The sequence below is a fragment of the Gigantopelta aegis genome, chromosome 7 (assembly GCF_016097555.1).
Source record: "Gigantopelta aegis isolate Gae_Host chromosome 7, Gae_host_genome, whole genome shotgun sequence".
Taxonomy (NCBI): domain Eukaryota; kingdom Metazoa; phylum Mollusca; class Gastropoda; order Neomphalida; family Peltospiridae; genus Gigantopelta; species Gigantopelta aegis.
In genome coordinates, this window is record NC_054705.1 from 35,798,118 (window position 1) to 35,870,206 (window position 72,089).

Consider the following 72,089-nt stretch of genomic DNA (forward strand, 5'->3'; position numbering starts at 1 on the left):
TTAAAAATAAACTAAAACGTGACTCCATAACCGTTACTTCTCAGACGCACGTGCGTTTTTAAAAATATGAAACATCCATTTTATGGTATTAAAAACACTAGGATGACCGGAAACACTTCGTTGTTGGGAAATGGATAATCTAAACAATAAAATATAAGTAATGTTTAATTTCAGTGATCATAAACGGCTCTAATAGTGAAAAGTATGCCTTAGTGTTTAAAAACTAGGTGTAGATGTGAACACAAATGTATGTATCGTGTGTATTCACTGCGTGGGCGAATTCTGGGAACATTTCTTTTAGTCCTTGTCCCAAATATTTTGTGAAAAAGTGGAAAAATATGTCTTTGGGCCGAATTCTCCCAAAATAAATTTTAGACGAACTGTTGGCCATAAGTGGTCGAATAAAAACAGTTTTTATTAAATAACGAACGGGTACCACTAACACTCTGTCCCGTGCACACTTTTGACATGAGAACCCATTCGGAAGTCTGTATATATGAGGTTAAAACCTGAATGCAAGTCCGCACTATAGCGGTGAAAACATTGATATTTGTGTTCTGACATCCATATCCAACACGATGCGGTTACGAACACGCTTCATTCTGTCAGGGGCGAGACGTAGCCCAGTGGTAAAGAATTCGCTTAATGCGCGGTGGCTTTGGGATCCCCGTCGGTGGGCCCATTGGGCTATTTCTCGCTCCAGGCAGTGCACCACGACTGGTACATCAAAGACCGTGATATGTGCTATCCTGTCTATGGGATGGTGCATATAAAAGGTCCCTTGCTGCTAAACGAAAAGAGTAGTCCATGAAGTGGCGACAGCGGGTTTCCTCCCTCAATATCTGTGTGGTCATTAACCATATGTCCGACGCCATATAACCGTAAATAAAATGTGTTGAGTGCGTCGTTAAATAAAACGTTTCCTTCCAGGCATGCGTGTAGGGGTGGGGTGGGGTGGTGGTGGAGGTCTAAAGTGGCAAAAGAGGTGTTCTGCTGCCAAGTCTGCTTTGAATTTGCCCCATGCCAGTGTTGGTGTTCCGTACAGTGAATTTAAATATCACATTAACCAATATATCCTTTCGATTTGGCAAGATGATTGGAATGGTGCGGTTGGGAACAAGCTTCATTCTGTCAAGCCAGTCCTGGGAGAGTGGTAGTCATCCTACAGGCGGCGCAGGAAGGATGAGAGGTTCTTGTGTCGTGCTCGCATCAGCCATACACGTTTAACATGTGCATTTATTTTAAAGGGACATTCCTGAGTTTGCTGCATTGTAAGATCTTTCCGACTAATAAAATATTCTACAATTAAACTTACATATTAAATATATTTTCTTGTTTAGAATATCAGTGTCTGTATATTCAATGTGTTTCTGGTCGTCTTAATATTTGTAAGAAATCCAAACTGGATTTTGTCTTCAAATAATTTTGTACGTACCAAAAAAAAATATTTTAGGAAATAAAATGAAATTTAACCTAGTACAAATATTAGAACGATCAGAAACACGTTTAATATTTTATGTATGAAAATATATTTGATATGTAATCACAGTTATCAAAAAGGCTATGTTAGTTGATAACGTCTTAAAATTTGAAGCAAACTCGGGACTGTCCCTTTAAACATTCATTCATTCATTCATACATTTATACGGGGATTCAGGGTCATGTTTCATCGGAAAATATATTGACAAAAGAAGAAGAAAAATAACTTTGAGAAGGAGGAGGGGTGGGGGGGGGGGTCGACCTCCAAAACCCCCCTTTGCATACGCGTCTGAGTTAAAAATCAGAACGACAAACAACTCCCATACCACCTTTAGAACCTCACGATTATCCTTGACTTGGTGCCAAAACGGTGTACGACATCAACCGGATATCGACACAGCTTTAAAGTATGCACGTCTCCGTAATATACAATTTATGATCTATTTTATGAAGAACTAACTATCACGCTCTATCGACTTTTCTACCTTGTCTTGACATTATGACGGGCGTCAAAGGAAACTCTTTTAGCGATAAATGTCTGACACGGGAAACATAGTGTTCATGACATTGTTGCACCGACGTAATTCAGCGATCGATAGCAGAGGTCTTTGACACTGATCTACTAATGGACATCTAAAAGCGTAACCGGTTTTTTTTTCTTTCTTTTTCTTTTCTTTAAGCTTCAGTCACACATTCAGGATTTTTACTGCCGTCCTTGATAGGACCATTCCCAATTAAAATTTGATGGCAAACGTATAAGTATTTCACATAAATAAATAAATAAATAAATAAACAAATATATATATTTATATATACATACATACATACATACATACATACATACATACATACATACATACATAAAATACATATCCATATAGGTATTTTAGCCGGGGGACTTAAAGGTATTCATAATAAATTTACAGAAAATTGACAATTTACGAAGGACACCGGTTTTCTTGCTGTTGAAGATATTATAAAATTTATATGTATTAGGTTTTGATTGACAGTATTGTGGTAAGTAAATAATTCTGGGTTCTTTAAAAAATGGATATTTAAGTATATAATGGAACTCGTCTCCGATGTCGTTACTGTTGCAGAGGGGACATATTCTATCATGTAGTCGTATTCGTGTCCATCTACCTGTTTCAATGGGGAGATTATGGTTTGACAGTCTAAAACGTAAGACGCTGACGGAAGACATCAGTTAGAAAACCGTTAGTCTCGTGATAGTCCAGATCATGCCCGTTCATCACGACAGCGTCCCGATCCATAGGACACCGTCCAGACAACACAGGACATTGTTACGATTTTGATCCGATACAGCAGAATCTGTCACGACATAGTCACGATTGTAATCCGACTAGACAAAATCGGCTGTTTCCCGAATGTTACGGGACGCACCTAACTGGTGGGAGTGCTTGGCCGACCTCTCCGGACCATTCCTGATCCGTAGGACTCTGTTACGAACGTATACGACTGCGTTTAGACAATGATAGGACATTCCAGATCATTGAGGATAGTAATCCGACTTTTTCACTTTTCATGTCGTAGCGCTGTCTGATCTCAAACAGGAGCCATAATCGGCACTGTGTGAACGCCGCATTAGACAGGTTTCACAACTACACTATTTCGGTTACGGAAAGAAAGAAATGAAAGAAATGTTTTATTTAACGACGCACTCAATACATTTTATTTACGGTTATATGGCGTCAGACATATGGTTAAGGACCGCACAGATATTGCGAGAGAAAACCCGCTGTCGCCACTTCATGAGCTACTCGTTTCGATTAGCAGCAATGGATCTTTTATATGCACCATCCCACAGACAGGGTAGTACATACCACGGCCTTTGATATACCAGTCGTGACGAAGTGCGGTTACAGATACCGATAGTTAATCATAATGGGTAGATTTTTTGTGTTTTTTTTTAACGACACCACTACAGCACATTGATTCATTAATCATCGGCTATTGAATGTCAAATATTTGGTAATTCTGACTCGTAGTCATCAGATAAAACCCGCTACATTTTCCCAAATGCAGAAAAGGATCTTTTATATGCACTTTCTCCATAGACAGGAAATCACATACCATTGTCTTTGACCAGTTGTGACCGGCCTTAGTGGCGTCGTGGTTAGGCCATCGGTCAACAGGCTGGTAGGTACTGGGTTCGGATCCCAGTCGAGGCATGGGATTTTTAATCCAGATACCGACTCCAAACCCTGAGTGCTCCGCAAGACTCATTGAGTAGGTGTAAACCACTTGCACCGACCAGTGATCCATAACTGGTTCAACAAAGGCCATGGTTTGTGCTATCCTGCCTGTGGGAAGCGCAAATAAAAGATCCCTTGTTAAATAAAACATTTCTTTCTTTTTTTCTTTGACCAGTTGTGATGCAATGGTTGGAACGAGAAAAACATTAATCAGGTGAATGGATCCACCGAGGTGGTTCGATCCTGCGACGCAAGCACATCAAGCAAGCATTCAACCGACTGAACTAAATCCCGCCCGCTACGGTTACGGATTCAGATAGCTGATCATAATCGGCCGAATTTACCAATACTGTTTATGTCTCACAAGCATGTAGCTACATATATTTACAATGCTTAAACACATGCGTTTAAAGGGATACACCCTAGTTTTTAAACACTATTTTTCACTATTATAGCCGTTTTTGATAACTGAAATCATACTTTACTTAGATTTTATGGTTTATATTATCAATTTCCGTATATTCGAAGTGTTTTTGGTCATCCCGGTGTTTTTAATATCACAAAATGCGTTTTTCATATTTTTAAAAACGCACGTGCGTCTGAGATGTAACAGTTATGTAGTCGAGTTTTAGTCTATTTTTAGAGGGTATTTCACCATTTCAAAGTCACAGACTCATGTTTCTCTCAAATGTAACTTTATCCTAATGTGTTACATGTTTGTAGATTAACTAAACATAGTGTTAATTTACACGGGTTGAAACTAGGGTCTGTCCCTTTAATAACTAACAGAATTTGTATGATTCGATAAGAAAAAAGAAAGAAGTGTTTTATTTAACGACGCACTCAACACATTTTATTTACGGTTATATGGCGTCAGACATATGGTTAAGGACCACACACATTTTGAGAGGAAACCCGCTGTCGCCACTACATGGGCTACTCTTCCGATTGGCAGCAAGGGATCTTTTATTTGCACTTCCCACAGGCAGGATAGCACAAACCATGGCCTTTGTTGAACCAGTTATGGATCACTGGTCGGTTCAAGTGATTTACACCTACCCATTGAGCCTTGCGGAGCACTCACTCAGGGTTTGGAGTCGGTATCTGGATTAAAAATCCCATGCCTCGACTGGGATCCGAACCCAGTACCTACCAGCCTGTAGACCGATGGCCTGCCACGACGCCACCGAGGTCGGTCGATTCGATAAGAGTACTAAGCGTTTAGTTAGTTCTCAGTTCGGCATAGCTAGTGACTTAAAGATGGCGGAATTCTCGGAACAGTTATTTATTAATATTAATTAATTATTTAAACGTTTTAAAAATATATATTAATTATTAGCCACGAAATTTATTACGCTTAACATGCCTTTAAAACGCAAATTGCTGTACATCACCAACCGTTCTCAAAGTGGTGACCCATCACTATTCCTAACAGTCAAGATATGCTTTCAAACCCTCTCTTTTCTTTTTAATCTTTTTTTCTTTTCAAGACTGCTAGGTGTAAGGCCTAACAAAATTAATTTCTGATCTCTGGTTAGCGCGCGCGCGTCGATTTTGGTCCTCTCGTGTCAACTTTAGAAACAAAATTTCCCGCGGTATGACGTCGATTTTTGCCGGGTTAAACTTGCTAATATTATGAAAAACCGCATTTTGGATCCAAAATGCCATTGCGCATGAACTAGGACGTGCATTATGATTTCAATTTAAATATGCCCCTTATTTCGGTATCAAATATATCCACCTTTTCAATGCAATCCATGCTTTAAAAAGAGAGAGAGAGAGAGAGAGAGAGAGAGAGAGAGAGAGAGAGAGAGAGAGAGAGAGAGAGAGAGAGAGAGAGAGAGAGAGAGAGAGAGAGAGAGAGAGAGAGGAGAGAGAGAGAGAGAGAGAGAGAGAGAGAGAGAGAGAGAGAGAGAGAGAGAGAGAGAGAGAGAGAGAGAGAGAGAGAGAGAGAGAGAGAGAGAGAGAGAGTGAAAGTGAGATAAATAGGGAGAGAGAGAGAGAGAGAGAGAGAGAGAGAGAGAGAGAGAGAGAGAGAGAGAGAGAGAGAGAGAGAGAGAGAGAGAGAGAGACAGACAGACAGACAGACAGACAGAGAAAAGCCGCATCGCCGCATCAATTCTGGAACTTTAGTCTGACCACAGAACGACTGTTTTGTGTCTAATAATTCAGTTGGAAGCAATCAATTTCATACAGTCTGCTTCAAATTGTAAATGTTTCGACACACTTGTAATTTTTAATCTATTTCATCCGATTATACTCCACCGTGTTATTGCTAATTTCAACTTATTTTTCATGCTTATATCCAATTGAGGTTCAATCACGCTGTCCTGGGCACACAACTCAGCTATCTGGGCTGTCTGTGGGTTAGTTGTTAATTGTTAGTGATTGGTAAGAGAGAAGAGGGTGTAGTGGTCTTACACCTACCTATTGAGTCGTTAAAACTAACTCTGGGTGGGAACCGGTACCGGGCTGCGAACCCTGTACCTACCAGCCTTATGTCATTATGTTATTGCTCATTACTAATAACAAATATCACGGTGGGGTGTAATTTTCATTATTATTTTGATTACTGCTATGGCAATGCCATGCTCATTTTTAAGTCACACACTGATAATAATCCGCATTCATGGAACTAAACGTGATATGGAATAGATTAACAAAAAAGTAAAAATAAAAGGAAAAGGTGGATTATTTTCCTGAACAAACGCCAAATTCTGCCTTCCAAGAGCTTAATTAGTTAATACCTTAAATTACCAAACGAATAATGACTTAGTATTAATATAAATCATTTTATTTCTTAACTCCTTAACTACACTTTGATTAATCGTGACTCTTGGGTAATTAGCTATTTTAAAATAGCCTCCTGTTATTATTTCGCGTTTACAAACACTAGAAATTAACCAAAGTTGCTATGGTAGTTAGCGAAGCATACGTGAAGGGCATACAGGTATATAAGCATTCCAGTTATAGCAGTAAATATTCGAATACAATGATAGAGATATATGCGTGTTAATTATTTTTAGAAAAGCAAACATCAATTTCCAAACGTGACGGCGTTGACATCAAATGTAAAAAGAAAAATGTTATTCTGTTTTCTATCAGGATTGTTCTTATACCTGTCTCCAGGGGGTGTCCTGCCTCTTGATCGCTTTGCCAGACATCTGGAATATTATGGTAAGAACATTTGAAAGAAGGATGTTTTAAATGTATGTATTTAAAAATGTATGTATTGATGTATGAATATTGACTGTTACATACATAGATATTAACGCATTGGCGCAGGGGATAATTAAATCCTTTCTGGTCTTATAAATTGTCCCATGCCGTTGCTGCGACTCGAACCTATGGCACCAAATCGCCCGCAAATTGCTGACTAACTACGATGCGTTTTGAGCTATCCAGGCATCCATGTATGTGTGTGTGTACGTATGTATGTATGTATGTATGTGTTTGTATGTGTGTATGTATGTATGTATGTATGTATGTATGTATTGATGTATGAATATCTATATATTGTATGTATGTCGAGGTTGACTGTTACATACATAGATATTAACGCACTGGCGCAGGGGATAATTAAATCCTTTCTGGCCTCACAAATTGTTCCATGCCGTTGCTGGGACTCGAACCTGTGGCACCGATTCGCCCGCAAATTGCAAGACTAACCACGATACGCTCTGAGCTATCGAAGCTTCCATGAAAAGGAAGCTCTTTAACTCAACCATATGCATGGGGCCTACAATCTACGCGGTCGATCCCGCTTACGTGCATGAAACAGTGGGCAGACCTGGCACTGGCTAGTATGTATTGATGTATGAATATCTATATATTGTATGTATGTCGAGGTTGACTGTTACATACATAGATATTAACGCACTGGCGCAGGGGATAATTAAATCCTTTCTGGCCTCACATGCCGTTGCTGGGACTCGAACCTGTGGCACCGATTCGCCCGCAAATTGCAAGACTAACCACATGTATGTATGTATGTATGTATGTATGTGTGTGTGTGTATGTGTGTGTATGTATGTGTCTGTACTCTTTGTTTTTGTTGCATTAATTAATTTTGTACTGCGATGTTATTTGTAAAAGAATGGATGAAATAAGAAATAATGAACGCATGAATGAATGAATGAATGAATGAATGAATGAATAAATAGATAAATTCTGCTACAAGTAGTTTATTTTGTTTCACAATTCATTGATGTATAAATTCTTTTGCTACCTGACATTTCCAGTGTCATTAGATAAAACAAGCCAATGCAAATCATCTAGTACCACAATCATGTTACAAACGGCTGTATCTAATAAAAACAGTGAACAATAACGAACAGAGCAATTCCATGAAATAATTCATTACACTCACGGTCGGTCTGGGATCGATCCCCGTCGGTGGGCCTATTGGGCTATTTCTCGTTCTAGCCAGTGCTCCACAACTGTTGTAACAAAGGCCGTGGTATGTACTATTCCGTCTGTGGGATGGTGCATATAAAAAATTCCTTGCTGCTAATCGAAAAGAGTAGCCCATGAAGTGGCGACAGCGGGTTTCCTCTCTCAATATCTGTATGGTCCTGAACGATATGTCTGACGCCATATAACCATAAATAAAATGTTTTGAGTGCGTCGTTAAATAAAACAATTTTGTTGTTGTTGTTTATTTATGTTATGGTAGAAATAATCTTTAAATGTGAAACCAAAAAATAAGATTAATAAAGTAAATACAGTTAAAGTTAGAAATAACAGTTTTTCATAGTTTATTGTATATTGCTGTCATTAAAGCACTTTTCCATGTCAAAGCTTGTTTCGTTTAACAACACCACTACACATCACATTGATTTATTAATCATCGGCTATTGGATGTCAAACGTTTGGTAACTTTGACATATAGTCTAAGAAAGGAAATGCGCTACATTTTCCTATATTTTATATGCACCATCCCATGGACAGGATAGCACATACCACGGCCTTTGATATACCAGTCGTGGTGCACTGGCTGGAACGAGACATAGCCCAATAGGAACACAGACGAGAATCGATCCCAAACTGACCGCGCATTAGGAGAGCGCTTTACCACTGGACTACGCCCCCCCCCCCCCCCCCCCCCCCCCCCCCCTCCCACACACACGCCACTTTCATGTCAGTGAGCATTGTCCTGTTTAAAGAGATGTTATTGAATAACAGAGACTTTTTAACGATTGTAATTACATATCAACTATATTTTTCTGCATAAAATATTAGTGGCTGTATATTAAACATGTTTCTGATCGGTTTAATATTTGTACTAGGTTAAATTTCATTTTATTTCCTAATATATATATTTTTTTTTTCGTGCGTACGAAATTATTTGAAGACAAAATCCAGTTTGGCCTTCTTACAAATATTAAGACGAGAAATACATTGAATATACAGACACTGATATTCTAAACAAGAAACCATATGTCTGACGCCATATAATCGTAAATAAAATGTGTTGAGTGCGTCGTTAAATAAAACAGTTCCTTCCTTCTTCTAAACAAGAAAATATATTTAATATGTAAGTTTAATCGTAGAATATCTTATTAGTCGGAAACACCTTACAATGCAGCAAACTCAGGAATGACCCTTTAAGTTTTGATTTATTAAACCTGTCTTGCGGTGGCAGTCCTCCCAAGGCGATAAGAAATGGTAAGGCCGCTCAGATTTCGGCCTCACCAATATTCGGCCTCTTTGTTTATGTTTAGAAACCTCACCCACCCACCCACCCCGACATCCAATTGCATGGAGTTTTTAATTCTGTTCGAAATATAGTATCACAAAACACTCATCGAAATTTATAAATATCTGCTTCAAAATGCCACAGAATGCAACAAAGGTAACTATTAAAAAAAATATGAATTAGGCATTGTCTTCAGGGCCGTGCCCTCCGGGGCGCGGAGGGAGGGGGGGGGGGGGGGATCGCAGATGCCCCGCTGAGAATCTCACTTTTTTTTTACTCCAAAAAATAGCATACACATCTCAAGGTTTCATTTGTATAGTGTTTCATTTGTTTATAAAAAGTAGTCCCCCCCACCCAGAATTTTGATCAGGGTACGGCCCTGATCTTACATCCTCCAAGAGCGGTGGCGGTCAAAATAGGCCTTATTAATAATGTTGGTCTTCTTACGGACCTGCTACCTGGTTAATGGCAGTCCTCTTATATAGAGATTATATAGAGAGTAATCACGATTTTACACCACACACACACACACACACACACACACACACACACACACACACACACACACAACTTTTGACTCTGCCTGGTGCATAAATACGGTTCTAACTACGGAAAATAGCTTTGCCGTTCAGATAGATTTATATGTTTTCATAGGCGCACGGGCTCCCATTTTTGTAGGGGGCAGGCTGTTGTTTTGCCCGAATTAAAGGGACATTCCTGAGTTTGCCGCAATTGTAAATTCTTATTAGAGTTCCCCTACTTGTGTAAATACTAGAACATGTCCTGGCACGTGCGTTCATGTGTGTATGTTTTGTGTGTGAACATATGTTATAAATATATTATTACAAAAAAGAAGGAAAAAACCCCAAAAGCTACTGCTTTATTTCAGATAATATACACGTGTTTCAAGTGGCAACATCCCCCGGAAGGAACAGAGAAAAGCGAGCGGAAAAGGAAATGCCGGAAAACGTCGACATCCTGTTTACGACAAAAGGAGAGGAAATTTACTTGCGTTTAAAACGCAGCGCGCAGAATTCTGTTAACGTACCAGTTTACGTCATTCGAGATGGCGACGTCGTCGTAGACAACAACGTCCCTGCCATACCTGTATGTAAATTGCTTCGAATTACATGTTTTCGTTACAGATGCAATATCATTATCAAAGTTGCAAGTGTCTTTTTTACATGTATTTGTGAAAAATAAGTACATATTGACCGATCTCGAATATAACCTTTAAATAAGTCAAGAATATGAAAGTTGTAATGTGTTGCCTGTCTGAGGAAATAATGTTTTTCTTCAAGAATCCTTGGTGGAAAATGTAAAATGAATAGAACATCCTTGTGGCGCATTCAGTATAATAAAAAAACCTACATTTTTTTTGTTGTAATTATCAACATGTAGTTTAATTTGGAACTCGCGTCAAGCGTTATATGTAGTAGTAAATTAAATATTTTTTTATAAATGCTTTTTTTTCTTCTGTTTTTTTTTTAATGTTGGCATGTAGTTCAACGTATAATCTTTTCATTTCACAAGTAATATAAATTACCATGTTTGATCGTTATACAACTTTGAGACTGTCTCTTTAAACTGTTATTTACACTTAAAAGTCATACGACCGAAAAGGGATGTTTGCAATTCCTGAGTTTGCTGCAATTTTAAAGATGTTATCGACTAACAGAGACTTTTTAACGATTTTAATTACATATCAAATATATTTTTCTACATAATATATTAGTGGCTGTATATGAAACGTGTTTCTGATCGTTCTAATATTTGTACTAGGTTAAATTTCATTTTATTTCCTAAAATATATATTTTTTTGTACGTACGAAATTATTTGAAGACAAAATCCAGTTTGGGCTTCTTACAAATATTAAGACGACGAGAAACACATTGAATATACAAACACTGATATTCTAAACAAGAAAATACAGTTAATATGTAATTTTAATCGTAAAACTATTTTATTAGTCAGAAACATCTTACAATGCAGAAAACTCAGGAATGTCCCTTTAAAAGCGATGCTACAAGTCACTGTCAGACATATCATTAAAGCAGTCGAGCATTTTGTTTGATATGTAATTCTAATGTTTGTGTGTTAACAGGATGTGGCAATGTATCAAGACATTCAAACTGGCGCCGCTGTCATGGTTACCAGGACGCTAACCGAGGAGAATGACGAACAAGTAGATTACCCAGAATATAGCATTGTAAGTGTTGCAGTCACCGGACGGGTGGACAAGAGGGCTGGCGGGTTGATTGGGTGGGTGAATGTATGTATGTATGTGATAGGTGAATAAATGTATGGATGCGATAGACGAATGAGTGGATGAAATGACGGACGAACGGTCGGACGGACGGGCGGACAGATAAATGAATGGATGGATCAATGGTGGGTGGATTTGATGGATTAATGATAGAAGGAAGGATGGATGGATTAATAGGGCTAATGAATGGATGGATAGATGGATGTATGGATGGATTAATAATGGATATATGGATGGATTAATAATGAATGAATGCGATAGATGAATGAATGAACGTACATACGTACGGACGGACCGACGGGCATATAAATGGATGAATGAATCAACAGTGGATGGATTTGATGAATTAATGATATATTTAATGGATTAATGATAGCTGGATGGATGGATTAATAATGGATGGATGGATGGATAGATGGATGGATATATGGATGGATAGATGGATGGATGGATAGGTGGTTGGATGGATGGATGGGTGAGTGGGTTAATGCCTGGATTAATAATGAATGGATGGATGGATGGATGGATTAATAATGGATGGATGGATGGGTGGATGGGTGGGTGGGTGAATGCATGGATTAATAATGAATGGATGGATGGATGGATGGATGGGTGGGTTAAAAGAAAGAAAGAAAGAAAGAAAGAAAGAAATGTTTTATTTAACGACGCACTCAACACATTTTTTTTACGGTTATATGGCGTCAGACATATGGTTAAGGACCACACAGATTTTGAGAGGAAACCCGCTGTCGCCACTACATGGGCTACTCTTCCGATTAACAGCAAGGGATCTTTTATTTGTGCTTCCCACAGGCAGGATAGCACAAACTATGGCCTTTGTTGAACCAGTTATGGATCACTGGTCGATGCAAGTGGTTTACATCTACCCATTGAGCCTTGCGGAGCACTCACTCAGGGTTTGGAGTCGGTATCTGGATTAAAAATCCCATGCTTCGACTGGGATCCGAACCCAGTACCTACCAACCTGTAGACCGATGGCCTGCCACGACGCCACCGAGGCCGGTGGATGGGTGGGTTAATGCATGGATTAATAATGAATGGATGAATGGATGGGTGGGTGGATGGATGGATAGGTGGATGGATGGATGGGTGTGTGAATGCATGGATTAATAATGAATGGAAAGGGACAATCGACCATCGTGCGTTAATTAAAAATAAGCTATGAATCAACACGAATATTCCACCATCAGTACATTATATACTAGACTGGTTTTGTGCAAAGCATCAATGTTCTGTTTTGAATACTTTTTCCGCTATTCATCTTCAAAAAGTTAGATTTTTTTCAATCAACCGATATAAATATTTAATACATGGCTCATACACTGAATTTTAAAGAATTAGTCATGTTACACATAATAATAATAATAATAATAATAATAATAACTATTATTATTATTATTATTATTATTTCTTCAAATTTGTATCCCCTTGACCTTTAATGACGTCTGTTGACCGCCACTTTTTAAAGTTAACCTCCACTGGAATATGATGCAGCATAATCATGGTGTTCGCTTTGACACAGTCTGGAAGAACGGAAAAAAAAAAAAAAAAAAAAAGAAAAAAAAAAAAAAAAGAAAAAAGAAAAAGAAAAAAAAAAAAGTGCCTCCAGACTAGATTATTATTAACTATTACGTGGTATTTTCTTTTAGGAGGGAACTCTTACGATTGGTCCACACGAATACGTCATAACGCCGGATGATGATGATGAGATAGATATTTCTGGAAAGACCACCAATCACAAGCTGAAGCGAATTGTGAAGGAGGTTGAATATGGAGATGACTATGTTACCATTGATGGTAAATTAATAGAGGATATTTCATGGGTTTTTTTTTTTTGGGGGGGGGGGGGGGGGGTTTGGGTTTTTTTTTATTTTTTTTTTATCAAATATGATTTATATCTCATCGAATGAAGTTTGCAATCATATCTCACGAGTCGCGCTTGCGCGACGAGTGTGATATGATTGCAAACTTCGCGAGATGAGATATAACTCATATTTGACAAAAAACATGACATTTTCTATTTATTATATAACATTTGGCAATTTACCTTTATTTTCAAAATGCCAGCAGCAAAATAGTTCCAACTTTTTTACAGTGAAGATAACACATTTTAGAGTGAAATAGTGAAATTTTTACTCTAAAATGTGTTATCTTCACTTCACTTATATTTCACTGACATAATTAAGATATTTTGCTAAATGTTATATAATAAAATGGATTATCATATTGGTAGTCCATGGGTAAACGATGCTATGTTTTTGTCATAAAATATTCCGCCTGTAATATTAGAGGGAAATCCGAGAGGGGACCAGGGGACCCACCCCCTACAAGAATTTAAGTGCCTCCCTTTTTCTCTCTTTTATTTTCCATTGGGATGCCCCCTTGACGAGTTGAGCCATGTGCTCGTTTTACGTCATTTCCGGCACCCTCCCGCAAAATATTTCCTGGATCCGCACCTACTAGGTCTTAGGTTAGATTTAGGCTTAGGGTTATATTTACCTCATAGTGTATGGCGGGACATATTTATAGGACTTTAGTTAAAACAGAATAGAAAAAGAGAGATTGAGAGAGAGAGAGAGAGAGAGAGAGAGAGAGAGAGAGAGAGAGAGAGAGAGAGAGAGAGGAGAGAGAAGATTTGAGAGAGAGAGAGAGAGAGAGTTAGAGAGAGAGAGAGAGAGAGAGGTGGGGGTGGGGAAGTGAGATAGGGGAAAGAAGAGAGAAATAGAGAGAGAGAGAGAGAGAGAGAGAGAGAGAGAGAGAGAGAGAGAGAGAGAGAGAGAGAGAGATAGAGAGAGAGAGTGGGGGAGAGATGGGGAAGGGGAAGAGAGAGAGAGAGAGAGAGAGAGAGATAGGTGGGGTGGGGAAGTGAGATAGGGGAAAGAAGAGAGAAAGAGAGAGAGAGAGAGAGAAGAGAGAGAGAGAGAGAGAGAGAGAGAGAGAGAGAGAGAGAGAGAGGGAGGGAGGGAGGGAGAGAGAGAGAGAGAGAGAGAGAGAGAGAGAGAGAGAGAGAGAGAGAGAGAGAGAGAGAGAGAGAGAGAGAGAGGTGGGGGAGAGATGGGGAAGGAAGAGAGAGAGAGAGAGAGAGAGAGAGAGAGAGAGAGAGAGAGAGAGAGAGAGAGAGAGAGAGAGAGAGAGAGAGAGAGAATGAAAGAGAGAAATAGGGAGAGAGAGAGAGAGGAGACACACACACAGAGCGCGAGCGAGCGAGAGACAGACAGAAACAGAGACAGAGATAGATAGACAGACAGAGACAGAGACAGAATGACATAATTAGACAAGCAAATGAATTATAATGTAATTTATTGTTATATTACAGACGCTGGAATGCCCGCGGTTTTAGGCACTGATCCCACACATGATCAAAACTATCCAGATTCCGCAGACAATATGAAACAATTACCGACCACTTCAAAATCCGGATTCATGCCGGGGAAATCGAAAAACCTGTCGGGAAATTCCGACGTTTTACCCGGAGACGCGTGGAAAGATTCCGGAGAATTATCCGAAGTATTGAGTGACTTGCGGGATAAGTTTCAAAAGTTGGCGGAGAAAGAAGCGAAACACAATGATATAAACCTGACACGGAGAGAGCGAAGAAGCGTGATAACTCACAAAGTGGAAACACTGATGGTGGCAGACTACTCTAATTATAAAAGGTAAAAGAGAATACTACATTGGATACTACGTTAAATTGTTTTGTTTAACGACACCACTAGAGCACATTGATTTATTAATCATTCGCTGTTAGAAGGAAATGTTTTATTTAACGACGCACTCAACACATTTTATTTACGGTCATATGGCTGTTAGATGTCAAACATTTGATAATTTTAACATATAGTCTTAGAGAGGAAACCTGCTACATTTTTCCATTAGTAGCAAGGGATCTTTTATATGCTATTTCCCACAGACAGGATAGCACATACCATGGCCCTGGGGGTGACTGTCTCCCGCTCCAAGACTGTTGCTATAATTTTTGCTAATACATTTAATCGTTACAAAACTAAGTTAGATCTAACCTATGCTAACACAACTATTCCCCAGGTTAAGTCGGTAAAAATTTTGGGAGTTGTCTTCGACCAAAAAAAAGAAGTAAAGTTTGTTTTATTTAACGACGCCGCTAGAGCACATTGATTTTTTATCTTATCATCGGCTATTGGACGTCAAACATATGGTCATTCTGACACTGTTTTTAGAGGAAACCCGCTGTCGCCACATAGGCTACTCTTTTTACGACAGGCAGCAAGGGATCTTTTATTTGCGCTTCCCACAGGCAGGATAGCACAAACCATGGCCTTTGTTGAACCAGTTATGGATCACTGGTCGGTGCAAGTGGTTTACACCTACCCATTGAGCCTTGCGGAGGTCTTCAACCAATGCCTCAATCTAATTAAAATTAGCTCCACTATTACATGTGGATCTAAAGACAGCCAGTTGGGGCTCATGTCCACCAATCAAAACCTTACTTGCAGAATCCTGCCAGTGATTTAAAAATAATTTGAAAACATTCCGAATTATCCTGAGGGTATACGACATGTTTCGTGTGAATTACGAATGCCTTAAAACATGTTTTATTTTATAAAATAAATAATTTGTAATGTAAAACTGAAGACTGATTTAGTTGGGGTTTTTTATAAATAAATAAATAATTTTTAATGTAAATTGAAGACTGATAACCCACCCCGTACGTATTGGTATGGTTCGCTGTACTGCGGCCACTAAAACTCGCCCGATATTTTTAGAATTTGTATGCTTCCAAATAACGTTATAAAAGGCGAAGTGTGATTGGTCATTATTTAAATTATTATTTACAGACGAAATGTTACCTGGACATTGGGGACTACGCAGTGTTGTTAGTTTTAAATCACTGGCAGGATTCTGCAAGTAAGGTTTTGATTGGTGGACATGAGCTCCAACTGGCTGTCTTTAAATCCACATGTAATAGTGGAGCTAATTTTAATTAGATTGCCAATGCCTCAGCTTTATTATACATATTAACGAGGTTGTCTCTGCCTGTAAACAACATATTAATATGCTTAGGGAGCGGATAAGTGTACTATTCTTATGATCTTCGAGGCGCTCATAGTCTCCCGTCTCCAATATGGGGATCTTTAACCGGCCTCGGTGGCGTAGTGGTTAGGCCATCGGTCTACAGGCTGGTAGGTACTGGGTTCGGATCCCAGTCGAGACATGGGATTTTTAATCCAGATACCGACTCCAAACCCTGAGTGAGTGCTCCACAAGGCTCAATGAGTAGGTGTAAACCACTTGCACCGACCAGTGATCCATAACAACAAAGGCCATGGTTTGTGCTATCCTGCCTGTGGGAAGCGCAAATAAAAGATCCCTTGCTGCTAATTGGAAAGAGTAGCCCATGTAGTGGCGACAGCGGGTTTCCTCTCAAAATCTGTGTGGTCCTTAACCATATGTTTGATGCCATATAACCGTAAATAAAATGTGTTGAGTGCGTCGTTAAATAAAACATTTCTTTCTTTTACTTATGTACGTGCTACAGGGGCCAGAATTTAATGGGTATTCTTGTATGTTTTTTTTTTTTTTTTTTTTTAATCATTCGGCTGGACTGACGCAGACCAGATTGGGGGTTGAATGGAAGAGTATCTTTAAATTATGATCCCTTCCGTGGTTATAACATGAGTTAACGACCGTTATACAAATAATAAGTTACCCGAATTTGTTTACTTTTAACATGTTTTATGCGGGTGATATAAGACAAGAAAAACCTTATTTTACCTTCTGCTATAGTTATCTGGATGGGTGGGGTGTGTGTTATTATAATACCCACTCTTTTTATATGTATGACCAGAACCTTTTAATGTTTGATAAATTTAGTTTGCAGTAAGGCATCCAAACAGGAGTTGAAATGCACGTAAATAAACGTCTACTAGCGCGTCCGCGCGATGTTTTTACCTTTCGCCTCTTTCCACATCCCCAGTCTGGAGCTCAACGTGGTAAGACGTGTTTGTTTCGCTTGCGCACACTGCACGTGCTTTCGCGGCTCGACTTGGGGATCCTTCACTTTTGTTGTTTTTCTCAGCGAAGTGAAGTTTTCTTCTGGGATGTATGCGGCCATTGGAACTGATTGAACGCTGGAACGCTTCTCGTTTCGACAGCCTGCACCACCAGGTTGGATTCCTTTTTAGCGAGATTCCTTGCCTCTACGTCATTTCTCCGTCTGACTATGTTGACTTGTTTTTTTTTTCATGACTTGTATGACGGCCATTCTGCAGAACGCCACGGTTGTTCGCGTTTAGTCTCTACATGTCCGAGCCTGTCCTAGCAGCACTGGAAGATTGATCGCCCCACTCTAAGAAGAAATAGGAAGCGGGGTCGGCCCCTACTACTCTTTTCTAGACTTTACTTTGTTTTATTGTGATACCATCTCGTATCCTCCGGAGTCGGGCCCGTCCGCACCACTATACCAACCCATGACGACTGGACTATACCCTAGTCTGATTCTCTCTCTCGTTCAGACGGATCCGGCTTCTCAAGATCTATATTTCAGCACAGCACTACACCTTCAACGTCTATTGACTGTCAATCTAGGGATTTTCTTGACGGGATGCAACCCATCTCGTCCCTACAAGCTGTGTACCCTAACGGTCTTAACGAGGCCACTCACGTGGACATATAGATAGGACTTTAAACGTTTAGACCTTCGTTCAAAAGTTTATGTCGAAATTACTTTTTTTTTATTTTTAAATATTATTAAATAGTCCGATACTCTCTTCTTTCTCTTATTTATTTTTGGACTGTCCTTCTAAAATGCTCCAAATTATATAAATATTCAACTTATTTTCGCGCTCATATCCAATTAAGGTTCAAGCACGCTGTCATGGACATACACCTCAGCTATCTGGGTTGTCTGTCCAGGACAGTAGGTTAGTTGTTAGTGGTTAGTGAGAGAGAAGATGGTGTTGTGGTCTTACACCTACCTATTGAGTCGTTAAAACTCTCTGGCTGGGAGCCGGTACCAGGGCAGCGAACTCTGTACCTACCAGCCTTAAGTCCGATGGCTTAATCACGACGCCACCGAGGCTGGTAGTTATAGTCGATTTATCTCGTCTAGAGTTCATTATTTAATTTTTTTTTAATGAAAATAAGCCTTGATCATTTATTTACGAACGTAACGGAATAACATGAAATACTTCATGGGGAGAAGAAAAACAAGAAAATTGAAGACATCAAACGCGTGTGCTTACGAAATTATAAGACATCAAACGCGTATGAAATTATAAAACCGCAAACTATAATAAAAAAAAAAATTCTTTTTCATTGCAGATTTTTGGATTTATTCAAAACTGATATTGTCGCCAAAAGCAGAATGAGATTGTATTATTCATCTGTTGCAAATGCGGTAAGTTTTTTTTATATTATATATTTTTATAAACATTAGCGCTAAAGGTATTATCATATGAAATATCTCGGGCTGAAAGTGGTGGAATATAACAAACGAAAATGAAAACCAGAAAACGACAGCAATAACAACAACAACAATAACAACGACAGCTGTTGGACAGTACCTGGATGCGAACCCAGTACGTACCAGTCTTCAGCCCGGAGGTTTAAGCCTTACACCACCGAGGCCGGTTTTCCGTGCAAGTGTTGTAAACTCTATTTTTTTCTTCTTACAGATGGATGTTCGATACTCATCAGTGACCAGGCACCAGTCCAGTTTGAAGATCAAAATAGCGTTGGTTGGATTAATGATACTCGATGTGAGTTATTTCCCTTTATGACCGATGGTTCTCGTCGGGGGAGGGTATATAGCTGAATTTCAGAGTACCAGACTACGATGCGAAAGGTCGCAGGATCGATCATGCTAAACGCAATCATTTTTAACACTGAATATGCATCCCATTAGCATCCCCTCCACTTCCAACCCATACAAAAACAATACAAAGTAGAGAAACATTTAAGTATCAAAACTGAATAATAGTGAACAGTACGGGGTAGTGTTTAAAAAAAAACCCCGTCTGTCACATTAACCAAACGTGTTATTATTGTCGTCTTTGAAATTAGGAATTTTGGCCCACTGAAAAGCTATGTCATATCACCCTGTGTTATTGTTAACAGTCCGTAGAATCGTCGTCGCACACGGAGAAGAACAGGGATTCTGCCAACACCGTTGATGCCTTGTTGGCGCTGCGATCGTTTGCTATGTGGAGGATGAAGACAAAGAATATCCCGCCAGCAGATCACTACATGCTGTTTTCAGGGTAAGACATCTAGACGCTTTCTTCTTCTCTTCTTCTGATTATCATCTTCATCATGATTACGTTGGTGATGACCGATGACTGACTGATGATGATGATGATGATGATTATCATGTTCATCATGATTACGTTGGTGATGACCGATGACTGACTTATGATGATGATGATTATCATGTTCATGATGACCGATGACTGACTGATGATGATGATTATGATGATTATCATTTTCATCATAATTACGTTGGTGATGACCGATAACTGACTGATGATGATGATGATTATCATGTTCATGATGACCGATGACTGACTGATGATGATGATTATTATGTTCATCATGATTACGTTGGTGATGACCGATAACTGATTGATGATGATGATGATGATGATTATCATAGTCATGATGATTACGTTGGTGATGACCGATGACTGACTGATGATGATGATGATTATCATGTTCATGATGATTACGTTGGCGATGACCGATAACTGACTGATGATGTTGATGATTATCATGTTTATGATGATTACGTTGGTGATGACCGATGACTGACTTATGATGATGATGATTATCATGTTCTAGATGACCGATGACTGACTGATAATGATGATGATTATCATGTTCATCATGATTACGTTGGTGATGACCGATGACTGACTGATGATGATGATGATGATTATCATGTTCATCATGATTACGTTGGTGATGACCGATGACTGACTGATGATGATGATGATGGTTATCATGTTCATGATGATTACGTTGGTGATGACCGATGACTGACTGATGATGATGATGATGATGATTATCATGTTCATGATGATTACGTTGGTGATGACCGATGGCTAACTAATGATGATGATTATCATGTTCATAATGATTATGTTGGTGACGACCGATGACTGACTGATGATGATGATGATTATCATGTTCATAATGATTATGTTGGTGACGACCGAACTCTGACTGATGATGATGATGATGGTTATCATGTTCATGATGATTACGTAAGTGATGACCGATGACTGACTGATGATGATGATGACAGCTATGGTGTTGTTGATGATGATGATGATGATGATGATGATGATGATTACGTTGGTGTTGATGATAACTAACCACTAACCACTAACTCTCTGTCCTGGACAGACATCCCAGATAGCTGATGTGTGTGCCCAGGACAGTGTGCTTCAACCTTAATTGGATATAAGCACGAAAATAAGTATAAAAAAACAACAGATGACTTTGATCATGATAGTAGCTATGATGTTGTTGATGATGATGATACGTATGGTGCTGCTGCTGCTGCTGCTGCTGCTGCTGATAGTGTTGTTATTGATAAAGAAGATCATATACATTGACTGTTATTTGTTTTCAGATATGATCTGAGGATAGGCGACAGAACCAGTGTTATTGGTAAGCCGTTTTACCTGCTTATTGTATTATTCCCCTTTTTAAAAATGTACAGTCTCAATTAAAATTCTCAGATCCTCTACGCTTTAAGAATAATGTACTTCTTGATACATGCAATACGATTTAAAACCCCGTCAGGAAATGGTTTATATAACGACACACTCAACACATTTTATTTACGGTTATATGGCGTCGGACATATGGTTAAGGACCACACAGATATTGAGGGAGGAAACCCGCTGTCGCCACTTCATGGGCTACTCTTTTCGATTAGCAGCAAAGGATCTTTTATATGCACCACCCCATAGATAGGATAACACATACCACGGCCTTTAATGTACCAGTCGTGGTGCATTGGCTGGAGCGAGAAATAGCCCATAAAACCCCGTCAGATGGCCTTTGAATGATTTACAAATCCGAGCAAAATTCGAATACTAAGCTAGTCTCAGTATCAATAGGCTTGTGCAAATGCAGGTCGAATTCTGGTGCCTTGCATTTTCCATGGCCATTTTGCTCACTGAACACGAATCCGGTGGAATTTGTGGTCTACGGCCATGTTTTATATCCGGGAATCAAAATGGCGGCCACATTTTGTCATTTGTCATGGATTTTTTCAGTTTGTAGAGCATATACCCTTTGTAATATATCATTGTATGGGTTTTGGGGTTTGTAGTAGACGAATATGACACTCTTAAATAGTAATGCTATCACTATGGAATATCTCGGCCAAACTGACTATTAATAATGAATTATATAGGGCCTCCACGAGTCCAAAATATTGGACTCGAGTACTTGATGGTCAAACTCGACCCGGACCCGAGTACCCGACACCTACACCAGATGATGATGATGATGATGATGATGATGATGAGATTAAGGAATAAACTAAAATAGCATTATGCATCTTAATTCCAGCGCTGAACATTGATGCCAAATAATGCCACTGTATTGCATTTAAACACCGGCTAATACGTGCAGTGTTGTGACGGACGAACGGCCAGTTTAAAAGAGTAAAACTAGCCTATGATCATATAATTATTATGTAACTTATATCGTTGATTATCTGTTGTTGAAATTATTGTCCTACATTGATAATTGTATTCCACCTTGTACGGGTACTTGAGTCCTGTGAACGGAGTACTCGTGGAGACCCTAGACTTATATTTGGCAAATTCAAGTTTAATTCGCATCTGGCGAATTGGCAAACAAGAGCTTAAAATTTTGCAGTATTGTCCCCCCCCCCCCCCCCAATCAAATATTGTTAAATACGCTAATATAAATTATAATAAATTATCATAAATAATGAATTATATTTGCCAAATTCAAGTTTAATTCGCATCTGTCAAAAAACAAATGTTGTTGAATACGCTAATATAAATTATACAAATACAAATACAAATCAGTTATTTTCATGCTGTATTAAGGTTCAAGCACGCTGTCCTGGGCAGACACACACACACACACACACACACACACACTCACACTCTCTCTCTCTCTCTCTCTCTCTCTCTCTCTCTCTCTCTCTCTCTCTCTCTCTCTCTCTCATTCATTCCATTTCAACTTATTTTCGTGCTTATATTCAATTAAGGTTCAAGCATGCTGTCCTGGGCAGATACCTCAACTATCTGGGTTGTCTGTCCAGGACAGTGGTTTAGTTTGTTAGTTGGTTAGTGAGAGAGAAGAGGGTGTACTGGCTTTAACACCTTCCCATCGAGTCGTTAAAACTAGCTTTGGGTGGGAGCCGGTACCGGGCTGCGAACCCTATACCTACCAGCCTGCCACCGGTCATAAATTATAATAAATTAGCCTAATTTGTGTTTTTTTGTTTCAGGCGTGGCCTACTTGTCGCAGATTTGTCGTCACTACCCCGTGTCGGTAATCGAGGATCAGTTTACGGCAGTTACAGCGACGGCGGCCGCGCACGAGCTGGGTCATGGGTACGAGTCTTGTGGCTTCCTTATTACTTCAAAGATTGTGAAACACGTTCATTGTTTGTGCGTTGTCGGTCTGGGATCGATCCCGTTGGTGGATACATTGAGCTATTTCTTATTCCAAGGACTTGGGGGGGGGGGGGGGGCGACGCAGCCCAGTGGTAAAGCCTCCGCTTGATGCGCTTTCGGTCTGGGATCGATCCCCGTCAGTCGACCCATTGGACTATATCTCGTTCCAGCCAGTGCTCCACAACTGGTGTAACAAAGGCCGTGGTATGTACTATCCTGTCTGTGGGATGGTGCATATAAACATTGCTTGCTACTAATCGAAAAGAGTAGCCCATGAAGTGGCGACAGCGGACTCTCTCTCTCTCTATATATCTGCGTGGTCCTCAATCATATGTCTGACGCCATATAACCGTAAATAAAATGTGTTGAGTGCGTCGTTAAATAAAACATTTCCTTCCTTCCTCAAAGATTGTAAAACACGTGCATTGTTTGTGGCAGTAGTCTTTGGATAGCGGGGAGGGACGTATCCCAGTGGTATACTATACGCTTGATGCGTTGTCGGTTTGGGATCGATCCCCGTTGGTGGACCCATTGAGCTATTTCTCATTCCAATGACTGGTATATCAAAGGTCGTGGTATGTGCCGTTACCCTTCATTTGCATGACTGGTATATCAAAGGCCGTGGTATGTGCTATCCTGTCTGTGGGATGGTGCATATAAAAAAATCCTTTGTACTAATGGAAAAAATCTAGTGGGTTTCCTCTCTAAGACTATGTCAAAATTATAAAATGTTTAACAACCAATAGCCGATAATTTACAAATTAATGTGATTTAGTGGTGTCGGTAAACAAAACGACTTTATAACTTAAGTTTTTGGATTATTAAAAGGGACTTTCCTGAGTTTATGACCATTGTTAAGATGAGGGCCGAGATTTAGCACAGTCGGTTGAGTGCTTTCCTGAAGTGCTTGCGTCGCAGGATCGAACCACCTCGGTGGATCCATTCAACTCATTGTGTTTGTTTCTCGTTCCAACTAGTTCACCACAACTGGTCGAAGGCTATGGTATGTGCTATCCTGTCTGTAGGAAAGTGCATATAAAAGAATCCTTGCTACTAAATAAAAAAATGTAGCGGGTTTCCTCTCTAAGACTACGTGTCAGAATTACCAAATGTTTGACATCCAACAGACGATGATTAATAAATCAATGTGCTCTTGTGGTGTCGTTAAATGGACATTTCTGAGTTTTCTGCATTGTAAGATGTTTCCGACTAATAAAATATTTCTACGATTAAACTTGCATATTAAATATATTTTCTTGTTTAGAATATCAGTGTCTGTATATTCAATGTGTTTCTGGTCGTCTTAATATTCTAAGAAGCTCAAACTAGATTTTGTCTTCAAATAATTTCGTACGTACGAAAACAAATATTTTAGGAAATAGGATGAAATTTAACCTAGTACAAATATTAGAACGATCAGAAACACGTTTAATATACAGCCACTAATATCTTATGCATAAAAGTATATTTGATATGTAATTACAATCGTTAAAAAGTCTCTGTTAGTCGATAACATCTTAACAAGTGCAGCAAACTCAGAAATGTCCCATTAAATAAAACAAACTTTAAACCTTTTTGCTTCCATATGTTTTCTTCAGCCTCGGTATCAAACACGATAGCCTCTACGGATGCAGTAACACTGACGCTTACGTAATGTCATCACACGCTTCGTTCCCACGTGACGACAGAATCTCACAACCCTGGCAGTTTTCCAAGTGTTCTGCGCATGCGTTCACTGAGAGCCTACGAACGTGAGTGATCTCCCCTTATTATATTTTTAATACTATAATTATTGCGCCCATACGACCAGCCAAGGTGGTGTCGTGGTCAAGTCATGATAACTATGATGTTGTTGTTGATGATAATGATGATGATAGATATAGTGTTGTGGTGATGATGTTGATGATGATGATGATGATGATAATATGACAATGATAATGATGATAGATATGGTGGTGTTGATGATGATGATGATAATTATGGTGTTCATAATGGTGATGGTCTTAATAGTTCCGGCCTCAGTGGTGTCGTGGTTAAGCCATCGGGCATAAGGCTGATGGGTAATGGGTTCGCAGCCCGCTACCGGCTCCCGCCCAGAGTGAGTTTTAATAACTCAGTGGGTAGGTCGTGGCAGGTTTCCTCTCTAAGACTATATGTCAAAATTACCAAATGTTTGATATCCAGTACAGCGGCGGATCCAGAAAAATCTATTTAGGGGGGCCCCAGTGACATGCGGTGGAATGCCAAGTTAACTTTGTGGGAGATTTGGAGGGGGGGGGGGGGGATCGTAAAAAAATTAAAATTAATATATAATAAAATTATAACTATCGCAAAATTTGTGTGTGTGTGTGGGGGGGGGGGGCTGGGCTGATGATTAATAAATCAATGTGCTCTAGTGGTGTCGTTAATTGAAACAAAGCCTTTCTTCTGCAGGAAGAAATGTACGCTGAGGGATGATTCTGACGTCATCGTATCAACCAATGGGACGAGGACACCACACTCAACAGCAGATCAACAGTGCGCATTAGCGTTCGGCGGAGGGTCTTATTTGTGTCGCGTGAGTACCTGACACGAGATTAACACATAATTTTCACATTGTTTAATAGTATTCGAGCTAAAGGCGACGCCACACGGTACGAATCACTCGTCCGAGAATAACAACGAGAATAATCTCAAGACTAGTCACAAGAATAGTCACGAGAGAATAGCCGATTTACAGAACAGACGTTACGAATTCATCGGTGGGTTTACAATCGGTAATTTTCGTGGTTATCGTACGAAACACTCGTATCGTGTGTTGTTGCCTTAATGGTCCTTGTTCGCAATATTTTATTTTTTATTTTACTTCACTAATTCTTTGAAAAAACATCATAGTAATAGTGTTACTGTAGTAGTAGTAGTAGTAGTAGTAGTAGTAGTAGTAGTAGTAGTAGTAGTAGTAGTAGTAGTAGTAGTAGTAGTAGTAGTAGTAGTAGTAGTAGTAATAGTAGTAGTAGTAGTAGTAATAGCAGTAGTAGTAGTATAAAACAAACCACCGTCAAAAAAAAGAAAAAAAAAAAAAAGAAAAAAAGAAAAGGAGATGGACAGTTATGGTAAAATACTGGTTTCGTAAGTTTAACTTCATTCGATCCATCTTTTACAGCACGTGCAGTTGCCACGATCCTATGACGTCATGTGCACGAAAATGTACTGCAGGCTACCTAGAAAGTCTTCATGTGGAATCATCATACCACAAGACCTAACTTCATGTGGAAACAAAAAGGTACTAGTATGTCTGTCTGTGTATCTGTCTGTCTGTGTATCTGCCTGTCTGTGTATCTGTCTGTCTGTGTGTCTGTATATGTGTATGTGTGTCTCTGTGTGTGTCTGTATGTGTGTCTGTCTGTCTGCATGCCTGTCGATGTGCGTGTCTGTGTGTTTTTCGGTGGTTGAAGAAACGTTAAGAGTGACCTCAGTCTATCACAGGCAACCTATACTCCAACATGGCCTGGAACATGGTGCACTCCAGAAATGGCCAACCGAAAGGAAGCCAAGAGGAAGCACATAGAATGCAGCTCAAAACGAATGCGTGCAGGACCTGCTTGCATGCATGCATGAGTTTGACCCCTTCTCGTGCGGGAGTAGGGGTGGGGGTTGGGGGGGGGGGGGGCAAGACGTAGCCCAGTGGTACAGCGCTCGCTTGATGCGCGGTCGATTGGGGTCGATCCCCGTCAGTGGATTCATTGGGCTATTTCTCGCTCCAGCCAGTGCACCACGACTGGTACATCAAAGACCGTGGTATATGCTATCCTGTCTATGTAATGATGCTTATAAAAGATCCCTTTAGCTAATATCTGTGTGGTCTTTAACCATATGTCCGACGCCATATAACCGTAAATAAAATGTTTTGAGTGCGTCGTTAAATAAATCGTTTCCTTTCCTTTCCTTCCCGTTCGACCCAGCCTCATCCACCCTCTGCACCCTACAGTCAGCCATGCCTGCCTATGATGAGCTTATTGCTGGCCAACTCAGCCTGTGCTGCAGGGTAAGAGAAGTTGGCCAGCTTCTTACGGGAGTGGGTGTTCAGTAAGGATACCTCCATCCACGCACCCATCCCTCTGAGCAAATGGTTGACACTTGCCAAGGCGCCAGGCACGGAGAAGGCAGAGGAGGAACTCATGGCAAGAGCTGTTGAGATGGAGTGGGGTGCTCTGACGGAAGTGATTGACCTGGTTGAGGTCAGTCAACTTGTGGACCTGCCTGCATGCTGGAACGTCGTGTTGTCGAGGAGTGTGTGGCCTTATTCAGCTCCAGCGACACAGAAGAGCAAGCTTATCCAGAATCTCTCTTTTGCAATCTGTAGATCTGCAGGAACCCTACATTGCTCTCGTCGTCGAGATGGGCAGCTTTGGCCTGAAGGATGGCAACTCCATCAGCAGAAGATCGGCGAACGCACCCCATACAAGTGGTCAGACTACGTCCACAAGGTGTCATCCATCATCCTTGCCCGCCATAGTGATGCTGATCGTATCATATGTGTGAACGACCCGTACGACGCAGCATACTCGATTAAAGATGACGAGCGAGACCTCAACGCCTATATGGAATTGGGCGACCCCTTCCCCTCAGCCAAAGCGTCCAAAACGCTGCTGCGTAGCGTCAGCAACATGAGTCGCCTGCAAAAATTGATGTGCTGCTACCTGACTGACTTAGCACATAATGTTGATGCAGAGATTGTGCAGTACTCTATTGGTTCCCACTGCACCAACGTGTGAACCCAGCAACTGATGCAAAACTACAGCCAGTCAGATTACAGTGGCCCTGTTGTCATTGATGCCGCTGCTACCGATGCCTATGTTGCGACAGAGGTCATTTCACAGCAGCTCCCCGGTATGCCCCGTATTAAGAGAATGCAGGAGGGGGTCCTCTGCTATGGCGTAGTGACTGATGAGATGGCAAACTATATTGTGCAGCTGCACTGTATGACAGGCTGTGAGGCCAACTCTGTCTTCTACGGCAAGGGTAAGAAGTCGTGTATGACCAGGTGGCGAAGAGCCCCGTGGCACAACAGCAGCTATCGCTGGTGTGTGGAGACAGCCTTGACCTTGAGGAGGAGGTAATGGAGGATCTCTTTGAGTTCACACGATATGGCATCTACAGCGACAACAAGAGTAGCACCATGGCTGAGGCCCGTGCCACAAAGTGGAAGATAATGAAAAACAAATCATTCATCCGTCTCCCTCCAGATGCAGATATAGCCTACGCCAACACTCCCTCCACGCCAACTACTTGGCGTATCTAGTGCGCCACCCCTCCCTGAACAACCACCCCTCATAACTCGGAACTTGGCTGGAGCTGGTGGGTGGTCGACGTCGCCCTGTCCGCCACGCGTGACCTGTCCTCCCGACGCGTCTACGTGCACCAGGACCAGCTGAAGACAGCGAGGAAGATGAGAGCGAGGAGGGTGACGACGAGGAGGAGGGAGATAATTATGTACAGGGAAGGAAAGGAAATGGTTTATTTAACAACGCACTCAACACATTTTATTTACGGTTATATAGCGTCGGACATATGGTTAAGGACCACACATATATTGAGAGAGGAAACCCGCTGTCGCCACTTCATGGGTTACTCTTTTCGATTAGCAGCAAGGGATCTTTTATATGCACCATCCCACAGACAGGGTAGTACATGCCACGACCTTTGATGTACCAATCGTGGTGCACTGGCTGTAGCGAGAAATTATGTACAGAGGAGGATGGGAGTTCCATCAGAATCTGATGATTCAAAATCTAGTGAGGCAGAATGCTTGGATTGGGACTGATCATATCTCTCAATGTCATATTGATTCATCAGTTATAATGTCATAACTATGTGTAGCATAACATGAAAGCATAATCAGTGACTTCTAACTGTGTTTTAATTGTGTTATAGTTTCATTTGTCTAAACAAATGGCCAGAAAGTACAATTTTCACGGTAAAATTATTTAAAAAAAAATTATTGACCTGTTTTTAGTAGTTTCATTTGATAACTATTAAGTTACGGCTATTAAAAAGAGCTTATTTTGAAATGTATTTTACTTCAATAGATCCTTATGTAAAAAAAAAGTAAAGTTTGTTTTATTTAACGACGCCGCTAGAGCACATTGATTTTTTATCTTATCATCGGCTATTGGACGTCAAACATATGGTCATTCTGACACTGTTTTTAGAGGAAACCCGCTGTCGCCACATAGGCTACTCTTTTTACGACAGGCAGCAAGGGGATCTTTTATTTGCGCTTCCCACAGGCAGGATAGCACAAACCATGGCCTTTGTTGAACCAGTTATGGATCACTGGTCGGTGCAAGTGGTTTACACGTACCCATTGAGCCTTGCGGAGCACTCACTCAGGGTTTGGAGTCGGTATGTCGATTAAAAATCCCATGCCTCGACTGGGATCCGAACCCAGTACCTACCAGCCTGTAGACCGATGGCCTGCCACGACGCCACCGAGGCCGGTAGATCCTTATGTAGGTAGTTTGCTTAAAATACAGCAGTACCAAAGTAATATGGGTTTTGATGTTAACAATATTTTAGTGAACATAATTATGAAATGAATATCCAAAACATAAACTGCCATTACTAAACCATATATGTTTGGTAGCCATGGATTCATAATTATAATAGGATTTTTGGGAGGGACATGGGGGCTAAAGTTTTCGTAAAAGGTCCATAGAAGTCAAATCAATCGTCAAAACATCTTAGCCAGAGAATGGTCACAGAATTGAAGCTCTGGACCTGACTAAAATTGGCGCCAAATTGCCTGACACACATCGTTAATAACAAATCGTTCAGTTCCAACGAACCTTAAAATCTTATTATAAAAATTGAACAACATTTTTTGTGGAACAATTTTGGTTGTAGTTTATGTTTACCATGAACTTTTTTTTAATTTGTTTTTTTCTTTATTCCATTCTTTTCTCACTTTTTCTTTGTCCCCTTCTCTCTCCCTCCTCCCCCCCCCTGTCTCTCTTCCCCACCTCTCTCTCTTTCTCTCTCTCTCTCTCCTTCCTCCTCCCCTCTCTCTCCCCTCTCTACCCCTCTCCCTCCCACTCTTTCCCCCTCTCCCTCCCACTCTCTCCCCTTCTCTCTTGCCCCTCTCTCCCCCCCCTCTCTCTCTCTCTCTCTCTCTCTCTCTCTCTCTCTCTCTCTCTCTCTCTCTCTCTCTCTCTCTCTCTCTCTCTCTCTCTCTCCTCTAATCTTGGTATGATTTGGTTTAAATTCACCGAAAATATAGTATTTTTTTTATAATTTGGAAAAGTGTTGATAGAGCCAAAAGTATGTTATTACTTGAAAATATTGACACTGAGCGAAAACCAGACAATATTACATCAATATGAAGACAGAGATTTAATATTTCTGAACTAATCCATGTTATTGGTTAGTGTTGCATTGACAAAATAAAGTATGTTTGTCTAGCAGGAATAATATGTTCTCACAGATTTTTACAGACACTTGAATATATTGATTAGCCCTATTTCTTAAATCTGAGTTCAATAAAGCTGAGATCCTAATTTAAGCGCTTGAATACATATCTTTGCTTAATATAATCTTGACTGACAATGTACAACGGTTGTTTAAAAAAAAAAAAAAAATCACTGACCCTAAAGTGCTAATCAAAAGGGGAGAGAGAGAGAGAGAGAGAGAGAGAGAGAGAGAGAGAGAGAGAGAGAGAGAGAGAGAGAGAGAGAGAGAGAGAGAGAGAGACAGACAGACAGACAGACAGACTTCTTTTTTTTTTGTTCTGCAGTGAAACATAGACCCCCACAGTATACAGGCATCGAAATAAGCATTGTGTCTGGTAATCCATTTACAGGTTACCACAAAATATAGCCTGGTAACCTATAGGTTACCAAAACTATATGAAAGTTAGAATCGAATTCCGGTTATCGGTACGACTAACGAAATCTGGAAGTAAATTTATCTAGTGGGCGCTGCTTAAACGCAGATAGCCGAAATTGCTTTGCAATTGCACAAGTGCGCACGAACATTGGTGCAATTTCGTACGAGAAAACGAAACGCAGAAGTGAATTCTTCTGCCGGTAGTGGACGCTGCTTAAATGCGGAATGACTATAATTGCTTGCAATTGCACATCGGTGCAATTCATTACAAGAAAATGAAACGCGGAAGTCCAGAATGTACTGCCTGGTTTACATTCGGAAATGAAACTACCGTTCGTTGAAACTTTTGTCGAGAACGAAACACCGTTCTCGACTTTTCTAACATGTGGTAACCTCCCGGTAACCTGAACGACCGTTCTCAACTTATTTCGATGCCTGCAGTATATTATTTTTGATATTGTCTGTATCTAACTTGTATATAATTTGCTATTTGTTCTGAAGTGAAACACAGACCTCCACAGTTTATTGTTGTTGCTATTGTCTGTATCTAACTTGTATATAATTTCCCATTTGTTCTGAAGTGAAACGGACCTCCACAGTCTATTGTTGTTGCTATTGTCTGTAATTAACTTGTATATTATTTGCCATTTGTTCTAAAGTAAAACATACTAAAAAAAAAGTAAGGGAACTCTAATAAGAATTTACAATTGCCAAAATTATAAGGTATATTAGCTGTGGGGAATGTTTATATGATAATAGTGAATTAATTGGGCAAACATTACAACCGGTAGTTCAGTATTACAGTAGGTTTTATGACCACCAAAGATCTTGAAGGACGATTGGGGTCAGAAGTGAAATTTGAAAGTTGACGTTGTTTAATCGCAAATTCAACAATAAAAATGACTAAAAACAAAACAATAACAACTGTATGATCAACAGAATGAAAAAGATTGACAGAAATAATGTTTCACAGTGATTAATCGACCTTCCTGGAAATTGTCAAAATCGAGATTGACACCCCACGCACGTGTACGGGGCAACTGTGTGATGCACGTGCAAACTATGGAATGTGTTTTGGTGTGTTGATAAACAGACCTGAACGTTCTTTACAGGGATGTCTGTGGTCAAAACGTATGTTCGGTCTAATAATTGATATTAACATTAATATTTCAGGTTCCCCTACTTTTTTTGAAGAGTATATATAATTTGCCATTTGTTGTAAAGTGAGACATAGATCAACACAGTAAAGTGTTTTTCCATTGTGTAACTAACTCACGTATGATTTTCCATTTATTTCTGCAGTGGTGTCAACTCGGCAAGTGCACGACACACAAAGACGCGCCTGCTACAATAGGTAGGTAACTTATTTAACCCCAACCAGTGCTCCACGACTGATTTATCAAAAGCTGTGGTATGTGCTTCCCATAAAAATCCATTGTGCAATGGAAAAATGTAACACGTTTCAATTATTTTGACATTCAACAGTAGATGATTAATTAATCAATGTGCTCTAGTGGTGTCGTTAAAAAAACAAATCTAGGTAAACAAGATATTAATAATTGCTGTAAAATCTTTTTTTTTCTTCAGACAACTGTCCCAAATGTGACGTCTTTCAAATGTTTGACATCCAATAGTAAATAATTAATTAATCAATGTATTCTAGTGGTGTCGTTAGACAGAAGAAATATTACTAATAGTTTTAAACTACTTTTTTTCTCCAGACAACTGTCCCGAATTGTGACGTGTTTTAAATGTTTGACATCCAATAGTAAATGATTAATTAACCAATGTCCTCTAGTAGTGCCGTTAAACAAAACATATTTCAAATGATTTTAAAATCCTTTTTTTACTCGACAACTGTCCCAAATGTGACGTGTTTCAAATGTTTGACATCCAATAGTAAACGATTAATCAGTGTGCTCTAGTAGTGTCGTTAAACAAAACATATATTACTAATCGCTTCAAACTCATTTTTTCTCCGACGCCATATAACCGTAAATAAAATGTGTTGAGTGCGTCGTTAAATAAAACATTTACTTCCTTCAAACACCTTTTTTAGACAACTGTTCCCAAGATGACATGTTTCAAATATTTGGCATTCAGTAGCAGACGATTAATTAATCAATGCCCTCTAGAAACAAAACAAGATAGTATTAATGGCTTTAAGCTCTTTTTCCAGACAAATGTCCCCAAGGTGACATTATTTCAAATATTTGACATCCAAAATGTCTGTTATACAAATTCGTTGTTAATAATTATTGCTTACAACCTTATCTTCAGAAACCTATTGCCTTGAAATACAAACATATTTTGAGTAAATATAGATTATGTTCCCAAAATCTCTTTATAGAAACGGGCAGATACCACAATATTGACAGGAATAATAGAATTTGTCGTCTGTGCAATATGAATGTAGTAGAAGACGAATATCACTTTGTTCTAGTGTGTACTTTCTTCAGTAACATAAGAGATAAATATATTAAACCTTTTTATTACAATAAACCATCAACATTTAAATTAACGCAACTACTGTCCAGCGACAATTCAAAACAGCTAATTAAATTGTATAAGTATTTGAACACTGCTACCACGCATAGAACAGACAACATTGATACATGACATATGTTATTATACTGTATATTATTGCTATGCATGCATTACCCATTTACTATAGAATTTTATTGATTGTAACCCGATGCTACATACCATTCCCCGCAGTGTGCACATCAATCTAATTAAAATTAGCTCCACTATTACATGTGGATCTAACACCAGCCAGTTGGAGCTCATGTCCACCAATCAAAACCTTACTTGCAGAATCCTGCCAGTGATTTAAAAATAATTTGAAAACATTCCGAATTATCCTGAGGGTATACGACATGTTTCGTGTGAATTACGAATGCCTTAAAACATGTTTTATTTTATAAAATAAATAATTTGTAATGTAAAACTGAAGACTGATTTAGGTTTTTTTAGTTTTATAAATAAATAAATAATTTTTAATGTAAAATTGAAGACTGATAACCCACCCCGTACGTATTGGTATGGTTCGCTGTACTGCAGCCACTAAAATAGACTCGCCCGATATTTTTAGAATTTGTATGCTCCCCAATAACGTTATAAAAGGCGAAGTGTGATTGGTCAATATTTAAATTATTATTTACAGACGAAATGTTACCTGGACATTGGGGACTACGCAGTGTTGTTAGTTTTAAATCACTGGCAGGATTCTGCAAGTAAGGTTTTGATTGGTGGACATGAGCTCCAACTGGCTGGTGTTAGATCCACATGTAATAGTGGAGCTAATTTTAATTAGATTGTGTGCACATTATATTATTTTATATATAAATATGTATGTATGCCTACAAAATGGATATTTTTTGGCAAAAATAAAATGTGTGTTTATTAGATGATTAATTAACCAATGTCCTCTAGTGGTGTCGTTAAACAAAACAAACGTAGGCAAACAGGATATTAATAACAGTTTTAAAATCCTTTTGTTTTCCTCTCAGACAACTGTCCCCAAGGCGACGCCCCATTTTACAGATGTCGCGTTGAGAAGTGCAGCTTTTACAGCGACAGAGTCCGGAAGACGTTTTGCTGTAAGACGTGTACGACAACGCCGGTCACAACGTCAACGCCACGGTCTACATCTGTAGCACACACCACGGTGACGACAACCCTAACAACAGACTGTGGCGACAACAAAACAACATTGCCTCGCGTCACCACGACCGCTACGGAAGCCGCATTACCAACTACTGAAGGTGGTAACTATGACAACCAGAAAACCAAATACCACGTGTCGTACCTTCAGATGCAAGTGCCGCATTCGCTGGAGGTCGTCTTGTCTTCGAATCGGGATCCCAAAACCTCGGATAACTCGAAGACCGAAAACACATTGCCATACGTTTCGCTGTATCTGTATGCGTCGATGGAGGACGGCGTGTCTTCGAATTGGGATCCCCAAACCGACTGTTAAACCGAGAGTTACGGGCGTTACCACGACCGCAAAACCTCGGATAACTCGAAGACCCGCAAAATATTGCAGTACATTCCGCTGTAGCTGTATGCGACGATGGAGAAGGACTTGCCTTCGAATCGGGATTCGAAGACCTACCACAAGAGTTAAGGGCGTCACAGTGAAATCTCCCGCGTCTCGGAAACCAACGAGACGATGCCGTACCCTCCGCTGTAGCTGTCATCGTCGGTGGTGGAGTGCGTGTCTCCGATACGGAATATCGAAACCGACCACAAGGAACTCGAAACAACCGAAGAAGGAAAAATCACTGTGTCGAACCTTCCGCTGTAGATGTCAACGACGCTGGATTTCGGCATGTCGTCGTATCGGGATCTCTAATCCAAAACTGAGACAAGGCTGATAGACAGTTTCAGGGGCGTGGCGCTGTCTGTACCTGGGAGGGGGGGGGGGGGGGTGGTCAAATATGAACCTATCGGACTCTTTAGTTTTAGCCTCAGCAGGGAGGTTTAATAAGGGGTGTTTCGATTCAGCAATTTGACACATGCATACATCCATGAAGGTGCAAGTACGTATAGTCTGCGAGTTTCTACAGAAAATATGTCCAAAGCAGGGGATGGCAGGGGTAAAAAAGTGTATGGAATTAGCAATTTTAATAAATGTTTTAGAAAAACAAAAATCTACTATTTCAAAGGAAATAATAAATCATTTTAAAATTAAATCTAGAAAGGAATTTGTTTCCATCATAAAAACAACAAAAAGAAAACAATAACGACAAAAAACACACAAAAAAACAACAAACAAACCCAGCAATGACAAAAACAAAACAAAAAAACAACAACCCCAAAACAAATTCATTAACCCCCCCCCAAAAAAAAAACTAACCCCCAACATTTGGAATTGTACTATGAGAACCGTACTTTCAGGGCCGTAGCTACGATTTATTATTATTATTATTAATTTATTTTTATTTTTTTTGGTGGGTAGGAGGGGCAACTGAGTAGTTAATAGTTTAAAATTCCTTAAACTGACCCCCCCTCCCTCCCCCCCCCCAGCTACGGCTCTGACTTTTAAAGTCGTCTTTTGTCTTAAAAAAACACATTCCGGTAATCGCTTACGTGTATGTCCATATCTCATACACTACGATTTATAAAATGAATAAAGTTTTTGGTGTGCTTTAGAGGGTGAATGTTTATTAAAACTCCTTCACAGCAAAGATCTTAACTTAAAAAGTAAATGAATGGTGAGCTGTTTGACCACATATTTTCGTTCATTATATATACGTAAATAGCCGACACAGTCTGTACGAGATTAGCCGAGAATGCCCAAGAATACCCCATAATTTCGTACACCAATCAAAGGCTTTAAAAATCATATTGTCTTGTACTATACTTCTTAACATATTCAATATTGTATTAATTGTATATATGCATGTAATAAATTATTTTCAGAGAATATTTTGTATGAGATTCATTCATTCATTTCAACTTATTTTCGTGCTTATAGTCAATTACGGTTCAAGCTCGCTGCCCTGGGCACACACCTAAGCTGTCTGTGCTGTGTTTCCGGGAGAGTGGGCTAATTAGTTGTTAGTTGTTAGTGGTTAATGTGAGAGAAGAGGGTGTAGTGGTCTTACACCTACCCACTGAGTCGTTAAAAATCGATCTAGGTGGGAGTCGGTACCGGGCTGCGAACCCAGTACCTACCAGCCTTATATCCGATGGCTTAACCACGACACCACAGAGGCCGGTATGTATGAGATGACTACCACACCGCGATATCCAAAATATACTAAACAAAATTAGTTAAGTGCCAGTAGATTGGTTTTTTTTTTTTTTTTTTGTGTTGCGTGCGTCGTTAAATAAAACATTTCTTTCTTTCTTTTTTTTCCTTTTGTTTTGCTAATTCTTTGCTATTGTCATTTTGTTTAGCAAGTTCGATCCCAAAATACTTCTATAGTGACCAATAAACCTTATTCATATTCATCTCAATGCATTTTGTTTCTGACAGCGACGTCATCAAGGGGCGGGATTTAGCTGTCGGTTGAGTGCTTGTTTGACGTGCTTGCGTCGCAGGATCGAACCACATCGGTTGATCCATTGAATTGATTGGTTTTTTTCTCGTTCCAGCCAATGCACCACAATCGGTCAAAGGCCGTGGCATGTGTTTTCCTGTCTGTGGGAAAGTGCATTTAAAAGATCCCTTGCTGCATTAGGAAAAATGTAGCGGGTTTCCTCTGATGATGACTACGTTTCAGAATTACCAACTGTTTGACATCCAGTAACCGATGATTAATTAATCAATGTGCTCTAGTGGTGTCGTTAAACAAAACAAACAAAACAGCATCATCAACTAAAAAGTAATTTCAATGCACGCTAAATAAAATAGTTAAATTGTTATTATTAAAAAAAATTGTTTTGAGTTAGGCCTACTCTTCTTTTTAAGCTAAAAGATTAGTCCTGAATGTTAGATCACCCCGCACCCCCCCCGCCCCCCCCCCCCCCCCACCTCCGTCCACCGAATCAGTGTATAATATGCGAGGCGATTGACCTATTTTTGACAGAGTTGTGACCCTTGAACTTAGGAGATACGAAACTTAGTTTTCTGGACTTTTCTTTTAACAATACTTCAAGATATTGAGCTGAAATTATGTCTATAACTTTATCATGTACAGTTACAGATAAAGTCCGACTTTTATGGCGATTAACCTATTTTTGACAGAGTTATGACTCTGGAACTTTGGAGATACGAAAAGTTGTTTTCCGAACTGTGTTTTTTTAACAGTACTTCAAGATACTGAGCTGAAATTATGTGTATAACTTTATTATGTATAGTTACAGAAAACGTTTGACTTTCATGGCGATTTACCTATTTTTGACAGAGTTATGACCCTTGAACTTAAGATATACGAAAAACAAATTTCTTGATTTTTTTTCTCACAATATTTCACATTGAACTGAAATTATGTGTATAGCTTTATCATGTACTGTTACAGATCAAGTTTGACTTTTATGGCGATTTACCTATTTTTGACAGAGTTATGGCCCTTGAACTTAAGATATACGAAAAAATTAATTTCTGGACTTTTTTGTTCACAATACCTCAAATTTTGTGTATAGCTTTGTCATGCAATATTACAGATCAAGTTTGATTTTGACGGCGATTTACTCATTTTTCATTCATAGAATTATGACCCTTGAACTTAGGAGACACGAACATATGTTGATCCTGGAAAGGGGGTCATGCTCTCTTTGACAGAACTCTCACAATGCTTGTTTATTTTGTCAATTATGACTTCCATTTGGCACCCCTGCGCGTGCTGTAACCTCACCGTGGTGCAGGGATGTAACATTCTCTTTGAGAATGGCCAATACAGCACAAATTGAAGTTTAGAGTAAAATTCGGTATCCGTAAAATTCTGTGATATTTGTATTTGTATTTTTGCACAGTTCTTTACACTGTTTTTGTTTAAACCTTGACTTTTTATATTGATGTTGATCATCACTTTATTTATTTGCATTACCATAGTTTGACACCCAATAGCCGATGTATTTTTCGTGCTGGGGTGTCGTTAAACATTCATTCATTCATTCATTCATTCATTCCATTTGGCAAGGGGCGGTCAGTCTGGGATCGATCCACGTCGATGGGCCCATTAGGCTATTTCTCGTCCAGCCAGTGCACCACGACTGGTATATCAAAGGCCGTGGCATGTGCTATCAGGTCTATGGGATGGTGCATAAAAAAGATCCCTTGCTGCTAATCGAAAAGAGTAGCCCATGAAGTGGCGACAGCGGGTTTCATCTCTCAATATCTGTGTAGTCCTTAACCATATGTCTGACGCCATATAACCGTAAATAAAATGTGTCGAGTGCGTCGTTAAATAAAACATTTCCTTCCTTCCGTCTGGCATAGCAAAATGAAGTAAACAAACATTAACCGTGACGTGTATTTTGTTATGACCTTATTCCGTTTCTGCCCCCCCCTTCCCCCCCCCCATTAGCAGGTTATAATGGACAGGACATAATCAGACAATAACTAATTACATATAAGTATCTGTTTTCAAAAAAGTATCGACATATTTTCATGAAACTGACAGCAGCAGATATAATGGAATTCTCTCGTTTGATTAGTGTAAACAATGGTAAAAATATGATGTTCCATTTTCCTAATTAATATTCTTTGTTTTAAATCGATAACAGCTGACATATTCTTGCAGTCAGTTTTAATATACTCAACAACATTAAAGGGACGTTCCTGAGTTTGTTGCATTGTAAGATGTTTCCGACTAATAAAATAATTCTACGATTAAACTTACTTGTTTAGAATATCAGTGTCTGTATGTTCAATGTGTTTCTGGTCGTCTTAATATTTGTAAGAAGTCCAAACTGGATTCTGTCTTCAAATAATTTCGTACGTACGAAAAATAATATTTTGAAAGTTAACCCAGTACAAATATTAAAACGATCAGAAACACGCTTAATATACAACCACTGATATATTATGTAGAAAAATATATGTAATTACGATCGTTAAAAAGTCTCCGTTAGTAGATAACATCTTAAAAATTGCAGAAAACTCAGGAATGTCCCTTTAATTAAGGACCATAAGAAAAGTTGAAATGTTTTCCATTAGCAGCAAGGGATCTTTTATATGCACCATCCCATAGACAGGATAGCACATACCACATCCTTTGATATACCAGTCGTGGTGCGCTGGCTGGAACGAGAAATAGCCGAATGGTCTCTCTAAGATTATATGTCAAAATTACCAAATGTTTGACAGCTGATGAATAATAAATCAATGTACTCTAATGGTGCCGTAGAACAAAACAAACTTTTAACTTTTGTTCCATTGGATATAGAGAGGTTAAGAAAGTTACCCCCCCCCCCCCCCCCCCCCCCCCCACACACCTAAATTTTGCAATAGTTATAATTTAATTATATATTAATTTTCATTTCTTTACGATCCCCTTTCAAACCTACCAAAAAGTTCCCTTGGCATTCCACCTCATGTCACTGCCCCCCCCCCCCCCCCCCCACCCCCACCCCCACCCCCCATAGATTTTCTGGATCCGCTACTGATTTCTGTTTCCTTAACCATATGTCTGACACCATATAACCGTAAATACAAATGTGTTGAGCGCGTCGTTAAATAAAACATTTCCTTCCTGATTCCTGTTTCATTATATAATCCTGATGAATCAAGTTCGATCAACCCATTGGCTTTAGTTTTATTATAACAATTCACCATCTACACTCATAGCAAGAAGAAGGAAATGTTTTATTTAACGACGCACTCAACACATTTTATTTACGTTATATGGCGTCGGACATATGGTTAAGGACCACACAGATATTGAGGGAGGAAACCCGCTGTCGCCACTTCAAGGGCTACTCTTTTCGATTAACAGCAATGGATCTTTTATATGCACCATCCCATAGACAGGATAGCACATACCACGGAGTTTGATGTACCAGTCGTGGTGCACTAGCTGGAGCGAGAAATAGCCCAATGGGCCCACCGACGGGGATCGATCCCAAACCGACCGCGCATCAATCGATCGCTTTACCACTGGGCTACGTCTCGCCACCACGCTATTAGCAGGTCACCGACATTGACGGTTATCACTGTATCTTCCGTGTAATCAACCCATTAGTTTGGCTTTGGTGTTATTAAATAAACCACCCCAAATCTTCCCTACTGCCGTAACAACTCATTCTATTTGTTTTTTGTTACCCAACCCCCGGCGAGCCAGAACGTCCAGACCTACGTTCAGCCAAGCAAACGTTTCGCTAACGTTAGCGAACTAATTGATTGGTTTCCGACGTGGCCAATTTCTCGCTCCAGCCAGTACACCAAGACTGCTACTCCAAAGGCCGTGGTATGTGCTATCTTATCTATGGGATGGTGCATATAAAAGATCCTTTGCTGCTAATCGAAAAGAGTAGCCCATGAAGTGGCGACAGCAGGTTTCCTCCCTCAATATCTGTGTGGTCCTCAACCATATGTCCGACGCCATATAACCGTAAATAAAATGTGTTGAGTGCGTCGTTAAATAAAACATTTCCTTCCTTCCTTCCTTCCATACATACGTTCAGCCAGCAAATGTTTCGCTAACGTTCGCGAACTATTTGATTGGTTCCCGACTTGGCCATTTGGTTTTACGTGAAGCGCATAAACCAGTTCAACGGACGTAAGCACAAAGCTGTTGACTGAACTTACCCGTGTCAGAGGTGTCATTATTCCCGTCTTGCCGGCACCAATTCAATTATCACTGGTGACAGAGTTAACTATTTTCAATAAACGCACTTCATGGATGTGTCAGCCATCAGAACAAAACACACACACGAGGATGCAACCCCCTTGAACCCAATCGCTTTCCAAGGAAATGGAGTATCACGTCACATTTAAAAGATCGAATCACTCCTTATGAAGATTATTTTTCCATTTACCATAGTTTGACACTCAGTAGCCGATGTAGTTTTCGTGCTGGGGTGTCGTTAAACATTCATTCATTCATTGATTCATTCATGGAGGCCATTCTCATTTTTATCAAAAAAAATAAACAAAACAAAAAATAAACAAAAGAAAAGTATCTTTGTTGTTGTGCAGAACTTGCTTCAACCTTGAAAGAAAAAAAGAAAGAAATGTTTTATTTAACGACGCACTCAACACATTTTATTTACGGTTATATGGCGTCAGACATATGGTTAAGGACCACACAGATATAGAGAAAGGAAACCCGCTGTCGCCACTACATGGGCTACTCTTTCCGATTAGTAGCAAGGGATCTTTTATTTGCGCTTCCCACAGGCAGGATAGCACAAACCATGGCCTTTGTTGAATCAGTTATGGATCACTGGTCGGTGCAAGTGGTTTACACCTACCCATTGAGCCTTGCGTAGCATTCACTCAGGGTTTGGAGTTGGTATCTGGATTAAAAATCCCATGCCTCGACTGGGATCCGAACCCAGTACCTACCAGCCTGTAGACCGATGGCCTAACCACGACGCCACCGAGGCCGGTTGCTTCAACCTTGAATGCAGCCTACACTTAATATAAGCGCTAGATCCCCGTCGGTGGGCCCATTGGCCTATTTTTCGTTCCAGCCAGTGCACCGCGACTGGTATACCAAAGGCCGTGGTATGTGCTATCCCGTCTCTGGGAAGGTGTTTATAAAAGATCCCTTACTACTAATGGAAAAATTGTAACGGGTTTCCTCTCTAAGACTATATGTCTAAAATTACCAAATGTTTGACACCCAATAGTCGATTAACCATATGGCTGACGGCGAATAACCGTAAATAAAATGTGTTGAGTGCGTCGTTAAATAAAACATTTCTTTCTTTCTTTCCCAATAGTCGATGAATAATAAATCAATGTGCTCTAGTGGTGTTGTAAAATAATGATAAAATAATAATAAAACCCCTTTAACCTCGAGTATAGCCTATACTAAGTATACCGAACGACCTTAATTAAGGGCCGGTAGATTTATTGGAAAATGTTTTGTTTAACGACACCACTAGAAAACATTGATTTATTAATCATCGGTTATTTGATATCAAACTTACGGTAATTTTGACACAGCCATAAAGAAGAAACCGACTATATTTTTCCATTTGTAGGGATCTTTTATATACACCATCCCGCAAACAGAATGGCATACCAATCGTGGTGTACTAGTGGCTGGAACGAGAAATAGTCCAATGGGCCCACTGACGGGATCGATCCTAGACCAACCGCGCATCAAGCGTTCGCTTTACCACTAGACCAAAAATAAAGAAATGTATTTAGTACAATAGAGAAAAATGATAAACATATCTAGTGGACCTTAACTAATTTTGTTTAGTATAAATAAAAATTAGATGAATTTATTGATCGTCAATAATATTATTTACAGAAATAATATAAACTCTATAAATGTAATTACAGTGGTCCCATTGGGCTATTTCTCGTTCCATCCAGTAACCAAGTGGTGAAGCGCTCGCTTGATGCGTGGAACCGGCCTTGGTTGCGTCGTGGTTCTCGATCCAGCCAATGCTCCAAATATTATTGGTGCAACAAAGGTCGTCGTATGTACTACCCTGTCTGTGTGATGCTGCATATAAAAGATTCCCTGCTGCTAATCGAATAGTAGCCCGTCTAGTTGGGGGGGGGGGGGGGGGGGGGGGGGGGGGAATGTTTCCTATCTAATTTTATCTGTGGTCCTTAAACATATCCAGCGCCATAAAAGTGTAGATAAAATATGTTGCGTGCGTTGTTAAATAACAAATTTCTTTCTTCCTTTCTGTGTGTAATTACAGCAGAGAGCTATGGCTGTTTTTATTGGTGATAAATGGGTCGAATCCTAACCTTAACACGGAAAGAAAGAAATGTTTTATTTAGCGACGTTCTCAACACATTTTGATTACGGTTAAAAAACAAAAACGAGAACAATAACAACAAAAACAAAAACAAAAACAAAACCAACCTCAAAAACAAAACAAAATCAAAAACAAAACACTCAGCCCCAGAACCTCCTCCCCCCCCCAAAAAAAAAAAACAACAACAACAAAAAACAACAACACACAAAAAACACACACAATACAAACCCCATCCCAGAACAAAACAAAACAAAAAGAAACAAACAACAAAAAAACACACAAAGAAAAGACAAAACAAAACAAAACAACAACAACAACAAAAACCAAAAAAAAAAACCCGCCACCCCAACCCTACCCCCCCAACCCAGCAACAACAAACAAGAACCCCCCCAAAAACCCCCCAAAAACAAAACAACCCCCCCCCCCCCCCCCCCCCCCCACACACACACACACACACACACAAACAACAAAACAAAACAAAACAAACCAACAGTACATAATGAAACGAATCGGGACATTTCGGTGAGCTGATCTTGAGATATGAACGAAGCTGGTGGGCCTACCAAACTTTCGTTTTAAACATCACTTCTGTGAGGGGCGGGACGCCATATAACCGGAAATACAATGTGTAGAGTGCTTCGTTAAATAAAACATTTCCTTCCTTCCTTTACTTTCGTGTTTATACATGTTTATATCCAATCAGTTTCAAGTACGCACACACACACACACACACACACACACACACACACACACACACACACACACACACACACACACACACACACCTGTCTTTCACGGAGAGTGGGTTAGTGGTTAGTTTGTTACTGGCTAGCGAGTGAGAAGGAAGGGAATGTTTTATTTAACGACGCACCCAACACATTTTATTTTACGGTTATATGGAAGGAAAATGGTTCATTTAACGACGCACTCAACACATTTTATTTACGGTTATATGGCGTCGGTTAAGGACCACACAGATATTGAGAGAGGAAAGCCGCTGTCGCCACTTCATGGGCTACTCTTTTCGATTAGCAGCAAGGGATCTTTTATATGCACTATCCCACAGACAGGGTAGTACATAACACGGCCTTTGATATACCAGTCGTGGTGCACTGGCTGGAACGAGAAATAGCACAATGGGCCTACCTACGGGAATCGATCCCAGACCGACCGCACATCAAGCGAGCGCTTTACCACTGGGCTACGTCCCGTCGAGAGTACCTACGGGAGTTACGTCCGATAGCTGGTTAGTGTGTGTGTACATGTCACGGGGATCCTATAATACCCGTAACTGAATGAAACACGATTATCCAAATCTCTCTCCTAACCGTATATCTATTAGATCTCTCTGTAACGGGCAGTTATACCCGCGTGGCTCGTCTAGGTATGATCAGAGATACGATCTTATATAAAGTATGTATTATTATAGCACGTTTAGTTCACTAGAAAACACAACAAAAACCCAATACATTTTGGAATCTGTATTAATCCTACGCTGACAAATGTACTGCCGCAGTAGTTAATTAACAACAACAAATAATAACAACCCAGAACTGATCACTTAATTAGTTAATCTCTAGGTGTCTAGTTTACACAATATTCTAAACACTTCACCGTGACACAACACCCACACGTGTGATAATTGAGAAACGCTTTCAGGGGAACTTAATTAGTAAAGGAATTACAACTCTATTCCTAACTGGTTAATTTTTAATTAACCCGTAACTACACATTCAATAACCTTGTAATACAGACTTAATACTGGTACCTATCACAATAAAGACAATAACCTACAGTTTACCTAGGTCCTCTATGATGACTGGCTAAGCTTTAATAATTAGAACAGTGAAGCCTACAATTTACTTCGTCAGTTTACCGGAAACACTGTCTAAATAATATTGTTATAATACAGTATTAAAATATTTAAAGTCACATCAATCACATCAAGGTTATACAACAGAGCAGAAAATATATAATTACCAAGTCAAAACAGACGCGCTCCCTGGAAGCCTTCCAATATGTTTCTCTCTGATATTTCTAAAACCCTAGCTATTTATTACCAAAACCGAATATCGCCTGGGGCACATCGCGGCACCGAATACCTACAAGTGATATTTCCACAGCGACCAAGACGGGAATTTTCTCTTAGATGGCCAGACTTGCTGACGCCTAGTCGCCAAAATCACGGTCGTAAAAACAGCACTCGCGGAGGTATTACGTAACTACTGGCACATGGCCTCCGCATCTGGTCTGGGTGTGTATTGAAAATAGCACGACCACCGTCGCGCAGAGGTATTACGTAACAAAGTGCCCACCTGATCTTAAGTGCATATTGGAACTGCACACGGCCCTCTAAAACAATTAATATCGCCACAGGCGAAAACAAAATTGAGAGCATGTACCGTCACAGTACAGTTTGTTTTACTTAATGACAAAACTAGAGCAAATTGATTTATAAATGATCGGCTATTGGATGTCAAACATTTGGTAATTTTGATATAGAGTCTTAGAGAGGAAACCCGCTACGTTTTTCCATTAGTAGCAAGGGATCTTTTATAGGCACCATCCCACAGACAAGATAGCACATACCACGGCCTTTGATATACCAGTCGTGGTGCACTGGCTGGAACGAGAAATAGCACAATGGGCCTACTTACGGGAATCGATCCCAGACCGACCGCACATCAAGCGAGCGCTTTACCACTGGGCTATGTCCCAACACCTTCGATGGTTTAACAACAACATCACCGACTCCGATAACTACTAACGTACCTACGTGCCCATATCTACTTAACGTTCAGGCACGTCCGTCGTTTGGACGGTACCAGAGATCGCTAGCACACAGGATAAGAACCGGGATTTGTCGCAGTCGGTTGAGCGCTCGCTTGAGGTGTTTGCGTTCGTAGAATCGAATAACCTCGGTGGATCCATTCAATTGACTCTCTTTTCTCTCGTTCCAATCAGTGGTCAAAAGTCGTGGTGTGTGCTTTCCTGTCTGTGAGAAAGTGCATATAAAAGATCCCTAGCTGCAAAAAAACACAAAAAAACAAAAAACAATATATATATATAGCGGTTTTTCTCTATGAATATTTTAGAATTACCAAATGTTTGACATCAAATAGCCGAATATTAATAAATCAATGTGCTCTAGTGGTGTCGTTAAACAAAACACACTTTAACTGTATAGTTGGGTAACTATTAAAGTGAAAAACGTCCGTTTAAAATGCATTTCTTTTCAATTGTTTTTCATGCTTATATCCAATTTAGGTTCAAGCAGGCTATCCTGGGCACACACGTCCTGAATTAGTTGTTAGTAGTTAGTGAGAGAGAAGAGGGTGTAGTGGTCTTACATCTACCCATTGAGTCGTTGAAACTCGCCCTGGGTGGGAGCAGCTGATACCGGGCTGCGAACCCTGCACCTACCAGCCTTATGTCCGATGTCTTAACCACGACACCACCGAGGCCGGTACCGGGCTGCGAACCCTGTACCTACCAGCCTTATGTCCGATGTCTTAACCACGACACCACCGAGGCCAGTTTAAAAAATACGAATTACGGACCCGAAGACATTTGCTTCACAAACGGACCTTTGCATGTCGTAAACATATTTACGGCTATCGTAAACCGATCGGCAGTTGCTTTGTTGTATCGATTGCAACTAATCAAAAGCAGCCTTAGGAAAAACAGCGAAATATAAAAAGAGTCTTGCAGCCAATCAAAATGCGAGACACTGATGGAGGGGGAGTATTTAGCGAAGAAGACATTTCGGAGACAATATTGGAAGCAACGTTCGAGTAGAGATATTATTTCAGGTAGTCTAATTGGCAGTACAGTATCACTCCGGACATGCGGGTAATGGATGCAACGGAATCAATACAATTTGTTTTCAACCCACAGTTTACCCCATGCTACGAGAAACAGTGATAATAACTTTAATAGGTCTGCTGTGCGGGAATGTCAATGAAAGCCGCACGACCTAGTTTTTATGGCCTGTGAATTTCAGATTATGGTCTGTTGCTGTGTTCAGCGTATACCTTTGGTGGATTTAAAGTTAAAAAGTTTGTTTTGTTTAACGACACCACTAGGGCACATTGATTTATTAATCATACTACGGCTTTTTATATACCAGTTGTGGTGCACTGGCTTTCGTGGATTTTGATTGTATGGTGGGACGCTCGCTTGATGCTATTGGGATATTTCGAGAGAGACAGAGAGATATAGATAGAGAGAGAGAGAGAGAGAGAGAGAGAGAGAGAGAGAGAGAGAGAGAGAGAGAGAGAGAGAGCGAGAAGAGAGACAGAGAGAGAGAGAAGACAGAGAGAGAGAGAGAAGACAGATAAAGAGAGGGAGAGAGAGAGAGAAGGCAGAGAGAGAGAGAGAGAAGACAGAGAGAGAAGACAGAGAGAGAGAGAGAGAGAGAGAGAGAGAGAGAGAGAGAGAGAGAGAGAGAGAGAGAGAGAGAGACGTGAGTGTGATAGCAAGAGAGAATGGGAGAGATACACAGAAAGATAGAGAGAGAAGATAGATTGATCGACGGGACATTTCATGGTATTTGGTCCACTACTATGAAAATATAAATCATTAAATTTTATTCAAAACTTTATATCATTTCAACATAAACACCATAAGGGTCCTGAATATGCAAAATTTGGACATATAAACTACATCAGGGAGACTTTGTAGGCATATTTGGGGCAAAAAAAAAAAAAATAGCAATAAATTATTTAATTAGTGATTTGAATTTTATATTTAATTTGAAATGTCACGTCCGTCACGTTTTTGATACAAAAGTTTTTTTTTTTTTCAAAGTAACAAAGTTAAAAATATAAACTCATATATTTTCCTTCTTCTTTGTGCATTTAAAAAGATGAAGAATTTGATTTTGAAAAATCTTATGTGAAATTGATGAAATTTGAATTTACATTTTGTGACGGACGTGACTTTTTTGTGACGGACGTGACACACGAATATAAATTTCCCAACATTTTGATTGATTAAATGGTGTTCTTCACATTATTCATTACAAAAGTAAGTGATCCATGCTAAGATACTATCTGAAGCACATGTTGTTACAAGATTTAAGTGGATTAACCACCTGTACACATGTACCAGCAGAGCTAGTCACTTTGGCGATTCACTTTGTGAAGCCAGTGGATAATTGTACAATTGCAGGTGCTACAAATTCCCAATTTTTAAACCCTGGCCAAGATATGAAGAGATGCAAGATTCTCCCCAATCTTGAAAACATGGAGAATGATGAAGTCAATGATACAGCTGAAGAAAACATATCCAGTGATGCTGCTGAGGAAACTTATGTGAACAGTATTAATACTGGTTCTTTTGCACTTGTAAGTTTTAAAACCAGGAAGTCAATCAACATTTTTGCTGGACTGATAACAGATACTGATGGTTCAGAAATAGAGGTCTCCTTTCTTCGTGCAAAAGAAAGCAGTAAAAAGATTTTTGCCTTTCCAGAGAAAGAGGATAAAGCTTAGGTAATGAAGAATCCAGTTATGGAAGTATTCCCAACACCTTCTATGGATAATTGCGAAAGATACATATTCCCTCAGAGTATAGCAGTGATAGAATGAACTTGACAAAAACCAGGATTTTTAAGTGGAAAAGTGTTGTGAACAAAGAAAATGAAATTTGAAAGACTAATGTATGGAATCATATTGCGTGAAGGAACATTGAACATTTTCATTTTAATTTGCTTTTAACTTAGATATTTCATTGGCTTAGGATTTTTTATTTTAATGTGCTTGGATTTTCTAGAGGAAATATGTATGTTTTAATTTTAATTTTACTTTATTGTACAACATTTTCAAAAATTAATTCACCATAATACATTTCAGTCAGCTGTTGCCTTTATTCTACCAGTATATTATATACATGTACAGCTATGATTTTGTTTACATTAAATAGTTCAATCAGATATCATTACTGTGTTTTGTATCATTATTTCTATAATTTTATGAAGTAACTTGGTTGATTGACAAAATGTCACGTCCGTCACGTCACGTCCGTCACAGTACCTTTCTTGATTAATTATTGATTATTAAATTATATCAACTGTCTGTTTATTTTCTTTGTATGTCATTGTAAAACAACCTAGTGACCTAACAAAATGATACTTGGGATTTAAAATAGAAGAAATAGGAGAGCAGAGTTTCTTGGTTGAACTTGAACAAAAATATCTTGTGTCCAAATGATGTCACGTCCGTCACACTCATTAATATGTAATTTATTCCAAAAATACTAGTACAAAAAAAAAAAATTCTTGGGTCAAATAAACATCATGCATATGGTTTCTATTAACACAAAATGTAGAGAAAAGTACACTCAAGTTTTTGTAGAAATGTAGTTTTATGGTGTCAAAATGTCACGTCCGTCACAAAAAATTACCGTGAAATGGCCCAGAGATAGATACTAGTAGATATAGATGGAGAGAGAGAGAGAGAGAGAGAGAGAGAGAGAGAGAGAGAGAGAGAGAGAGAGAGAGAGAGAGAGAGAGAGAGAGAGAGAGAGAGAGAGACAGAGAGAGAGAGAGAGAGAGGGGGGGGGGGGGGGGGAGACGCGAGTGTGATAGCAAGAGAGAATGGGAGAGATACACAGAGAGATAGAGAAGATACATAGAGATAGATAGAGATAGATACTAGTAGATATAGATGGAGAGAGAGAGAGAGAGAGAGAGAGAGAGAGAGAGAGAGAGAGAGAGAGAGAGAGAGAGAGAGAGATAGATAGAGAGAGAGGGGGGGGGGAGACGCGAGTGTGATAGCAAGAGAGAATGGGAGAGATACACAGAGAGATAGAGAAGATACATAGAGATAGATAGAGATAGATACTAGTAGATATAGATGGAGAGAGAGAGAGAGAGAGAGAGAGAGAGAGAGAGAGAGAGAGAGAGAGAGAGAGAGAGAGAGAGAGAGAGAGAGAGAGAGAGAGAGAGAGAGAGAGATACGGTTGGTGGGTATAGGGTTCGTAGACCGGTACCGGTTCCCAACCGAAGCGAATTCTAACGACTCAGCGCAATGGGTGTGTGTAAGACCAATACACCCTTTTCTCTCTCTCAGTAACCACTAACAACTAACCCACTGTCCTGGACAGACAGCCCAGATAGCTGAGGTGTCTGCCCATGACAGCGTGCTTGAACCTTAATTGGATATAAGCACTAAAATAAGTTGAAATGGAATGAATATGAGGGGGGGGGGAGAGAGAGGGGAGGGGGGAGAGAGAGAGAGGGGGGAAGGAGAGAGGGTGGGGGGGAGGGGGAGATAGAAAGACAGCAAAGACAGAGAGAGTGACCAGAAAACGATTTTAGTCAGAATGCTTTATCCATTAGAATCTTATTTTCTTCTTTCCTGATTTGACGAATGCAAGGACACTCCAAGAAACGAAATTACAGCCAATGAGCAGCGACTACGTGCAGCATTAGCAATGATCCCCCTTTTCAAGTCTAACGCAAATAGCTAGTTTCTAAGTATACTTAATTCTGTTTACCACTAGCCTGTTATTGTGTATTTCGTAACTTTGCTAAATGGAGAAAAAGGTACGCCTTCATCGATTTTGTAACCACATCATAGTTGTTCATAAATATTCATTGGGCGCTTATCTTACACAGAGTTACGACAATGGTTTCGTTTGTTTGTTTGTTGTGTTGATTTACTTTAAAGGGACATTCCCGAGTTTGCTGCATTGTAACATGTTTTCGACTAATAAAATATTTCTACGATTAAACTTGTATATTAAATATGTTTTCTTCTTTAGAATATCTGTATATATATATTAGTATGTCTGTATATTCAATGTGTTTCTGGTCGTCTTAATATTTGTAAGAAGCCCAAATAAAAGCCCAAGGAGCCCAAGAAGCCCAAGGAAATAAGATGAAATTGAACCTAGTACAAATATTAGAACGATCAGAAACATGTTTAATATACACCCACTAATATTTTATGCAGAAAAATATATTTGATATGTAATTACAATCGTTAAAAAGTCTCCGTTAGTCGATAACATCTTTAAAATTTCAGCAAACTCAGGAATGTCCCTTTAATTAAGAACATAAGAAAAGTTTAAATGTTTTCCATTAGTAGCAAGGGATCTTTTATATGCACTATCCCATAGACAGGATAGCGCATACCACGGCATTTGATATACCAGTCGTGGGGCGCTGGCTGGAACGAGATATAGCGAAATGGTCTCTCTAAGATTATATGTCAAAATTCCCAAATGTTTGACAGCCGATGAATAATAAATCAATGTACTCTAAAGGTGCCGTTGAACAAAACAAACTTTTAACTTTTGTTCCATTGGATATAGAGAGGTTAAGAAAGTTACTCTGATTCCCAGAGGCGGATCTAGGAGGCGGGCAGGGGCCCGGCATCCCCCTAAATTTTGCGATAGTTATAATTTTATTATATATTAATTTTCATTTTGTTTACGATCTCCCTCCAAACCTCCCCCAAAGTTCCCTTGGCATTCCACCTCATGTCACTGGGGCCCCCCTAATCGGATTTTCTGGATCCGCCACCGATTCCTGTTTCCTTAACCATATGTCTGACGCCATATAACCGTAAATACAAATGTGTTGAGCGCGTCGTTAAATAAAACATTTCCTTCCTGATTCCTGTTTCATTATATAATCCTGATGAATCAAGTTCGATCAGCCGATTGGCTTTAGTTTTATTATAACAATTCACCATCTACACTCATAGTAAGAAGAAGGAAATGTTTTATTTAACGACGCACTCAACACATTTTATTTACAGTTATATGGCGTCGGACATATGGTTAAGGACCACACAGATATTGAGGGAGAAAACCCGCTGTCGCCACTTCAAGGGCTACTCTTTTCGATTAGCAGCAATGGATCTTTTATATGCACCATCCCATAGACAGGATAGCACATACCAAGGCATTTGATGTACCAGTCGTGATGCACTGGCTGGAGCGAGAAATAGCCCCATGGGCCCACCGACGGGGATCGATCCCAAACCGACCGCGCATCAATCGATCGCTTTGCCACTGGGCTACGTCTCGCCCCCACGCTATTAGCAGGTCACCGACATTGACGGTTATCACTGTATCTTCCGTGTAATCAACCCATTAGTTTGGCCTTGGTGTTATTAAATAAACCACCCCAAATCTTCCCTACTGCCGTATCTACTCATTATATTTGTTTTTTGTTACCCAACCCCCGGCGAGCCAGAACGTCCAGACCTACGTTCAGCCAAGCAAACGTTTCGCTAACGTTAGCGAACTAAATGATTGGTTTCCGACGTGGCCAATTTCTCGCTCCAGCCAGTCCACCAAGACTGCTACACCAAAGGCCATGGTATGTGCTATCTTATCTATGGGATGGTGCATATAAAAGATCCTTTGCTGCTAATCGAAAAGAGTAGCCCATGAAGTGGCGACAGCAGGTTTCCTCCCTCAATATCTGTGTGGTCCTCAACCATGTGTCCGACGCCATATAACCGTAAACAAAATGTGTTGAGTGCGTCGTTAAATAAAACATTTCCTTCCTTCCTTCCATACATACGTTCAGCCAGCAAATGTTTCGCTAACGTTCGCGAACTATTTGATTGGTTCCCGACTTGGCCATTTGGTTTAACGTAAAGCGCATAAATCAGTTCAGCGGACGTAAGCACAAAACTGTTGACTGAACTTACCCGTGTCAGAGGTGTCATTATTCCTGTCTTGCCGGCACCAATTCAATTACCACTGGTGACAGAGTTAACTATTTTCAATAAACGCACTTCACGGATGTGTCAGCCATCAGAACAAAACACACACACGAGGATGCAACCCCCTTGAACCCAACTCTTTCCAAGGAAATGGAGTGTCACGTCACATTTAAAAGATCGAATCACTCCTTATGAAGATTATTTTTCCATTTACCATAGTTTAACACTCAGTAGCCGATGTATTTTTCGTGCTGGGGTGTCGTTAAACATTCATTCATTCATTCATTCTTTCATTCATGGAGGCCATTCTCATTTTTATCAAAAAAAAAAGAAAAGAAAAAAAAGAAAAAAAAAAGAGTATCTTTGTTGTTGTGCAGAACTTGCTTCAACCTTGAAAGAAAGAAAGAAATGTTTTATTTAACAACGCACTCAACACATTTTATTTACGGTTATATGGCGTCAGACATATGGTTAAGGACCACACAGATATAGAGAAAGGAAACCCGCTGTCGCCACTACATGGGCTACTCTTTCCGATTAGCAGCAAGGGATATTTTATTTGTGCTTCCCACAAGCAGGATAGCACAAACCATGGCCTTTGTTGAACCAGTTATGGATCACTGGTCGGTGCAAGTGGTTTACACCTACCCATTGAGCCTTGCGGAGCATTCACTCAGGGTCTGGAGTCGGTAATTGGATTAAAAATCCCATGCCTCGACTGGGATCCGAACCCAGTACCTACCAGCCTGTAGACCGATGGCCTAACCACGACGCCACCGAGGCCGATTGCTTCAACCGTGAATGCAACCTACACTTATTATAAGGAGCGATGACGTGGCTCAGCAGTAAAGCGCTAGATCCCCGTCGGTCGGCCCCATTGGTCTATTTTTCATTCCAGCCAGTGCACCGCGACTGGTATATCAAAGGCTGTGGTATGTGCTATCCCGTCTCTGGGAAGGTGTTTATAAAAGATCCCTTACTACTAATGGAACAATTGTAACAGGTTTCCTCTCTAAGACTATATGTCTAAAATTACCAAATGTTTGATACCAATAGTTGATTAACCATGTCTGACGGCGAATAACCGTAAATAAAATGTGTTGAGTGCGTCGTTAAATAAAACATTTCTTTCTTTCTTTCCCAATAGTCGATGAATAATAAATCAATGTGCTCTAGTGGTGTTGTAAAATAATGATAAAATATTAATAAATCCGCTATAACCTTGAGTATAGCCTATACTATACGACATTAATTAAGGGCCAGTAGATTTCTTGGAATTTTTTTTGTTTAACGACACCACTAGAGGACATTGATTTATTAATCATCGGCTATTGGATGTGAAACATATGGTCATTTTGACACAGTCATAAAAAGGAAACCCGCTACATTTTTCCATTAGTAGCAAGGGATCTTTTATATACACCATCCCACAGACAGGATAGCACATACCACGACCTTTGATATACCAGTCGTGGTGCACTAATGGCTGGAACGAGAAATAGCCCAATGGGCCCACTGACGGGGATCAATCCTAGACCAACCGCGCATTAAGCGTGCGCTTTACCACTAGACCCAAAATAAACAAAGGTATTTAGTACAATAGAGAAAATTTATAAACATATCTAGTGGACCATAACTAATTTTGTTAAGTGTAAATAAAAATTAGATGAATTTATTGATCGTCAATAATATTATTTACAGAAATAATATAAACTCTATAAATGTAATTACAGTGGGCCCACCGGGCTATTTCTCGTTCCAACCAGTAACCCAGTGGTAAAGCGCTCGCTTGATGTGTGGATTCGGTCTTGGTGGAGTCGTGGTTGAGCCATCGGATACAAGGCTGGTAGGTACATGGTTCGCAGCCCGGTACCGGTTCCAACCCAGAGCGAGTTTAACGACTCAATGGGTGGTAAGACCACCATACCCTCTTCTCTCTTACTAACCAACTAACAGCTAACCCACTGTCCTGGACAGACAGCCCAGATAGCTGAGGTTTGTGTGCCCAGGACAGCGTGCTTGAACATTAATTGGATATAAGCACGAAAATAAGTTGAAATAAATGAATGATGCGCGGTCGGGTTGAGATCGATTCCCATTAGTAGGCCCTTTGGGCTATTTCTCGATCCAGCCAGTGCTCCAAATATTATTGGTGTAACAAAGGTCGTCGTATGTACTACCCTGTCTATGTGATGCTGCATATAAAAAATTCCCTGCTGCTAATCGAATAGTAGCCCATGGAGTGGGGGCAGCAGGTTTCCTCTCTAATTAATTATATCTGTGGTCTCTAGTTAAAATATGTTGCGTGCGTTGTTAAATAACAATTTAAAAAAAAAAAATTCTGTGTGTAATTACTACACAGAGTTGTGGCTGTTTTTATTGGTGATAAATGGGTCGAATCCTAACCTTAACACGGAAAGAAAGAAATTTTTTATTTAGTGACGTTCTCAACAAATTTTGATTACGGTTAAAAACGAAAACAATAAAAACAAAACAAAAACGAAAATAAAAACAAAAACAACCTCAAAAACAAAACAAAATAAAAAACCAAACACTTAGCCCCACAAACCCGCCCCCCCCACCCCCCCAAAAAAAAAACACACCCAAAAAACAAAACAAAACCCCAACAACAACAACAACAAAACAAACCCCAACCCAGAACAAAACAAAACAAAAAGAAACAAACAACAAAAACCCCCGACAAACAACAAAACAAAACAAAACAACAACAACAACAACAAAAACCCAACAACAACCCCCCCCCCCCCCCCCCCCCCCCAACCCAGCAACAACAAACAACAAAACAAAACAAAAAACCAGTACATAAGGAAACTAATCGGGACATTTTGGTCAGCTGATCTTGAAATATAAACGAAACTGGTAGACCTACAAAATTTTCGTTTTAAACTTCACTTTTGTTTTTATACATTTTTATATCCAATCAGTTTCAAGTACGCACACACCTCAGCTATCCGGGCACTGTCTTTCATGGACAGTGGGTTAGTGGTTATTTTGTTACTGGCTAGCGAGTGAGAAGGAAGGAAATGTTTTATTTAACGACGCACTCAACACATTTTATTTTACGGTTATATAGAAGGAAAATGGTTTATTTAACGACGCACTCAACACATTTTATTTACGGTTATATGGCGTCGGGCATATGGTTAAGGACCACACAGATATTGAGAGAGGAAACCGGCTGTCGCCACTTCATGGGCTACTCTTTTCGATTAGCAGCAAGGGATCTTTTATATGCACTATCCCACAGACAGGGTAGTGCATAACACGGCCTTTGATATACCAGTCGTGGTGCACTGGCTGGAACGAGAAATAGCACAATGGGCCAACCTACGGGGATCGATCACAGACCGACCGCACATCAAGCGAACGCTTTACCACTGGGCTACGTCCCACCCCTCCGATGGTTTAACCAGCACATCACCGACGCCAATAACTGCTAACGTACCTACGTGCCCATATCTACTTAACGTCCAGGCACGTCCGTTGTTTGGACGGTACCAGAGATCGCTAGGTTCTCTGCACAGGATCTTAGTCGGTTGAACGCTCACTTGAGGTGCTTGTGTTCGTAGAATCGAATAACCTCGGTGGATCCATTCAATTGACTCTCTTTTCTCTCGTTCCAATCAGTGGTCAAAAGTCGTGGTATGTGCTTTCCTGTCTGTGGGAAAGTGCATATAAAAGATCCCTAGCTGCCAAAAAAAAAAAAAAAAAAAAAAATGTAGTGGGTTTCCTCTGTGAATATTTTAGAATTACCAAATGTTTGACATCAAATAGCCGAATATGTACTCTAGTGGTGTCGTTAAACAAAACACACTTTAACTGTACAGTTGGGTAACTATTAAAGTGAAAAACGTCCGTTTAAAATGCATTTCTTTTAAACTGTTTTTCGTGCTTATATCCAATTTAGGTTCAAGCAGGCTGTCCTGGGCACACACGTCCTGAATTAGTTGTTAGTAGTTAATGAGAGAGAAGAGGGTGTAGTGGTCTTACACCTACCCATTGAGTCGTTGAAACTCGCTCTGGGTGGGAGCAGCTGGTACCGGGCTGCGAACCCTGCACCTACCAGCCTTATGTCCGATGTCTTAACCACGACACCGCCGAGGCCAGTTTAAAAAATACGATTTACGGACCCGAAGACATTTGCTTCACAAACGGACCTTTGCATGTCGTAAACATATTTACGGCTATCGTAAACCGATCGGCAGTTGCTTTGTTGTATCGATTGCAACTAATCAAAAGCAGCCTTAGGAAAAACAGCGAAATATAAAAAGAGTCTTGCAGCCAATCAAAATGCGAGACACTGATGGAGGGGGAGTATTTAGCGAAGAAGCTAATTCGGAGACAATATTGGAAGCAACGTTCGAGTAGAGATATTATTTCAGGTAGTCTAATTGACAGTACAGTATCACTCCGGACATGCGAGTAATTGATGCAACGGAATCAATACAATTTGTTTTCAACCCACAGTTTACCCCATGCTACGAGAAACAGTGATAATAACTTTAATAGGTCTGCTGTGCGGGAATGTCAATGAAAGCCTCACGACCTAGTTTTTATGGCCTGTGAATTTCAGATTATGGTCTGTTGCTGTGTTCAGCGTATACCTTTGGTGGATTTAAAATTAAAAAGTTTGTTTTGTTTAAGGACACCACTAGGGCACATTGATTTATTAATCATACTACGGCTTTTTATATACCAGTTGTGGTGCACTGGCTTTCGTGGATTTTGATTGTGTGGTGGGACGCTCGCTTGATGCTATTGAGAGAGAGAGAGAGAGAGAGAGAGAGAGAGAGAGAGAGAGAGAGAGAGAGAGAGAGAGAGAGAGAGAGAGAGAGAGAGAGAGAGAGAGAACGACAAAGAGACAGATAGAGAGAGAGAGAAAGAGAGAGACAGAGATAGAGAGACAGAGACAGAGATAGGGAGGGAGAACCGGTCTCGGTAGCGTCGTGGTTAAGCCATCGAACATAAGGTTGGTAGGTACAGGGTTCGTAGCCTGGTACCGGTTCCCAACCAAAGCGAATTCTAACGACTCGGCTCAGTGGGTAGGTGTAAGACCAATGCACCCTTTTCTCTCTCTCACTAACCACTAACAACAAATCCACTGTCCTGGACAGACAGCCCAGATAGCTGAGGTGTCTGCCCGGGACAGCGTGCTTGAACCTTAATTGGATATAAGCACGAAAATAAGTTGAAATGGAATGAATGAGAGAGAGAGAGAGAGAGAGAGAGAGAGAGAGAGAGAGAGAGAGAGAGAGAGAGAGAGAGAGAGAGAGAGAGAGAGAGAGAGAGGAAGATAAAGAGAGCAAAGACAGAGGAAGACAGAGAGAGCAAAGACAGAGGAAGATAGAAAGAGAGCAAACACAAAGAGGGATCAGACAACGATTTTATTCACAATGCTTTATCCATTAGAATCTTATTTTCTTCTTTCCTGATTTGGCGAATGCAAGGAGACTCCAAGAAACGAAATTACAGCCAATCAGCAGCGACTACGTGCAGCATTAGCAGTGATCCCCCTTTTCAAGTCTAACGCAAATAGCTAGTTTCTAAGTATACTTAATTCTGTTTACCACTAGCCTGTTATTGTGTATTTCGTAGCTTTGCTAAATGGAGAAAAAGGTACGCCCTCATCGATTTTGTAACCACAACATAAATATTCATTGGGCGCTTATCTTACACAGAGTTACGACAATGGTTTCGTTTGTTTGTTTGTTGTTGTTGGTGTTTTACTTTAAACTGGATTTTAATTGTCTTTAAAAAAACAAACAAACCCCAAAACAAATTACGCTAATACATTTACATAAAACAATAATCTTAAAGGGACATGCCTGAGTTTGCTGCAAGTTCTAACAGACTTTTTACGATTGTAATTACATATCAAATATATTTTTCTGCATAAAATATTAGTGGCTGTATATTAAACGTGGTTCTAATATTTGTACTGGGTTAAATTTCCTAAAATATTATTTTTCGTACGTACGAAATTATTTGAAGACAAAATCCAGTTTTGGCTTGTTACAAATATTAAGACGACCAGAAACCCATTAAATATACAGACACTGATATTCTAAACCAGAAAATATATTTAATATGTAAGTTTAATCGTAGAAAATGGAGCAAACTCGGGAATGTGCCTTTAACACATTGTCATCGTTGATTGACCATAGAAAAATTATTATACAATCAAAATAAAACAGGATCCTTAACTCTTTGTCTGACGCCATATAACCGTAAATAAAATGTGTTCAGTGCGTCGTTAAATAAAATCGCGCCTTGTCAATTTAAAACCGGCCTAGGTGGTGTAATGGTTAAGCCATCGAAGTTAAGACTGGTACGTAGTTGGGTTCGCATACTGGTATTGGCTCCCACCCAGAACGAATTTAACAACTCGGTGAGTAGTTGTAAAATCACTGCACAGACTATTCTCTCACTAACCACTAACAAATTAACCACTACCCCTCTGTCCTGGGCAGACAGTCCGGATAGGTGTGGTATGTGCTATCCTGTCTGTGGGAAAGTGCATATAAAAGATCCGTTGCTTCATTAGAAAAAATGTAGCGGGTTTCCTACGATGACTATGTGTCAGAATTACCAAATGTTTGACATCCAATAGCCGATGATTAATGAATCAATGTGCTCTAGTGGTGTCGTTAAACAAACCAAACTTCTTCTTCTTCAGCAAGAGGGTGGGGGTGGAGGGAGGGGTCGATCCTGAAATTCCCCTTCTCCCCCGCACACGCGCCTGGCGTAATAAAAAAACAAACAAATTGCACAAATATTGTCGTTGTGTCGTTCAAACATGATGCATTAAACCAACAAACGTCTTTGATGCTACACATCTAAGAAAAGATCAATGGGAAGAACTACTTTTTAAAAATTATTCACTTGGTAATTATAACGCTTTTGTTTACTAATGCTTGTTTATTTGTATATCTGTTTACACGGAGGGATCACGAAACAGGACTTATGTGGCTTTAACTCCAGGCTAGGTCACGCGACCTCTGACACGTAAGAACCTGGGCATGGGGAAGTGGAGGGGGAGGAGGGTGGATGGGACACGCGCTGTCTAACGCAAGGTCCAACACATTTACTGTTATTTGTTCTATTGCAATATACGGAAGGAAATGGTTTATTTAACGACGCACTTATTGCAATATACGAGTGATACGGATGTTCCATTCAGAATCAAGGAAGGAGATGTTTTATTTAACGACGCACTCAACACATTTTATTTACGGTTATATGGCGTCAGACATATGGTTGAGGACCACACAGATATTGAGAGAGAAAACCCCCCTGTCGCCACTTCATGGGCTACTCTTTTCGATTAGCAGCAAGGGATCTTTTATATTCACCATCCCACAGACAGGATAATACATACCACGGCCTTTGTTACACCAGTTGTGGAACGTTGGCTGGAACGAGAAATAGCCTAATGGGTCCACCGACGGGGATCGATTCAGAATCGGTATTCGCTGCTCTGATATATTATGCATTGCGTATTGCCAGTAGAGGACCTACGATTTTGTAAGGGGTGGGGGCGTAAAATTAATTACTTGACTAAAATTGGAACGGGGTTTGGACTCCCTGCTAAACCGACGCCTTGATGCTATGAATAAATAATCTGAAATAAGCAGCTTGATCCCCAATTTTTTTTCTGATTCACTTTAAAGGTGAGGGATGGTAGTATTTATATCCGTGGCGTTTATGTCGATCGATACGCTGCAGGTAGGAGCTTTAGCCACATATGTTGCTATTGTCGTCTATGGGATTTGATTTGGTAGTATACGCCCTAAAATTAAAACTTTAAAACTGTTTAGCATTATGATAACGCCTTAATGCCATTGATAAAGAAAACTCAGCATATTTTATTTGTGTCGAAGTAACGGATATTTAAACACGTCTAGATACTGAGAAATGAACTAATTTGCCGTCTCCAATTGCAAGGTATCCTACCGAATTTGAGTATGGGATATTAATATTTTTTGGTGTGCTTCCATCAGAAAACACGCCTGTTGTAGGCACAATCTTGGGCTGTGACAGATTTCTGTCCAATACAGGCCTACCGAATTGTTACCAGGAGTCATTTACTGCACTGACAGCACATACCACAAACTTTGAAATACCACTCGTGAGACACTTGATGGAATGGAATAAAAACCAGACACGTTCAAAGAGGGTGATCGATTCTAGGTTGCATAGTACCAAAGAAGAGAGTTCCGTGCCAAAATTCGAGGTGTATCGTCAAATATTTACGGAGTAAAATCAGCTGTAGCTGTGATTGATAGTAATATGTGACACTGATTATTTGTGCAGAAACTACTATCCATTGAAAATAAATAAATACACTTTTATTTGTTATACAGTTGTTACGCAGTATATACCAGAGGTTGAAACTAACGCGGCGTACCCCAAAAAATGGAACTGCACTTTTCAGCAAAAAAGACGGTTGCTAATAAAAAACATTAATTAAATTTCTTAAATGGTATGTGATCCCCCATTTTCTTGCAGATAGATCATTGTCGTACTTCCTGGGTGTGTTGATACGCTGCTTATATCCGTTTTATTACTTTATTTATCGGCAATATGAATTGATTTGGTCTATTGGAACCTCTACAGGTATTACTAAACCAAATAACTTCCGGTTGGGTCAAAGTTCGAACTTTTGATAGAGAAGTGAACACCACAAGTCCTGTGATTGGTGGTAAATGTCAGTGTGTTGGTTGTAAAAAAATGTATGCAATTTTATTTCATCTAGTACCACTGTGTCAAGTAGCCTTGTGCTGGAAACATGTATGGGGTACCTATTAAAAAAAAAGGTACTCGAATTTTGTTCGGAACTAGGGTAGTCATAGACGCTACCCGTTATCTCAGAAATGAGCAGCTCGACCCCCATTTTTTTCTGATTCACTTTAAGGGTGAGGGTGGTAGTTTTTATATCCGTGGCGTTTATTTCGATCGATACGCTGCGGGTAGGAGCTTTAGCCACATATGTTACTATTGTCGTCTATGGAATTTTATTTGGTTTATTAGAACCTCTACAGGGGATGAAGGACGAAAAACACTGCTGCCACGTCATGAGTTACTCTTTTCGTTTTTTCAGTTAGTTATAAATTTTATTTTTTTATCTGTTTTTGTTTCAAGTCTTCCACATGGTTGTTAAAATTGGATTCTATTTTCGAGACTAATTTCTAGAAATACCTTCTGTTATTTGCTTCCATCTTAAAAGTTCAGAAGCAAAGACTGTTTCTCAAGCCACAAAGTGAATTTCGAGTCCACATCCAGTGAAGTTTTAGCAGTCTGGATTGTTAGTGGTTAATGGGTAAGAGAGAGAGAGAGAGAGAGAGAGAGAGAGAGAGAGAGAGAGAGAGAGAGAGAGAGAGAGAGAGAGAGAGAGAGAGAGAGAGAGAGAGAGAGAGAGAGAGAGAGAGAGAGAGAGAATGAGTGTACATATGTAAGGTAGTGATGTATTGGCTTTGACCAAAAATAAATAAATAATAATAATAATAATCTATTGCATCTGAAGCGAACGCTAGAACACCATTCGGCCTACCACAAGACATTCCTTGTGGACAAGCATTCCACAAACATAACAAACACTACATACATTGAAATTATTTTATTAACGACAATATATAAACGAAATTATTCAAACATAATATGCCACGGTTAGACCACCAGGTAATATTTCCACAATATAAATAACATTACAAATCATCCCCTCCCCCTTCCCACCTTCCAAGCAATAACGATATGCTGTTGAAACTTCATTTTATTTCAACTTATCTTCGTGCTTATATACAACTAAGGTTCAAACACGCTGTCCTGGGCACACACACACACACACCTCAGCTATTTGGGTTGTATGTCCAGGACAGTGGGTTAGTTGTTAGAGGTTAGTTAGAGAGAAGGGGAGGGGGGGGGGGGGGGGGGTAGTGGTCTTACACCTACCAATTGAGTCGTTAAAACTCGCTTTGAGGGTGGGAGACGAGACCAGGCTGTAAACCCAGCACTTAAATCCGATGGCTTAATCACGACACCACAGCTTGTTCTGAATGTGCACGTAAAACCCTATGACATGACATGACATGACATCACGACACTACTGAGGCCAGGGAGTTAGTTGTAAGTGGTTAGTGAGAGAGAAGAGAGTGTAGTAGCCTTACACCTACTCATTGAGTCGTTAAAACTCACTCTGGGTGGGAGCCGGGACCAGGCTGTGAACCCTGTACCTACCAGCCTTATGTCTGATGGTTTAACTGCTACACCAGCGAGGCCGGTTGTTAAAACTGTTTAAATGGGAGGAAGACACAGCTTACCAAAACTGACCTTTTTTTTTCCAAAAGAGCAACAACCTCATCTCCATAATATATATAATTGTATAACCTCATCTCCATAATTATATGGTACTGAAAATATTCTGTAATTAAGTACCAAATTACGCACGACAGTCACAGACCCTCGTTTATAAATATTACGGCGTATTTTTCACTATTAGTTAATAAGTTTGTTTTGTTTAACGACACCACTCGAGCATGTTGAACTTTTGTTTAGATTAAGGTAAAAAGAAATAACGGACAATCCCTAATTGGTGTGGTGGTGGTGTTTAAGCATTTAGCGTCGAATATATTAGCTCGATTTCATTAGTGTACCAAGTACTTCTTAGTCCTTGACAGTTCTATCTCACTCTATTTTGTCTTCTTTCTCTTTGTTTGAAAAAACAATAGTCACCTCCCACGCAGCGAAACTTGTGGAGACTGAATATGTATTGATTTTGGAGTCTCAGACCTCAGTTTCAACCCGTGAAAGGGACACCAAGCTTGATTAATCTACAAACCAGGGCCCCGTTTTACGAAGCCGATCTTAGCACTAAGATCACTTTAGTGCATAGGGTAGCTATGCAAAGGAGATATTAGGGCTAAGATCGCTTTGTGGAACAGGGCCCTGTAACACATTTGGTAAAAGTTACAACAGAGAGAAACAAGAGACGGTGATATCGGAACAGAGCGATGCCCTTAAAATCGACTGGAGCTCGTCTCCATAATCGTTACTTCTCAGACGCACGTGCGCTTTTAAAGGGACATACCCTAGTTTTTAAACACTAAGGCATGTTTTTTTTATACTATTATAGTCTTTTTTGATAACTGAAATCATATTTTACTTAGATTTTATTGCTTAGATTATCCATTTTTGTACATTCGAAGTGTTTTTGGTCATCCTGGTGTTTTTAATATCACAAAATGCATTTCTCATATTTTTAAAAAAGCATGTGCGTCTGAGAAGTAACAGTCATGGAGTCGAGTTTTAGTCTATTTTTAGAGGGTATTTCACCATTTCAAAGTCACAGACTCATGTTTCACTCAATTGTAACTTTATCCAAATGTGTTACAGATTTGTAGATTAACTAAACTTAGTGTCCATTTTCGTGGGCTGAAACTAGGGTCTGTCCTTTTAAAATTATAAGGAACAAATTTATTTCGTCGTATTAGAAACACCAGGATGACCAGAAACACTTTGGATATACAATGAAATGTAAGTAATTTCGTATTTCAAGAAAAACGGACCCAAAAGTGAAAAATTCGCCATTGTCTTTATAAAAATAAACCTAGGGTCCGTCGCTATAACTCGTTTGGAATGTGTGTATAGATGAGGTTATCTAAGGTTTTACGCGTTACAGTGTTTGTATAAAGCGATCATACTGGGGGCATGTTTTGAGAATTTCCCTATTCCAGTTGGTTCAGCGCGGAAATCTCCCTACAAGACAGCATACCTCGCCATTTAAGACGAGCTATTACTCTCGCTTCCTATCACTCCCCTGAGACTAAAGTAGTGTCGGAAATAGAATAAAACAGATTTTCGTTGATTATGTCTTTCGTATTAAACTGTCAGGTAAATATTTGGTAAATATCTATTTAATGATACTCTACCTAATTTAGCATTTACTTGTTTGGGTTCTCATTGATGTACAAGGTGGTGTTTACTCTTGAAATTAAAAGAAAGATGTCGGTAAAACAGGTGATTTGTGCACTTTATTGGAACAGATTCATAACAAATTTTGATATCTCTCTCTCTCTCTCTCTCTCTCTCTCTCTCTCTCTCTCTCTCTCAGTCTTATATGTCTCTCTCTCTCTCTCTCTCTCTCTCTCTCTCTCTCTCTCTCTCTCTCTCTCTCTCTCTCTCTCTCTCTCTCTCTCTCTCTCTCTCTCTCTGTCAGTCAGTCAGTCTTATATATCCTTTGTTCTATCTCCTTTCTCTGCATCTCTCTCTTAAATACACAATGATGCACACCGAAGATGCAACATCTTACAGATGTAAACTCATTAAAATTACACTTCACTGGCATATTAGGGCATCTCAGTAAATGATGTCATTGTAAAACGTTTTAGAATTACAATGTCTGACGTGATGACTGTAGTTACGGCTGAATAGGTTGCTATACAGTGGCTTTTGAGGATATGTGAAGTGTGTGGAGAACTCTGTAGTTGAGGAGGGGAACGGGAGTGGGGTATAGTAGGACAAAAAGCCCGGCTGAATAGATGTCATCATGGGCGTTCAGTTCCGAACCCGTTATGCGGATGATAAATGGGCGACGCTGTCCCAGTTCCACAAAGCGACCTTAGCGCAAAGATCATCTTAAGTGCATAATAATCTAAGGCACTTAGACGATCTTAGCGCTAAGATAAGATAATTTAGTAAAACGAGGCAAGGCTGATCTTATTGTTTCATAGACAATAGCGGGTTAATGGCGTAGGTTATCGAATTCATTCCGTGAAGATAAGAATGGGACACTCCCCGATGTTTGCCACCAACCTCGGTGGCGTCGTGGTTAAGCCATAGGACATAAGGCTGGTAGGTACTGGGCTCGCAGCCCTGGTACCGGCCCCCACCCCCAAAGCGAGTTTTAACGACTTGATGGGTAGGTGTAAAACGACTACACCCTCTTCTCTCTTACTAACCGCTAACCAACCGACAACTAACCCACTGTCCTGGACAGACAATCCAGATAGCTGAGGTGTGTGCCCAGGACAGCGTGCTTGAACCTTAATTTGATATAAGCACGAAAACAAGATGAAATGAAATGAATGAAATGATATGATGTCGTCCGAGTAGTGTTCCAAATCTTCCGGGACTGCCTCCCCCCCTCCGGGGCCTCCCCATGGTTCGGCCACACTGAAGTTCCCGATAGGACGGATGTGCTCTCTATCTTTCTCTTCTAATAAATAAATAATAATAAAATTGTAACAATCCTAATTATTAAATAGCAACTTCCTGTGGTTCATGCCCTAATCCCAACCTCCTCCCCCTTTTCCCCCACCGCACAGGGCCTAATGTTCTTTTAACTTTGGCTGCCCATACAAAATTGGTGACAAAATTTTGTGACTGTTTCTGTATTATTTTATATTATAAATACATTTAGACTGCACCATTAAAACTTTAAGTATAAAAGCCCCATTTTTTTGCTTATTTGTTTTTTTAAATACCCTTTGGCATAATCTCAAAATTGGCCTTGTAATTTTCTGTCCCGGAGCAGACCCCTGACTATCCAGAACTCGGCCCCGGGATAGACATGATTGAAGCCTTAGAGGCATATAAGCAAGTTAAACATTATCAATCAATCAATCAAAACCAAATCTTCCTGGGCCCGTTCCAAAAAAACAAACATCTTAGCGCTAAGATCATACGGTAGTTAGTCGTGGACGTAAGGTGATCTTAGCGCTAAGGTCGTAAGGTAGTTAGTCATGGACTTTTAGCGCTAAGATCGTAAGGTAGTTAGTCATGGAGTTATGGTGATTTTGGCGCTGAGATCGTAAGGTAGTTAGTCATGGACTTGAGGTGAGCTTAGCGCTAAGATCGTAAGGTAGTTTTCCATGGACTTAAGGTGATCTTAGCGCTGAGATAGTAAAGTAGTTAGCCATGGACTTAAGGTGATCTTAGCGCTAAGATCATAAGGTAGTTAGTCATGGACTTGAGGTGATCTTAGCGCTAAGATCGTAAGGTAGTTTGCCATGGACTTAAAGTAATCCTAGCGCTAATATCATACGGTAGTTAGTCATGGACTTGAGGTGATCTTAGCGCTAAGATCGTAAGGTAGTTTGCCATGGACTTAAGGTAATCCTAGCGCTGAGATAGTAAAATAGTTAGCCATGGACTTAAGGTGATCGTAGCGCTAAGATCATAAGATAGTTAGTCATAGACTTAAGGTAATCTTAGCGCTAAAATCATAAGATAGTTAGTCATGGACTCATGGTGATCTTACGGCTAAGACTGTTTCGTGGAAGGGGGCCCCGAACAGTATAAAGCCGATAGTCTAAGTCAGTTTCACTGGCGTAGACTGATGACACAATGGTGGTCATTGCCCCCCAATTAGACATAATGTGCCAGGCAAATACATAATTCATGTACAAGACATCCTAGCCAATAATGGTGCCCCTCCCCACCTCCACCCCCCACCCCTAAATATAAACTCCTGGTTGAGCCAATGGTCCTTAATTTGTTATTATTTTTTTCCTGTGACTCCAAATTTATTCCCAACATATGTTCAAGTTAATTCTGTCCCGGGTTTCTGCCAGAGGGTAAAACGGCTATGCTGCCATACCAACATTTTTTTTGCAGATTTTGTTTTTAAAGTTAACCTTTCCACAAAATTAATTACTCTCATCATTACTACATATGATTTTCTTAACCCTAACCCTAAACTTAACCCATTTTCTTCCTGTAAGGGAGGCCCCCAGTACCACCTGTTGACTGTGGTTGCATTCAATTCCATAGCGCCATACCCAAAAGTTTCATTCTGGCAAAAAACACTGTTGGCTATCCAGAGACCGGACACGTGATGGACATGCCTGAAACACTAGCAGTGTTCGAGATTAACGGTATCCCGATATCCCGGGGATACCAGAATTTAACTTTGGATACCAGACTTCAATAACCCAGTATTCCACCGGGATACCCTATAATTTTTTTTTTTTTTTTTTAATCCTGCGTTTTTATTTTTCGCTGAAACAATGAAAGTAGTAATTTACTGGTGAAGTTAAGTAACAGTGTCGTCCAAGGTTGTTACGATGTTATTTATGAATTTCATTTAAGTCGGATACTAAATTCGCAGGTGGGATACCAGTTTTTGAAATGTTAGTATCCAACTGGGATACTGCCCAAAATTTATAATCTCGAACACTGACTAGTGGTATAAGGGCATGTTAAAACAGTTCACGTTCACGTTAGACAAGCTTATGTTTTTCACAGTATGACATACAAAAAAGATGTATGACTTCATTCTTGTATTATGTAATATATATTTATCACGTAACCGACGTACAGAATATATTATGCATCTGAAAATAAGAGACGGAACCGTTCTCTAGTGTGGTTTATGCGCTTCACGTTTCAACCAAATGACCACATCCTGGGACCAGTCAAATAGCGGTTAGCAAAGAAAGCTTATTTTATGCATGACAATGATGATGTCATAAATTTTTTATAGATGAAACAATTTGTAAAAAATATAGTCATATCGAAAGTATAACAATGAATGACGTCATATCAGAACAGCCATGGATATTTTCTGTAACATGATGGTATCGAATGACAAATGTTGTATTTGTATAACGATCAAGTACCCATGATACCATGGTTACGAAAGTTTATTATGCATAAACAAGAATAAGATGAGCATAAAATCAGGTTACAGCTATAACAAAGATCATCATCATAAAAATGAAAAAAACTAAATAAAAAACATCCCCAATCCCCTAAAAAAAAAACCCAACCAACAAAAAAACACAAAAAACCCCACCCACACAATAAAAAACAAACATATATCGCAACAATAAACAACAATAAATGAACAAAGAAAATGGCGTCGTATAGTATATCACAGAGTAATATATTTCCAACCCTGTTTTTGTAAAGTGCACTTGAATCATTTCGCTTTGGTGTACATTTTGCTTCACATAGAGATTTCACTGTAACCTACTAAAACCACAGTATGTTTGACACCCTCTAACCAATAACATCGTATATGATTACTGGCCCTTAACGATGATATGTGAAGTATGTGGAGAACGCAATAGTTGAGGAGGGGATGGTGTATAGTAGAACACAAAACGAAAATGCTTTGGGGCTCAAGTATTGAAGGGGCGGGAGACAGTCCCCCATTTGCCAATCTCCAGTCTCCAAGGGCCTGTACTAAACGCAATCACAGCCACAGTTGTGACGAACTCATCTGTTATATATCGCTATCAACAGATGTTGTCAGCTGCCTTCATATCCATTTTTAATATTCACAATCGCCAAACAGCTAAAAAAAACCCCGGCCAACTTATTGAATGTTGATTTTTTGCGAATACTGCTTTTTAACCCCTGCTACCTTTAGGGACTCCCGTCAACGGAAACTGATGAATGTCGTCAGCTGCCTCCATATCCTTTTCTAAAATTCACAATCGCCAAACCACTAAAAAGCGGCCAACTTACTGAATGTTGATTTTTGCGAATACTACTCCCCCCCCACCCCCCTCTGCTACCTTATAGAGACTCCCGCCAACAGAAACTGAAGAATGTCGTCATCTGCTTCCATATCCATTTTTAAAATTCACAATCGACAAGCCGCTAAAAAGCGGCCAACATCCTGAATGTTAATTTTTGTTTTGTTGCGAATACTGCTTTTCCCCTCATCACCTATAGAGACTCCAGTTAACGAAAACTGAAGAATGGCAAAAATACCCGAGAATGCAACTTTAATTTGTATCAGTAATGGTTATGAAACACGAATCAGACGCCATTATGGCAGTGATAGTGAAGATGGTGAAGTTTGAATGACTGCATGTTCACAGATCCAGCGGTGTGCACTGCCGTGTATTCCGAATTCTTGGACATACCGTTAACCCTTTTGGCCTTGGTCGTCTTACACACCACGTGACAGAACACTCTCCTGAATTTCGTGCTGATGAGCGAGTACAGAATGAAGTTAATAGACGCGTTAATCTGCACGAGCAAGTTCGTGCAGTTTCCCGCGATTTTCAGATCGTTTTTGATCTTAACGGGCAACTTGACGGCCGCTAGATCCACGTAGCTCCAGTAGAGTAACAAAACCGCTCCTGGAATCTGGCAGAGAAGAAACACGAGCACAACGGTTATCAACATTTTCGTGATTTTCTGCTGTTCTCCGGCGTAGCGGGGGCTACGATGAGCGTTGTTGGATGGCGAGGTCAAGGTCATCTGACGTCGTATCTTCACCGCATTGAAGACGGACTGAATGAGGATGCCGTTGAAAACACAGAGAAGAATGAGCGGGATGAAGGTAAAAACCGTGACAAAGAACCAGTAGTATCCCATCTTGTATCCGTACGATAAAGAAAATTCCGTGTAGTCCGCAACTGGGAACGAAACGTTGTCCACCGTTTTCTCGACCACAGTCATTTCGAACAGCTCCGGCACAGTGCACATTATAGCCGCGGCCACGACGACGGCTATGATTACCTTCGCTCTCTGAACCGTGCAGAGTATCCTCCCCTTCATCGGCAGGCAGACGCCGATGTAGCGTTCGACGGTGAAGGTGACGGTCAAAAGGACGGACACGTTCGCAGACATGTCGGTGAAGACCCGGCCGTACGGGTACCAGTACACGTAAGACGGGATGCGGCTAAACGTCGAGTAGTGTTTGAAGCTGAGCGTCAGGCTGAAGACGAGGTACAGCGTGTCGAACGCTGCCAACGCCGTCAGGTAGCAGTTGGTCGACGACTTCATACTGCGGCGGGTCAGTATGACCATGTTGAGGACGTTACCAAGGACGCCCAGACACACGACGACCGGAACCAAGACCTTCTGGACGATGAATCGCGTTAGCGCCAGACTCTCGGTGTTGCTAGGCAACCCATCGCCGGTGTCGTTGATGGCGGTGTCGTTGTCGACCAGAGCGAAGGATTCGATGATCGACAGAGCGGTGGATGCAACGTCCCTTCTGATTGATTGAGTTGCCTCACCCATGTCGAAGAATCAGCATCCCCTCCTTAAGCCAGTATTAGTAGGCTCGCCTCCCTGAAACATACAAAAAATAGAACATGAATGAATGAATGAATGACTGACTGACTGACTGACTGACTGACTGACTGAATGGATGAATGGATGAATGAATGAATGAATGACTAACAACACTCCAGCATAAAAATATATCGGCTATTGGGTGTCAAACTATGGTAAATATATCAATGATAAAAATGAAAGAAGAAGAAAAAGAAAAAGAAAAAGAAAATAAAGAAAAAAAAAATGAAAAAAAAAAATAGAAAGAAAGAAAAACAGAAAATGTCGTTAAAATTAATACCAAAAGTGACTACCTAACACTCTTCGAGGTGGACAGACTAAGCCCTCAGCTAAAGCTGATGGGACATATAGTCACAAGAGACAAGCACCTGTCACGGTTGGAGGGACAAGGATTGGGGTGTGAGGTTGAACAGCGAGAGAAGTATGTTAGGAGGAGCTGAAGAATCGGGAACAAATGAAAATGGAGGGGGCAGTGAGATGAAAAACAAAGAAGAAAGAAGAAGAAGAAGAAGATGTAATTAAAATCTCTCTTTACCTGTTCCGATTAACGGAGAAAGATATGCAAAAAGGGCAAAAATACCATTCTACACAATTTTTATTTAAGTTGCGAAACGTAAATCAATTTATGTATATTAGGTCCGGTTCCCCACGTGCAGCTTCCGACGCCGTGCGGGAGCGGAACGTTAAATTAAAAGCTAAAAGTCTGCTTTGTTTAACGACACCACTAGAGCACATTGGTTTAGTAATCGTCGACTATTGGATGTCAAAGATTTGGTAACTTTGACTTTTGCCTTCAAGGAAAACCCGCTACGTGT

At 40.0% G+C, this 72,089-nt stretch overlaps 3 protein-coding genes across 3 annotated transcripts; 1 reads left to right on the forward strand and 2 right to left on the reverse strand.

Moving 5' to 3' along the window:
- Window positions 1-19,927: 19,927 nt before the first annotated feature.
- On the reverse strand, window positions 19,928-20,488 carry LOC121378045. Its single transcript, XM_041506142.1, has one exon. The coding sequence runs from the start codon at window positions 20,486-20,488 to the stop codon at window positions 19,928-19,930; it is 561 nt and encodes a 186-aa protein (XP_041362076.1).
- A 424-nt stretch (window positions 20,489-20,912) lies between these two features.
- On the forward strand, window positions 20,913-35,171 carry LOC121378046 (A disintegrin and metalloproteinase with thrombospondin motifs 19-like). Its single transcript, XM_041506143.1, has 8 exons — window positions 20,913-20,920; window positions 21,292-21,329; window positions 23,158-23,263; window positions 24,925-25,077; window positions 25,760-25,883; window positions 26,469-26,588; window positions 32,492-32,543; window positions 34,702-35,171. Exons 1-8 carry the CDS (start codon window positions 20,913-20,915, stop codon window positions 35,169-35,171), a joined length of 1,071 nt encoding a protein of 356 aa, XP_041362077.1.
- A 34,608-nt stretch (window positions 35,172-69,779) lies between these two features.
- On the reverse strand, window positions 69,780-71,355 carry LOC121376801 (FMRFamide receptor-like). The gene has a single exon (XM_041504575.1). The coding sequence runs from the start codon at window positions 71,218-71,220 to the stop codon at window positions 70,006-70,008; it is 1,215 nt and encodes a 404-aa protein (XP_041360509.1). The 5' UTR covers window positions 71,221-71,355; the 3' UTR covers window positions 69,780-70,005.
- Window positions 71,356-72,089: the final 734 nt, after the last annotated feature.

Excerpts from the sequence above, each read along its gene's own strand:
- LOC121378045 (XM_041506142.1), bottom strand. The coding sequence starts at position 20,488 with ATGATAATCATCATCATCATAAGTCAGTCATCGGTCATCACCAACGTA.
- LOC121378046 (XM_041506143.1), top strand. Across the intron at positions 25,078-25,759 it reads TTCACTGAGAGCCTACGAAC|GAAGAAATGTACGCTGAGGG; the intron begins GTGAGTGATCTC and ends TTTCTTCTGCAG. Across the intron at positions 32,544-34,701 it reads AGACGCGCCTGCTACAATAG|ACAACTGTCCCCAAGGCGAC; the intron begins GTAGGTAACTTA and ends TTTTCCTCTCAG.
- LOC121376801 (XM_041504575.1), bottom strand. The coding sequence starts at position 71,220 with ATGGGTGAGGCAACTCAATCAATCAGAAGGGACGTTGCATCCACCGCT.